The following is a 71656-nucleotide window of genomic DNA, read 5'->3' as shown; positions in this document are numbered from 1 at the left end:
TAATGGCTAAGAGTTCGCGGTTGCCAATATCATAGTTACTTTCAGTTGGCGAAAACTTCCTGGAGAAGTAGGCACAGGGGCGGAGATGGGTGAGGGACCTGGTACCCTGGGACAAGACAGCCCCCACTCCCACCTCAGATGCGTCAACTTCCACGATAAATGGCTCCATTTGGTTGGGCTGAACCAGCACCGGGGCCGAGACAAAGCACTTCTTAAGGACCTCAAAAGCCTGGACAGCCTCAGGAGGCCAGTGGAGGAGATCAGCACCTTTGCGAGTGAGGTCCGTAAGGGGCTTAGCGATGACCGAGAAGTTAGCAATAAATCTCCTGTAATAATTAGCAAATCCCAAAAAACACTGTAACGCCTTCAGGGAGGCAGGTTGGACCCATTCCGCCACAGCCTGAACCTTGGCGGGGTCCATGCGGAATTCATGAGGAGTGAGGATTTGACCCAAAAATGGAATCTCCTGTACCCCAAACACACATTTTTCGGTTTTGGCAAACAGTTTATTTTCCCGAAGGACCTGGAGCACCTTCCTGACATGCTCCACGTGGGAGGACCAGTCCTTGGAAAACACCAGTATGTCATCAAGGTACACTACCAGAAAAATCCCCAGGTAATTTCTCAAAATCTAATTTATGAAATTCTGGAAGACCGCAGGGGCATTACACAACCCAAAGGGCATGACGAGGTATTCGAAATGGCCTTCGGGCGTGTTAAACGCAGTCTTCCACTCATCCCCCTCTTTGATGCGAATAAGGTTATACGCCCCCCGTAGATCCAATTTAGAAAACCATTGGGCCCCCTGAACCTGATTAAAGAGATCAGGAATCAAAGGAAGGGGATACTGGTTCCTTACCGTGACCTTATTCAGGCTACGGTAGTCAATGCATGGCCTAAGACCACCATCCTTCTTCCCCACGAAGAAGAAGCCAGCACCTACCGGAGAAGAAGAGGGACGAATGTAACCCTTGGCCAGGGATTCCTGGATATACACTCTCATAGCTTCACGTTCGGGACAAGAAAGATTAAATATCCTACCCTTAGGAAGCTTAGCTCCTGGTACCAATTCGATAGCGCAATCGTATTCTCTATGAGGAGGTAACACTTCGGAGGCCTCCCTAGAGAAAACATCAGCGAAGTCCTGAACAAACTCGGGTAGCGTATTCGCCTCCTTAGGGGGAGAAATAGAATTAACAGAAAAACATGACGTACAACATTCATTACCCCATTTGGTTAGCTCCCCAGTATTCCAGTCAAACGTAGGATTATGCAACTGCAACCAGGGAAGACCTAGCACCAAATCGTACGATAATCCCTGCATCAACAGTACAGAGCATTGCTCCAAATGCATGGAGCCAACAAGGAGTTCAAAAACAGGGGTATGCTGTGTAAAATAACCATTAGCAAGAGGAGTGGCGTCGATACCCAATACCGGGACAGGTTTAGGCAAATCAATAAGAGGCATAGCAAGGGACATAGCAAATTCCACAGACATGATATTAGTAGAGGACCCTGAATCCACGAAAGCACTGCCGGTAGCAGACCTACCACCAAAAGAGACCTGAAAGGGAAGCAAGATCTTAGTACGTTTCATATTTACGGGAAATACCTGTGCGCCCAAGTGACCTCCCCGATGATCACTTAGACGCGGAAGTTCTCTGGCTGCAACCTTACGCTTAGGACAGTTGTTCACTTGATGCTTGTCGTCCCCACAGTAGAAGCAGAGACCATTCTTCCTGCGGAATTCTCTACGTTGTTGGGGGGACACGGAGGCCCCGAGTTGCATAGGTATCTCTGAATCTTTCGGGGAGGAACGAAGCAACGGAGCTTCGGGAGGCATCATGGGGGAGTCGGAGGAGAAAACACATAAACGTTCACGTTGTCGTTCCCTGAGACGTCGGTCAAGTCGTATCGCTAAAGCCATAACCTGGTCTAGGGAGTCACAAGAGGGATAGCTAACTAGCAGGTCTTTCAGGGCATTCGACAGACCCAACCTAAACTGGCACCTTAAGGCAGGGTCATTCCACCGAGAAGCTACGCACCACTTCCGAAAGTCAGAGCAATACTCCTCAACAGGTCTCTTACCCTGACTTAAGGTCACCAGCTGACTCTCGGCAAAGGCAGTCCTGTCAGTCTCGTCATAAATAAGTCCGAGAGCAGAAAAGAAACAATCAACGGAGGAAAGTTCAGGGGCGTCAGGAGCCAAGGAGAAGGCCCACTCTTGGGGCCCTTCCTGGAGCCGGGACATAATTATACCCACCCGCTGGCTCTCAGAACCTGAGGAATGAGGCTTTAAACGAAAGTAAAGCCTACAACTCTCCCGAAAGGAGAGAAAAGTCCTCCGGTCCCCTGAGAACCGGTCGGGCAACTTGAGGTGGGGTTCAAGAGGTGCGGTGCGGGGAACTACCAGGGTAGCATCAGGCTGGTTGACCCTCTGAGCCAGGGCCTGGACCTGTAGGGAGAGACCCTGCATTTGCTGAGCCAGGGTCTCACGGGGATCCATAGTGGTGTCAGGGACCAGGGGTAGACTAGGTATGGGCTTGTTATTATGTAACGGCAGGGGGTAGGGAGACGGACAAGTGAGCCCTAATCTACCCGCCACTCTGTCCCTGCCTACTTGCAACGACCCGCCCTAGGCGACGGGGTACAACTGGGCGGCGGTCCCTGCGCTCAGTAAGTGTACGACAAACACGACAAACATACAAGGAACACAAGCAAGGAAAAGGGGCCGTTGCCCACGGCAACACCGTGAGCAACCAGAGTGGTGAACGAGCCGAGTCAAGCCAGGAGTGTGCGAGGTACAAAACGAAAAGCAGAAGAGTAGTCGGTAAGCCAGGGTCGGTATGGAGCAGGATCAAAAATAGCAGGAGCTGTAGCTGGGCCAGGAACCACAAGGAAGGAAACCAAAGCAATAACAAGCACCGAGGGACAGGAAGTGCAGGCTTAAATAGACCGAGGGCGGGAGCTAGCTGAGTCTGGCCAGGTTACGATAGGCTCTCCCACTCCTAAGCCTGCCAGCCTGAATGGTGGAAGCAGGAGTCAGTCTCAGGGATGTATTCTCAGGTGCTGACTGATTAGTTCTGGGAGTTAACCCCGCAGTGCCTGGCAGATCCTTTACAGTCAGATCCTAAAATTAGGAGAGAGCAAAGCTTTCTGCAGCGATGATCTGCTCCTCCTAAAGTATAAGGATAAAAGGGACGTCCTTATACTGACCAGCATACACGACAGCAGAGGCAGCCTAGTCCCTGTACGTAGATCCACTTCCCAAGTCCCAAAACCATATTGTGTACAGGAGTACAAGTATATGGGTGGCGTTGTCCTGTCCGACCAGGTTATAAAACCATACAGCACCATGCGCAAGACCACAGTATGGTATAAGAAGCTGTCTGTGCATCTTACACAGATGGCTTTATACAACGCCTTTGTCCTCTACAGATATGCCAGCAGTGGAGATACGTTCCTGCAATTTCAGGAAAAGGTCATAAAGTCCCTGATATTTGGTGACAAGGAAGGAGAGGGCAGTTCATCTGGCTCTTCCGTCAGTAGGATAATTCCCGGCCAGCATTTCCCCACAGAGATCCCCCCCACTGAAAAAAAAACCAGAAGCCCCAAAAAAAATGCTGTGTGTGTGCCAAGCGAGGCAATCGTAAGGACACCACATACCATTGTGAGACGTGTCCCACAAATCCCGGCCTGTGCATGAAACAATGTTTCAAAATTTATCATACCTCCTTGGATTTTTAATTTATTTATTCTTTATTCACCTTCTCTGTCTCCCATACTGGCCATGACCAATTATTCATTTTTTTACTGACCAGCCCCATTTAAAATTTGATCATTTAAAATTTGTAAAAAACCACCTAAAACAAAACTAAATATTCTCACTATACCAAGGACCCGAGGGAGTGTCTGTCTCATCCAGGTTGCAAATCTGGGTGAGAGGAATAAATCCAGATGAGATTGGTTGACTCAGCAAATTTTTTTTTGCTGAGGCCTTTGATTTCTTTTTTGGGCTGGATTTTATGGAATGGTGGGTAGGTTGGTAGTGGGGCCTGCCATTCCCTCTCCCTCCATTGCGGGTTTTCCAGGTTGTCCTCCTTACTTACTAAAATTAAAGTATTTCTTATTATACCCCTAGTTGAATAACTAGAGGGTTGTCACTTCACAATTTAAAAATTCTCACTATACCCCTAGATGAATACCTAGAGGGTTGTCACTTCACAAATTAAAAATTCTCACTATACCCCTAGATGAATACCTTGAAAGGTGTTACATTACAATCTAAATCTTCTCACTATACCGCTAGATGAATTCTTTGAGGGGTTTCGTTTCCTAAATGGGGTCACTTTTCTGGGTTTCTAATGTTTTGACACCCCAGATCCTCTGTTTTCATGACACAGGGCAGTAAATGCCATCGTACTAGGCCTCAGATGTTGCATGGTGCTGTTTACATTCTGAGCCCCGCCACGTGCTCAAACAGCAGTTTATCTCCACAAATGGGATATTGACGTATTCAGGAGAAATTGCGTAACAAACTGTGGGTGCTGTTTCTCCTTTAACCTCTTGTGAAAATTATGAATTTGGGGCTGAAGCAAAATTTTCTTTGAAAAAAATCTACATTTTATTATTTTACTGCCCAGTGTATGAGACACCTGTGGGGTCAAACTGCTCACTACACCACATGAAAAATTCCTTGAGGGGTGTATTTTCCCAAATGGAGTCACTTTTCGGGGGTTTCCACTGCACTGGTACCTTTACAAATGCGACATGGTGCAGAGAAATCAATCCAGCGCTCCAAAAGCTAAATGGCGTGCCTTCCCTTCTGAGTCCTGCCGCTTGCCCAAACAGCAGTTTATGACCACATGTTTGGTATTTCCGTACTCTGGAGAAGTTGCTTTACAAATGTTGGGGTGCTTTTCCTCATTTATTTGTTGAAAAAAATAACAATTTTGAGGTAAAGCTACATCTTATTGGAAAATAATGTAATTTTTCATTTTCACTTCACAATTCTAATGAAATCTATGAAACACCTGTGGGGTCAAAATGCTCACTACACCCCTAGATGAATTCCTCAAGGGGTGTAGTTTCCTAAATGGAGTCACTTTTGGGGGGTTTCCACTGTACTGGTACCTTAGGAGCTTTGCAAATGCGACATGGTGCAGAGAAATTAATCCAGCAAAATCAGCGCTCCAAAAGCTAAATGGCGTGCCTTCCCTTCCGAGTCCTGCCGCTTGCCGAAACAGCAGTTTATGACCACATGTTGGGTATTTCCGTACTCTGGAGAAGTTGCTTTACAAATGTTGGGGTGCTTTTCCTCATTTATTTGTTGAAAAAAATAAAAATTTTGAGGTAAAGCTACATCTTATTGGAAAATAATGTAATTTTTCAATTTCACTTCCCAATTCTAATGAAATCTATGAAACACCTGTGGGGTCAAAATGCTCACTAAACCCCTAGATGAATTCCTCAAGGGGTGTAGTTTCCTAAATGGAGTCACTTTTGGGGGGTTTCCTTTGTTTCGGCACCACAAGACCTCTTATAACCTGACATGGTGCCTGAAATATAATTAAAGAAAAGGAAGGCCCAAAAATCCACTAGGTACTCCTTTGATTCTGGGGCTTTTGTTTCAGTCCATTACCGCACGAGGGCCACATGTGGGATATTTCTAAAAACTTCAGAATCAGGGCAATAAATATTCAGTTGTGTTTCTCTTGTAAAAACCTTCGGTATTACAGGAAAAATGAATTAAAATGGAATTTCTGCAAAAAAAAGGAAATTTGCAAATTTCCCTTCCACTTTGCTTTAATTCCTGTGAAACGCATAAAGGGTTAAGAAACTTTCTAAATTATGTTTTGAATACTTTAAGGGGTGAAGTTTTTAAAATGGGGTGATTTGTGGGGGTTCCTAATATATAAGGCCCTCAAAGTCACTTCAAAACTGAACTGGTCCCTAAAAAAATAGGCTTTTGAAATTTTCTTGAAAATTTGAGAAATTGCTGCTAAACTTATAAGCCTTGTAACGTCCCAAAAAAATAAAAGGACATTCAAAAAACGATGCCAATCTAAAGTAGACATATGGGAAATGTTAGCTAGTAACTATTTTGTGTGGTATAACTATGTGTCTTACAAGCAGATACATTTGAATTTAGAAAATGCTAATTTTTTGCAAATTTTCTCTAAATTTTGGTGTTTTTCACACAAAAATATTGAATATATCGACCAAATTTTTTCACTAACTTAAAGTAAAATATGTCACGAGAAAACAATCTCAGAATCGCTTGGATAGGTAAAAGCATTCCGGAGTTATTACCACATATAGTAACACATGTCAGATTTAAAAAATGAGGCTGTGTCATTTGGTCCAAAAGTGGCTGGGTCCTGAAGGGGTTAAAGAAATATTTAAAGTCCACTGAAATGACAACTGAGTAAAAAGATATCTTTAATAGTAACTAGTTTAAAAACAGGGGTAACACACCGCTGTGACATAAGCCCCACCGTGAAAATTAAAAAATGTATTAAACAAAAAAACACTGAGTTATTATGATACCTATATCTCTGTGTTTAAACGATATTTGTAGGAATCAGCATATACCCAGGGCACAACAGTAGTACAAGCCCTAATTGAAGCATAGGTATCCGACAAAATCGGATCTCCTAACGCTGGGTGTAACACAATATAATTGTCCCCAATGCGTGGTGATTTTTTTTAACAAATAGTTTTTACTGTAAAAGTAGTAAAATATTTTTTTTTTAAAAAAACAATATAAATTTGGTATCACCGTAATCGTATTGAGTCGCACAAAAAATTGAGGAATCGTGTTTTTTTCCAATTTTAGCCTGCAAAGAATTTTATTTTCAGTTTCCCAGTACATTATATGGTACTTTAAATGGTGTCAATAGAAACTACAACTCCCCCCACAAGAAATAAGCCCTCACACCGCTCTATTGACGGAAAAATAAAAAAAAGTTATGGCTCTTGGAAAGCGGGAAGGGAAAAACAAAAAAGCAAAAAATTGATTAGTCCGGAAAGGGTTAATAAATTTTTAATAAAAACACATTTATGACCATGTGTTGGGTATAACCGTACTCAGGAGAAATTGCTTTACAGATGTTGGGCGGCTTTTTCCTCCTTTATCCTTTGTGAAAATGAAAAAATATAACATTTTTGTTAGGGATCTGCCAGGTACTTCATCTAGGTATACTCCTGGGATTAATCAATCCACACCTGAGGCCAGACCTGTTCGACTGACACCATCTCCCACCAACCAGGGTGGCAGGCTCAGGAGTGGGAGAGCCTATCGCGGCCTGGTCTGTCGGAGTTAGCTCCGCCCCCTGTCCTTTATTACCTGCCCTGTTCTCTCCCTCAGTGCTTGTAATTCTTTTGGATTCCTGGCCCCACTGCTGCTTGCTCCAGCCTGCTTCTGCCGTGCTTCTGCCTTGCTGCAGTTCTGCTTGACCTGCTTTGCTTTGCCCCTGGCTTGCTTCTGTCTCCTTGCCCGCTTGGGTGTACTCACTTCGTCCTGGTCCTGACTGTCCGTTCGCCGCTCCGTTTCCTCGTGGCGTTCCGTGGCTACTGCCCCTTCCCTTGCATGTTCCCTGTTTGTTTTCCTGTGCACTTAGACAGCGTAGGGACCGCCGCCCAGTTGTACCTCGTCGCCTAGGGCGGGTCGTTGCAAGTAGGCAGGGACAGGGCGGTGGGTAGATTAGGGCTCACTTTCCCTTCACCTCCTTCCGGCCATTACATAATTACAAGCCTTTACCTAGTCTACCATTTCTCCTACGCTGACGCTATCATGGACCCCCTTGAGACCCTGGCCCAGCAGATGCAGGGCCTCTCCCTACAGGTCCAGGCCCTGGCCCAAAGGGTCAATCAGGGTGACGCTGCTTTAGTAGTACCCCTCACCTCACCTCTAGAACCCGACCTCAAGTTACCTGACCGGTTCTCAGGGGACCGTAAGACGTTTCTCTCCTTCCGGGAGAGTTGCAGACTGTATTTCCGCCTAAAGCCCCACTCCTCAGGTTCCGAGAACCAGCGGGTGGGTATCATCATATCCCGACTCCAGGAAGGGCCCCAAGAGTGGGCCTTCTCCTTGGCTCCTGACGCCCCTGAACTTTCATCTGTTGATCGTTTTTTCTCTGCCCTCGGACTCATTTACGACGAGACTGACAGGACTGCCTTAGCCGAGAGTCAGCTGGTGACCTTACGTCAGGGTAGGAGACCGGTTGAGGAATACTGTTCTGATTTTAGGAAGTGGTGCGTAGCTTCTCAGTGGAACGATCCGGCCCTAAGGTGCCAGTTTAGGTTAGGATTATCTGACGCCCTGAAGGATCTGCTGGTTAGCTACCCCTCGTCTGACTCCCTTGACCAGGTTATGGCCCTAGCAGTACGACTTGACCGACGTCTCAGGGAACGTCAGCTAGAACGCTTCAGTGTGCTCCCCTCTGACTTTTCTGCGATCCCCCCCGAGGTCCCGTCTCCTCGCCCCTCCACGGAGGACTCGGAGGTACCTATGCAACTCGGGGCCTCCATGTCCCCTCGACAACGTAGGGAGTTTCGCAGAATGAATGGTCTCTGCTTCTACTGTGGGGACGACAAGCATCTACTGAACACCTGTCCCAGGCGCAAGAATAAGAAGCCGGAAAACTTCCGCGCATAAGTGATCATCGGGGAGGTCACTTGGGCGCACAGGTATTTCCCGTTAATGTGAAACGCAATAAAATTTTGCTTCCCTTTCAGGTCTCGTTTGCTGGCCGGGCTGCCACGGGCAGTGCTTTCGTGGATTCAGGGTCATCTGCTAATATCATGTCTGCGGAATTTGCTATGTCTCTAAAGATGCCTTGTATTGATTTACCTTATCCTATCCCTGTAGTAGGAATCGACTCAACTCCCCTTGCTAATGGTTATTTTACTCAGCATACTCCTGTTTTTGAACTCCTTGTTGGCTCCATGCATTTGGAGCAGTGCTCTGTACTGGTGATGCAGGGATTATCGTCTGATCTGGTTTTAGGCCTTCCCTGGTTGCAGTTGCATAATCCCACGTTTGATTGGAATACTGGGGATCTCACCAAATGGGGTAATGAATGTCTTATGTCATGTCTTTCTGTTAACTCTATTTCTCCCCGGGAGGAGGTAAACACGCTTCCTGAGTTTGTTCAGGACTTCGCCGATGTGTTTTCTAAGGAGGCCTCCGAGGTGTTGCCCCTCCATAGAGATTACGATTGCGCTATCGATTTGGTGCCTGGTGCCAAGCTTCCTAAGGGTAGGATATTTAATCTTTCATGTCCTGAACGTGAAGCCATGAGGGTGTATATCCAAGAATGCCTGGCCAAGGGTTTCATTCGCCCCTCGACTTCTCCTGTAGGTGCTGGCTTCTTCTTCGTGGGGAAGAAGGATGGTGGTCTTAGGCCGTGCATTGATTATCGTAACCTGAATAAGGTCACCGTAAGGAACCAGTACCCACTTCCTTTGATTCCGGATCTTTTTAATCAGGTTCAGGGAGCCCAATGGTTTTCTAAGTTCGATCTACGGGGGGCATATAACCTTATCCGCATCAAAGAGGGGGATGAGTGGAAAACTGCGTTCAACACACCCGAGGGTCATTTCGAATACCTGGTCATGCCCTTTGGGTTGTGTAATGCCCCTGCTGTCTTCCAGAATTTTATTAATGAAATCCTGAGAGAGTACCTGGGTAATTTTCTTGTTGTGTACCTTGATGACATACTGGTGTTTTCCAAGGACTGGTCCTCCCACGTGGAGCTTGTCAGGAAGGTGCTCCAGGTCCTTCGGGAGAATAATCTGTTTGCTAAGACTGAAAAATGTGTCTTTGGGGTACAGGAGATACCATTTTTAGGGCAAATCCTCACTCCTCATGAATTCCGCATGGACCCTGCCAAGGTTCAGGCTGTGGCGGAATGGGTCCAACCTGCCTCCCTTAAGGCGTTACAGTGTTTTTTAGGGTTCGCCAACTATTACAGGAGATTTATTGCCAACTTCTCGGTCGTCGCTAAGCCTCTTACGGACCTTACCCGCAAGGGTGCTGATGTCCTCCATTGGCCCCCTGAGGCCGTCCTGGCCTTTGAGACCCTCAAGAAGTGCTTTATCTCGGCCCCCGTGCTGATTCAGCCCAACCAAGAGGAGCCATTTATTGTGGAGGTTGACGCTTCCGAGGTGGGAGTGGGGGCCGTCTTGTCCCAGGGTACCAGCTCCCTCACCCATCTCCGCCCCTGTGCTTACTTCTCTAGGAAGTTTTCGCCCACGGAGAGTAACTATGATATTGGCAACCGCGAACTTCTAGCCATTAAATGGGCTTTTGAGGAGTGGCGGCACTTCCTGGAGGGGGCCAGACACCAGGTAACGGTCCTTACGGATCACAAGAATCTGGTTTTCCTAGAATCGGCCCGGAGGCTTAATCCTAGACAAGCTCGGTGGGCACTATTCTTTACCAGATTTAATTTCTTGGTTACCTATAGGGCTGGGTCCAAGAATATTAAGGCTGATGCTCTGTCACGTAGTTTCATGGCCAATCCTCCTTCTGAGAAGGATCCTGCTTGTATTTTACCCCCTGGTATAATCGTCTCTGCCACGGATTCTGATTTAGCTTCTGATATCGCGGCTGATCAGGGTGCAGCTCCCGGGAACGTCCCTGGGGACAAACTGTTTGTTCCCCTGCAATACCGGCTGAGGGTACTCAGGGAAAACCATGACTCCGCTCTATCTGGTCATCCTGGCATCTTGGGCACCAAACACCTCATTATCAGAAACTATTGGTGGCCTGGGTTGCCTAAAGACGTTAGGGCTTACGTCGCCGCTTGTGAGGTTTGCGCTAGGTCCAAAACCCCTAGGTCCCGACCTGCGGGCCTACTACATTCCTTGCCCATTCCCCAGAGACCTTGGACCCATATCTCCATGGATTTTATCACCGATTTGCCTCCATCTCAGGGCAAGTCGGTGGTGTGGGTGGTAGTCGACCGCTTCAGCAAGATGTGCCACTTTGTGCCCCTTAAGAAGCTACCTAACGCCAAGACGTTAGCTTCTTTGTTTGTGAAACACATCCTGCGTCTCCATGGGGCCCCAGTCAATATCGTTTCTGACAGAGGGGTACAATTTGTTTCCTTATTTTGGAGAGCTTTTTGTAAAAAGTTGGAGATTGATCTGTCCTTCTCCTCCGCCTTCCATCCCGAAACTAATGGCCAAACCGAAAGGACCAACCAATCCCTGGAACAATATTTAAGGTGTTTCATCTCTGACTGTCAATTCGATTGGGTCTCATTCCTTCCCCTTGCTGAATTTTCCTTGAATAACCGGGTCAGTAACTCGTCAGGGGTCTCCCCGTTTTTCTGTAATTTCGGGTTTAACCCAAGATTCTCCTCCGTCTCCCCTGGTTGTTCCAATAATCCTGAGGTAGAGGATGTTCATCGGGAACTGTGCACTGTCTGGGCCCAGGTTCAGAAGAACCTAGAGGCGTCCCAGAGCGCACAAAAGATTCAGGCGGATAGTAGACGTTCTGCTAACCCCCGGTTTGTCGTCGGGGATTTGGTCTGGTTGTCGTCCAGGAACTTGCGCCTTAAGGTCCCGTCCAGGAAGTTTGCTCCCCGATTTATTGGACCTTATAAGATCATTGAAGTCCTCAACCCTGTATCCTTCCATCTGGAGCTACCCCCATCATTTCGCATACATGACGTCTTCCATGCCTCCCTCCTTAAACGCTGCTCCCCGTCCTGGTCCCCCTCGAGGATACCTCCTGTTCCCGTTCTCACCCCTGAGGGGGTGGAATTCGAGGTGGCCAAGATTATGGACAGTAGGATGGTCCAGGGCTCCCTCCAGTACCTGGTCCATTGGAGAGGATACGGGCCGGAGGAGAGGACTTGGGTACCTGCCCGTGATGTTCACGCTGGGGTATTGATCAGGAGGTTCCACCTTCTCTTCCCCACTAAACCGGGTCCCCTTAGTAAGGGTCCGGTGGCCCCTCATAAAAGGGGGAGTACTGTTAGGGATCTGCCAGGTACTTCATCTAGGTATACTCCTGGGATTAATCAATCCACACCTGAGGCCAGACCTGTTCGACTGACACCATCTCCCACCAACCAGGGTGGCAGGCTCAGGAGTGGGAGAGCCTATCGCGGCCTGGTCTGTCGGAGTTAGCTCCGCCCCCTGTCCTTTATTACCTGCCCTGTTCTCTCCCTCAGTGCTTGTAATTCTTTTGGATTCCTGGCCCCACTGCTGCTTGCTCCAGCCTGCTTCTGCCGTGCTTCTGCCTTGCTGCAGTTCTGCTTGACCTGCTTTGCTTTGCCCCTGGCTTGCTTCTGTCTCCTTGCCCGCTTGGGTGTACTCACTTCGTCCTGGTCCTGACTGTCCGTTCGCCGCTCCGTTTCCTCGTGGCGTTCCGTGGCTACTGCCCCTTCCCTTGCATGTTCCCTGTTTGTTTTCCTGTGCACTTAGACAGCGTAGGGACCGCCACCCAGTTGTACCTCGTCGCCTAGGGCGGGTCGTTGCAAGTAGGCAGGGACAGGGCGGTGGGTAGATTAGGGCTCACTTTCCCTTCACCTCCTTCCGGCCATTACAATTTTAGGGGAAATAATATTTATATTAATTTTCACAGCCTAATTCTAATAAATTCTGCAAAAGACTTATGGGGTCTAAATGCTCACTATACCCCTAGATAGATTCCTTAAGTGGTGTAGTTTCCCAAATGGGGTCACTTTTGGGGTGTTTCCCAAATGGGGTCAATGGGGTCACTTTTGGGGTGTTTCCACTGTTTTGGCCTCTCAGGGGCTTTGCAAATGCGACATGACACCCGAAAACCATTTCAGCTAAATTTGAGCTCCAAAAGTCAAATAGCGCTCCTTCCCTTCTAAGCCCTGCTTATGGCATATTGCCGTAATCGGGAGAAATTGCTTTACAAATATTGGGGTGCTTTTTCTCCTTTAATTCCTGTAAAAAATTAAAAATTTCTACTTTTTTCAGAAAAAAAGTAGATTTTCATCTTCACATGCTAATGCCAATGAATCCTGCAAAAAAACCAGTTTGCTCAAAATGCTAACTATACCCCTAGAAAAATTCCTTGAGGGGTGTAGTCTCCAAAATGGGGTCACTTTTGGGGGGTTTCTACTGTTTTGGTCCCTCCAGTGCATTGCAAACGCGACATGGCACTGAAAGCTATTCCAGGAAAATTAGCGCTCCAAAAGACGCCCCTTCACTTCTGAGCCCTGCTGTGGGTCGAAATAGCAGTTTATTACCTCATATGGGGTATTGACGTAATCAGGAGAAATTGCTTTACAAATGTTGGGGTGCTTTTTCTCCTTTATTCCTTGCAAAAATTAAAAATATCTACGTTTTTCAGAAAAAAAGTAGATTTTCTTCTTCACAGACTAACTCAAATAAATTTAGCAAAAAAACTGTGCTGTCAAAATGTGAACTATTTCCCTAGATAAATTCCTTGAGTGGTGAAGTTTCCAAAACTGCAGAATCTGGGCAATAAATATTGAATTGCATTTCTCTGGTAAAACCCTAGAAAAAAATGTATTACAAATTAATTTTGGCAAACAAAATGAAATTTGTAAATTTCACCTCTACATTGATTTAATTCCTGTGAAAAGCCTAAAGGGTAAAAACACCTTCTGAATGCTTTTTTGAAGACTTTGAGGGCTGCAGTTTTCAAAATGGGGAGATTAATGGGGACTTTCTAATATACAAGGCCCTCAAGACCACTTCAAAACAAAACTGGTCCCTGAAAATATAGCCTTTTGAAAATATGAGAAATTGCTGCCAAAGTTCTAAGCCTTGTAACGTTGTAGAAAAATAAAAGGATGTTTAAAAAATGATGCAAACATAAAGTAGACATATGGGAAATGTGAAATAGTAACTATTCTGAGTAGTATTATTATCTGTCTTACAAGCAGATACTTAAAAATATAGAAAAATGCACATTTTTGCAAATTTTCTCAAAATTTCGGTGTTTTTCACAAATAAATATTGAATATATCGACCAGATTTTTTCACTAACATAAAGTACAATATTTCATGAGAAAACAATCTCAGAATCGCTTGGATAAGTAAAAGCATTCCGGAGTTATTACCACATAAAGTGACACATGTCAGATTTGAAAAAAATCGGCTTCATCCTTAACTGGTCGCCGACACAGGACGAGAATGCTCGCCCTGAGCGGCGAGTACTTGGCGCATTAGGACGAGCATTCTCGTCCTGTGTGACAGCCGTCTGTGCGTGCGATCGAGATCGGGGCAAAGGCTGTAATACACAGCCACAGCCCCGCTCTGACAGAGGAGAGGAGAAAAACATCTTCTCTCCGCCGTTAACCCCTTTGAATGCCGCAATGAAAGCTGATAGCGGCGTTCAAGGAGAGGGGACTGCACTTTGATCGCGTCACAGAAGATAACTGTGACGCGATCAAAGCCCACAACTCGTATGGCCTGATAGCCCAGGGTCCATTGAAGGACTCCAGGGCTGTCTGACCATATTCCCTGTTAGGCCATACGGAGGTATGCCCTAACAACTGCCTGTGTACGATCAGTACACAGGCTAATGTACTGGCATATAGATCTATCATTACAGTTACAAAATAAAAATCAAAATGATAAATCCCTTAATGGGATTTAAAAAAAAAAGTTAAATGAATGTAAAAAAAAATTATGATAAATAAATAAATAAAAAGTTAAAAAAATACACAGACACACGTTTTTTTTTAATAATAAATAGATTTTTAAAATATAAGTGCCAAAACATAAAAAATAATATAGACATATTTGGTATTTCCCCGACGGTAACAACCTAAACAACAAATGTATAACATTATTTATGATGATCGGTGTATGGTGTAAAAAAAAATATTAAAACTGCTGCGGAACTGCTTTTTTTCTGCATTTTCGCCAAAATAAAAATTTATAAAAATTAAACTATAATTTATTTGTACCAAAAAATGGTACCTACATAAAGTACAACTCGTCCTGTAACTATGTCGTACAAAAAATAAGAGTTATGAGCGTCGGGGTGCAAAGAGGGGAAATGTAAAAAAATTGCTCTGTCCTCAAGGCCAAAATTGGCCGTGTCCTTAAGGGGTTAAGGTCCCATTCACACCACATATGGGGTGTTCAGTTGAGATTATTGATTGGCATGTTTGTTTCTTTTTCTACCTCATAAAACATACTGTATATTCAACTACTGCGTCTGCCATTTGTTTTCATTTTTTTTTAAAACCAGTACCGAATGCAATTTTTGTGGTATTAAACGGCAGGGTACGTTTCTCAACAAGGTCATAAAACAGCATTCAGACGTTTACCCATCAAACGTATACCAAAAGGAAAAGCTTGGCATGACTTTGGTCGTAAGAAACTATGGGCACATCACAGTCAGTGGCGTAACTACCGCCGTAGCAGCAGTAGCGGCTGCTACGGGGCCCGTGGCATGAGGGGGCCCGTGTCGCACGCCGGCACGGGCCCCCACCATGGCCGCAGGCTCCGTTAGCAGCCGCTATGGCTACTACAACGGGACGCCACTGAACAGTACGGCAGAGCAGGGAGGTATCTCCCCGCTCTGCCATTAAACAAAAGACATGTATCCCCTCTCCACAGGATAGGGGATACATGTGTGATCGCTGGCAGCGATAAGGAGAACGGGGGACTGAAAGTCCCCAAGTTCTCCATCACAAACCTCAGACTTCCGGGGTCTGTGTCGGCAGCTCCGGAGAAATGAATGGAGCGCCGGTCACGCTTGTGCGCATGCGTGACCAGCGCTCCTTTCATTTTTAGTGAGCTGCCGACACAGACGCCGGAAGTCAGAGGTTAGTCATGGAGAACTTGGGGGACTTTCAGTCCCCCGTTCTCCCTATCAATGCCAGCCATCACACATGTATCCCCTATCCTGTGGATAGGGGATACATGTCTTTTATTAGGTCTGTAAAGTCTTTATCACACTGTAGGTCGCATTTTTTTGGGAGGGGGGACGCTGTATGGCGTTCCCTACAGGGGGGAACGCTGTATGGCGTTCCCTACAGGGGGGAGGCTGTATGGCGTTCCCTACAGGGGGGGGTGCTGTAGGGAACGCCATACATACTCCCTGTAGGTAACGCCATACAGTCCCCCCTGTAGATGGCGCCAGACAGCCCCCTCTGTAGATAACGCCATACAGCCCCCCCGTAGATAGCGCCATACAGCCCCCTCTGTAGATAGCGCCATACAGCCCCCTCTGTAGATAGCACCATACAGCCCCCTCTGTAGATAGCGCCATACAGCCCCCTCTGTAGATATCTACAAAGGGGGCTGTATGGCGTTATCTACAGGGGGGCTGTATGGCGTTATCAAAAGGGGGGTTTGTAAAAAAGGCACTATCTACAAGGGGGGGGTTGTGTGACACCCGGGGGAGAGGGGGCCCCAGTCAAAAGTTTGCTATGGGGCCCAGTCTTTCCTAGTTACGCCCCTGATCACAGTAATGTTAAGATAGGCTTTAATCACACATACAGGAGAGGATCACGTCAGGGAAATGCACAAAATGTTTCCTAAAGATTTTTTGGGGAAAGGTTTTCTGACTTTCCAGTGACAGGATCTTATGCCATTTTTGGCACTAAATATATAGCTTCCTCATGAAGCTGGAATAGGACCATCTGAATAAAGTCTTAAATTGCAAATGTTTGGTTTGATTTTACGTTTATGTGCTAACTATTTTTATCCATTTGTCTGGACATATCCATTCCGTTGTTCCTCAGTCACATGTTTTCTGCTCTCATAGAAATAGTCAAGATGTGCTAAATCTTGCATATAACCAATAAAATTATTCATACTTCTAATACTCTTATATGTGAACTTTTTTTCTTACTAACAACCTAAAACTATGATGTCATCAACCACTAATAGTCTTCATATAATAGTATAGAGGCTGTCACACGGGTTATGCTGAGAGATACATGAAGAGTGTGGCGCAAGTATCATAGCAATGTCCCATGTCTGCTATCTATCTGCACGGTAACATCCCCTTGTGTCCTTATTCAATGTCACCGTCTTGTCTGTCTTGTCACTGATCAATATGTGGTCGATATTATGTTAACAAAGGAGGCGCATTGTGTCTTGGAAAATGAACAAAAGCCTTCCTTCAAATAGCGAAAATACTTCTCATATTTTTTAGGCATATTATTGTAATGACGGGGGTGGGGAGACAGACAAGTGAGCCCTAATCTACCCACCACTCAGTCCCTGCCTACTTGCAACGACCCGCCCTAGGCGACAGGGTACAACTGGGCGACGGTCCCTACGCTCAATAAGTGCACGACAGACAAACAGACAAGGGTACACAGAGCTAGGGGGAGAAAGGGCAGTTGCCCACGGCAACACCGTGAGCAACAAGAGAAGTGAACAAGCCGAGTCAAACCAGGAGAGTACGAGGTGCCAAACGCAGAGCAGAAGAGTAGTAAACAAGCCGAGTCAAACCAGGAGTGTACGAGGTACCAAACAGGAGAGTAGTCAGCAAGCCGGGGTCAATAAGAAGCAAGGACAATGGTACAAGAAGCTGCAGCAGGGCCAGGAAACCAAACGAGAAGAATCACAAGCAAGGAGGAACAGGAAAGGCAGGTATAAATAGACAGAGGGCGGGAGCTAGCTCCGTCTGGCCAGGCTGTGATAGGCTCTCCCACTCCTAAGCCTGCCATCCTGAGTGGTGGAAGATGGAGTCAGTCTCACAGACATAGAAGCAGGTGCAGACTGATTATCTATGGGCGTTAACACAGAAGCTGTGCCTGGCAGATCCTTTACAATTATATAGGAATATGTGCAACCATACTTAGACCACATAACATTGAAAGAAAATGTATTTCTCTAGAATCTTTATGAAAGCTTGGGCCCTTCATTGGTTCCTCACTATTTTCTTTCTGTAACATCAGTTTAGATTTCAGTGCAGGATTCAGATTGTCCATTTTTTTGGAGAAGTTTCTCAGCGGACATCAGAGAAACTTTTGATCTGCCGTTAACTCCTTGAATGCCGCAATCAATGCTCATTGCAGCATTCAAAGGGAAAAAGTCAGGGGGACCCCCTTGATCGCATCACAGGGAATGCCTGTGACGCGACTGAGGTCGGGACCTTGTATGGGCAGAAAGCCCAGGGTCCATCGAAGAACTCCACAGCTGTGTGACCATACTTCCTTTTGTTAGGGCAACAGTATAATACCAAATAGCTGCCCCACACAGTAAATGCCGCTATAGCTGCCACCATACAGTATACTGCCCCATAGCTGCCACCATACAGTATACTGCCCCATAGATGCACCATATAGTATAAAGCCATCACAGATTCCCCCATACAGTATAATGCCCACACAGATGCCCCCATACAGTATATTGCCCACATAGATTCTCCCATGCAGTATAATGCCCATACAGATGCACCAATGCTGTATAATGCCCAAACATATTTCCCCATACAGCATAATGCCCCATAGCTGCCCCCATGCAGCATAATGCCCCCATAGCTGCCCTAAACAGTATAATGCCCCCATACAGTACAATGCCCACACACAGATGCCCCCATAGAATATAATGCCCCCATAGCTGCCCCATACAGCTTAATGCCCCAAAGCTGCCCCATACAGCATAATGCCCCCCAGCTGTCTTTATACAGTATAATGCCCCCTTAGCTGCCCCTAGTGCCCATGTAGATAGCACCACAGTGTACCTTGTAGATAGTGCTCCTATATAGTGCCACATCATCCATGTAGATAGCGCCACCCCCCTGTAGATAGCATGGGACTCCCTCTAGGAGCGTAATCCCCAGCCACAGCATAGGCCGGGGATCCTGCTTCTAGAGGGAAGCCCTGATGTCACTGCCCATATATGGACAGTAGCTACTCCATGAGCAGAATCCCCGTTGCCAACTCTGGTCGAGATTCCGCTCCAGGGAGCCCCTGACGTCAATGTCCATCTATTGACAGTGGCATCAGGGGTTTCCTCTAGGAGCGGAATCCCCGGCCAGGAGCTCCCTCTGCTCTGAACTAATTCTGAAGCAGGGAGCTGATAGTTCCCTGCTTCAGAATTGGGTTCAACTGTATCTGCGTCCTGAGTACGCAGATACAGTTGACAGCGGGACATACCGCCAGCCGCCCAGGACAGCAGGACACCACCCGGTATCCGGGACGGTTGGGAGCTATGTATATAAACCCTATAGGTTTATGAATAAGGCGCAGCATGTTTGTTATGTACGTTGTGCTCTTTTGACTATTCCCCCAAAATTTTTTAGCTGGAGCTGGAAAATTACCAAAATATGTCCAAAATTCAGAAACTGAGCCCTTAGCACTGCAAGTGTGTAGATGAGGACAAAACGCGGTGCTATTTCCCGCCTGAAATTATGTGGTTCTGCTGCCATCTGCTGGATGGATGTAGCGTTAACCAAGAATGCCGAAGAATTGTCATACGTAACTCATTCATTCTGGACTCGAGGCTTGGAATGCAAAGCTTGCTGCTTTACGGGTCACAATATGGACTAGCATTCCATGCTTTACGACATTGGCATGTAGTACCACGTTGTTTACGGCAACATGGTGGAAACAGTGCTATGTTCTGGGATTGTGAGCAGGTAAAACTTTCTACGTTTAAATTCTATTACTTTAGAATTTATAAGCCACAAGTGCAGTGCTGCGTTTTTACTTGCCAAACACACACAGCATCAGTTACCCACTTTCCAACTACTAGAGATTACGGCATATTAGTCACCAGTCTCACTCTGAGAGGTGCAGCTATCACAAAAAGGGATCGATCGCTCAGAGTTGGTGGTCAAATTGGTTCGAAGCTCTGTCCCTCTTATGCTTCAGGGAAATAAAACACAGGGTGAACTCTGATCTCTGTCACGTAATGGTCACACGAAATGCACCATCACAGCAATCGCAGTAAAACTGCACGTGACACTGCCTTGTGTGAATGTACCCTCTATATTTAGTGGTTATAGATACGGTTTTTATTGTATGCAAACTTCGGACTCCGTTTGCAGAAAACCCACAAGCAGTGAGATGCACCACAAAAAAACCAGAGTAAAACTCACTTGTGGTTTATGATGCAGTTATACACCAATTGCTGTTTTTACATCTGTTGAGTTTCTGAATTTGCTGCAGTCCTCTGCTGCATACCGACCAGCTGCGGGTCCTCAAATCTATTGGGAATCAGAGGAGTACTATTGTTAGTGTGCGTTGTCAGCCCTAAAAAAGGCTCCTGCCAATACACCTTAAAGGGGTTCTCCACTTTGGATAACCCCCACTTGTCAGAACGGTCCCTTGACAATAAGATGATCACAAAGTGTTCTTCTGCAGGGTCCCCAGTGGTCAGCTGTAATTTTTGTGGGGAACATGGCAGTAAGTGTTAGGGTATGTTCACACAGAGTGTTTTCGGCCGTTTTTCGGGCTGTAAGCGACCGAAAACATCTGCCCATTGAAATCAGTGGGAAAAACGGCCTTCTGTTCCGATGGGTCGTTTTTTTTTAACGCGACTGTTTTTCAAAAAGGCAGCGTAAAAAACGGCCACAAAAAAAAAGTGCAGGACACTTCTTGGGACGTTTTTGGAGCTGTTTTTCATAGGTTCACACTGAGTTTTTTGACGCGGAAACTGCGCCGCAAAATGCGCCAAAAAACAGCCGAAAATGCCTCCCATTGATTTCAATGGGAGGCAGAGGCGTTTTTTTCCCGCGAGCGGAAAAACCGGCTCGTGGGAAAAAGGGACATGCCCTATCTTCGGGCGTTTATGCCTCTAACCTTCCATTGACATCAATGGGAGGCAGAGAAAGCGTATGTCGCTGTGTTTTATGCCCGCAGCGCTCAATGGCCGCGGGCGAAAAACGCTGCGAAAATCGGCGTGCAGGGAGAGGAAAATCTGCCTCAAACTTCCAAACGGAATTTTGAGGCAGATTTTCCTCCTGCAAAAAACTCTGTGTGAACTCACCCAATAGACTCTATTGAAAAAAGCTCCAAAAACGGCCATAACAAACGCTGCGAAAATCGCAAGTGGCCTTAAAAAACTTCTGAAAATCAGGAGCTGTTTTCCCTTGAAAACAGCTTCGTATTTTGAGAAGTTTTTTGTTAAGCGTGTGCACATATCTTTAGGGTATGTTCACACACGCAAACTCAAAAACGTCTGCTTGCATTTTGGACCTTAATGACCAAGCTATTTTTTACGTTTTTCCATTGTCACATTCCAAGAGCTATAACTTTTTTATTTTTGCGTCGACATAGCTGTATAAGGTCTTGTTTTTTGCGGGACAAGTTGTACTTTTTAATAGCACCATTTTGGGGTACATATAATTTATTCATTAACTTTTATTAACTGTTTTTTTGGGGGGGGATAGAAGAAAACCTGAAATTTCACTACTTTTTTTTGCGCCCCAAATCTACTTCGTTTACCGTGTGGTATAAATAACACAATAACTTTATTCAGCGGGTTGTTACGATTGCAACGATACCAAATTTGTATAGATTTTGTATGTTTTACTACTTTTACACAGTAAAAACGCTTTTTTTTTTCAAAATTATTTGTTCTTGCGTCTCCATATTTGAAGTCATAACTATTTTATTGTTCCGCCGATGTAGTTGTATGAGGGTTTTTTTGTTGCGGGACGACTAGTTTTTATTGGTACGAGTAGATGCGACTTTTTGATCACGTTTAATCACAGTCAGTATTATCAGAAAACAGCAATTTTTCCATTGTTTTTTATTTTATTTTTTATAGCGTTCACCGTGTGTGATCCATGTGTGATACAGCCATTGCCACGCTCCTGAGAAGTGCGTGCGTGGTCAGCATGATGTGATGCGACCAATGCTGTACTAATGAGCGGCGCTACAGAAGACAGAACATGGCGAGTGCACTACTAAACACCTCCATGTTCTGTCTTCAGTGCCTGAACCGCCGCTCATTAGTGCAGCGCCGGCCGCATCACCACATTCTGACCGTGCGCGCGCCCTAACTGTCAGGAGCAGGGCAATGGCTATATTACGCAGCCTCAGCCCTGATCTAACGGCGGAGATCAGAGAAACCTCTCATCTCTGCCGCTATTCCCCTGAATGCTGCGATCAAAGTCGACCACATAATTCAAGGGGAAAATGAGAGGGTCCCCAAGGAATCCCTGTGACATAATCGAAGGACATACCATATATGGGCAGACCGCCCAGGGTCTATTGAAGGACCCCAGGTCTATCTTACCATATTTCCTGTTAGGGCATACTTAGGTATGTCCTAACAACTGCCTGTGTACTATCAGTACACAGGCTAATGTACTGGCATATAGATATATACCAGTACATTACAGTTTAAAAATAAAAACGTAAAAAAAAATACACTGATTTTTTTACAATAAACATTAAAATAAGTCTCAATACATAAAATATACACATTCGGTATCGTCACTTTTAAGAACAAATCTATAGTATCATTTATAATGTTTATTTATTTATTTCAGTTAATTATATAGCGCCAACATATTACGCAGCGCTGTACAGAGGTCGTCTTTTCCTGTCCCCATTGGGGTTCCCTATCTAAATTCCCTATTGGTATGTTTTCGGGGTGTGGGAGGAAACCGGAGTACCCGGAGGAAACCCACGCAAACACAGGGAGAACATACAAACTCCATGCAGATGTTGTCCTTGGTTGGATTTGAACCCAGGATCTCAGCGCTGCAAGGCAATAGTGCTAACCACTGAGATGTTTCCGCTGTTATAAAATAAAAACTGGTTTATTTAACTTATTAACCCCTTAATGACCGGGCCTGAAAACACCTTAATGACCATCTAAATATTTCCGTTTTTGTCTCTGCTTTCAGCAGCCATAACTTTTTTTATTTTTTCATTGACGTGGCCGTATGAGGGCTTGTTTTATGCGAGAGAAACACGGTCATGTAGATACCTAATATGTGTAGGGGCAACAAAATGTATTTTATTAAAAATACTGACTTTTTTTGGGACTTTTTTTTATTTATTTATTTTTTTGGTTACTTTTTTTTTAATCCCATTGGATAACTTTATTTATAACTTTAATTTTTACTAATGTATTTGCATCCTCCTGTATGGTAATACATTACACGGGTGTCACTATGAAACAGGCTGCTGTTAGGGCAGCACATAGTGTGCCTGAACTGCAGGCAAACGGAACAGACAGCCCTGGGGTCCTTTGTAGGTCCCCAGGGCTGACTGCAGAGGGATTCCCCGGTGTTTGATCGCATCACCGGAACGCTGGTGATGCGATCAAAGGGGAATTCCCTTTGATCATGCCAATCAAAGGGTTAAACAGCTGAGGTCCGAATGTTTTCCGACCCCAGCTGTGTTGAGGAGGTTGCTCTGAGATCAGGAGCTGTTAGTTACAGCTCCTGCTTAGAGGATGAGCGCTCACAGGAGCGCTCTTCAGCCTCCTCTACAGCGACACCAAAAGACGTCGTTGTAGGCTCGGGACCTGCACCGCCTGCCGTCAAAAGACAGTGGGCGGTCATTAAGGAGTTAATGTGAGGCACGAGGTGTTATGAATTTTGAACTCCATGTGCTTCACATTAATAGTAATTAACCCAATCATGTACCTCACACATTAACCCAATGTTGTCCATTATGACTGAGAAACATTATGGGGTTAGTTACTATTAATGTGAGGCACATTCAAAATTCATAACACCACGCGCCTCACACCAGAAAATGGAAGAACTTATTTTTTGTTTTGTTATTGTTGGCAAAGTATCGTTTTGGTATCGCAATACTGCACAAAGTATCGGTATCGAAGTCCAAATTCTGGTATCGTTACAACCCTATTACACAGTTTCCATTGATATCAAAGGGCTGTCTGTGTAATACAGGACCGGTCCTCCAGAATGAGACGCTCTTTGTAACCACTCTCCCCTCTGGCCAAGAAATGAAAATCCTGAACAGAGGAACCCCCCTCTATTAACTCGGAATTCCCTAATACGGTATATGAACATGTTTTTTTTATATACTAGACAACCCCATAGAAAGCCTGGAGAGTGCCAACCATGGGTCTAATGAAAAATAATTGGATCCGTTAGCGATACTCTCTGGGCGTCGTATAGCTGCCACAGCAATAGTACCACCCAGCGTAAGGGAGCATCGCTCCACGCCCGTTCTAAGTTCGGGTGGGACAGTATAACTGGATTGACTTTACCATTTACCAGTATAGGAACCCACACTTAGACCAATGTATGGGTATACACATGGTTTAGACCAGTGATTATTTTCTCAGCCTCCATGTACTTGGACCACACTATATTGGTAGCCAATAGTTGGGCTTTCTATTTAATTGAAATATGCAGGCAAAAAATACACTTGTGTACTGCCCTATTGAATAGTATTGATTCCATTTCTAGGAGTTTCTCAAAATACTTAAAGGGAAGGTGTCACGAAATTATTTTTTTTATATGTTATTGCTTTTATTATGTCATTAACCCCTTCCTGACATTTGCTCTAAATGTACGTCATGGAAAGCATTGACTTCCCGCAAAATGCCGTATATTTACGGCAAATGTTTGGCACCGGTTCAGAAGCTGAGCCGGTGCCATCATCGTCGGATCTCAGCTGTATCTTACAGCTGACATCCGACTGTAATGGCGGGGACCGAAATTAGCTTAGATCCCCGCCATTAACCCCTTAAGTGCAGCACTCAAACGCGATCGCTGCACTTAAGGTGTTTGCAGCTCATCGGAACCCCAGCAATGAAATTGCCGGGGTTCCGGTGGCTGCAATGGCAACCGGAGGCCTAATACTGGCCTCCCGGTCTGCCTAGCACCGAAGCCGGTCAAGCTCCGCCCGGCGGCGGAGCCTGATCGGCTTCCGTAGCTGCCGGCAAGATGGCGCCGGGTCAGGAGCTGATCCGGCGTCATCAGAGGTGGAAGTCAGCTGTACTGTACAGCTGACATCCACCTGTAACGGCAGGAACCGGAGCTAGCTCCGATCCCTGCCATTAACCCCTTCGATGCAGCAATCGAAAGCGATTGCTGCATCGTAGCGGTTACTAGCAGATCGCCAGCCCTGACAGCCTTGGTAAATGCATTGAGGGGTGTAGTTTCCAAAATGGGGTCACTTCTGGGGGGTTTCCACTGTTTTGGGCCCACAGGCGCCCAGAAACCAATCCAGCAACATCTGCACTCCAAATGGCGGTCCTTCCCTTCTGAGCCCTGCCGTTTGCCCAAACAGCAGTTTATGACAACATATGGGGTATTGCCGTACTCGGGAGAAATTGCTTTACAAATGTTGGTTTCTTTTTTTCCTTTATTTGTTGAGAAAATGAAAAAATTTGCGCTAAAACTACGTCTTATTGAAGAAAAAGGATTGTTTTTATTTTCACTGCCCAATTCTAATAAGTTCTATGAAACATCTGTGGGGTCAAAACGCTCACTACACCCCTAGATGAATTCCTCAAGAGGTGTAGCTTCCTAAATGGAGTAACTTTTTGGGCGTTTTCATTGTTTTGTCCCCTCAGGGGCTTTGCAAATGTGACATGGCCTCCGCAAATCATTTCTGCTAAATGTGATCTCCAAAAGCCAAATAGCGCTCTTTCCCTTCTAAGCCTCGCCATGTGTTCAAACAGCCACATGTGGGGGTATTGTTTTACTCGGCAGAAATTGCTTTACAAATTTTACATAGCTTTTTCTCCTTCAGTCCTTGTGGAAATGATAAAAAATTAGCTAAACCTACATTTTCTTTGAAAAAATTTACATTTTAATTTTCACGTCCTACTTCCAATAATTTCTGTAAAAAACCTGTGCCGTCAAAATGCTCACTACACCCCTAGATAATTTCCTTGAGGTGTGTAGTTTCCCAGATGGGGTCACTTTTGGGGGATTTTCACTGTTTTGGCACCGCAAGAGCCCTTCAAACCTGACATGGTTCCTAAAATATATTCTAACAATAATAAGGCCCCAAAATCCACTAGGTGCTCCTTTGCTTCTGAGGCCGGTGCTTCAGTCCAGTAGCACGCTAGAGCCACATGTGGGATATTTCCTAAAACTGCAGAACCTGGGCAACAAATATTGAGTTGCATTTCTCTGGTAAAACCTTCTGTGTTATAAAAAAAATTGTATTAAAAATTTATTTCTGCAAAAAAATATGAAATTTGTAAATTTCACCTCTACTTTGCTTTAATTCCTGTGAAATGTGTAAAGGGTTGACATTTTCTAAATGCTGTTTTGAATACTTTGAGGGGTGACGTTTTTAAAATGGGGTGACTTTTTGGGGGTTTCTAATATATAAGGCCCTCAAAGCAACTTCACAACTGAACTGGCCCCTGTAAAAATAGCCTTTTGAAATTTTCTTGAAAATGTGAGAAATTGCTGCTAAAGTTCTAAGCCTTGTGAGGTCATAGAAAAATAAAAGGATGTTCAAAAAACGATGCCAATCTAAAGTAGACATATGGGGGATGTTAATTAGCAAGAATTTTGTGTATTATAACTGCCTGTCTTACAAGCAGATACATTTAAATTGAGAAAAATGCAAATTTTTGCAATTTTTCGCTACATTTTGGTGTTTTTCAGAATTAAATACTGAACATATTGAGCTAATTTTGCCAGTAACTTAAAGTGCAATGTGTCACGAGAAAACAATCTCAGAATCGCTTGGATAGATGAAAGCATTCCGTAGTTATTACCACATAAAGTGAAACATGTCAGATTTGAAAAATGAGGCTCTGTCAGGAAGGTCAAAAGTGGCCAAAGAGGGAAGGGGTTAAAATAAATTTTATTTGTGTTTTTGTGTTATACTTTTTTCTTTTTTCTTTCTTTTACTTCTCTATGGGGGCTGCCATTTTTTTTTCATCTCTGTATGTGTCGATTAACGACACATACAGAGATGGAATACGGCACATACATCCCCATAGAAAATGCGAACGGGAGCCGTTCCATTCACTATAGTGTACGCCGTCTGTATGGGAACGGCACATGCGCCGCTCCCACACAGTCCAAAAGGAAGGTCTTTGGCAGAGCCACATCCGGCGCCATTTTCATGCGGACCGGAAGCCGCGGCTGGAGAGTAAGATGACTACTTCCGGTCGCGGCTTCCGTCCATATGTTCAGAAGCAAGGACTAGGAGCGGAGGGAGCCGCGGCAGGAGCAGGTAAGTTATGTTTGTGTATGTGATGTGTGTGTATGTTCGTGTTATACTGTGTGATTACCACTGTATCTAATCCTCCTACACTGTGCATTCGCTCAAAAAATGGCGGCACACAGTGTAGGAGGTTTGAACATTCAACCCCCTCCTTTCTCCTGGCACTAGCCAGGAGAAAGGAGGGGGGATTGTTTGAGCACACTAGAGCGAGTGTGTCTTCTCCAATTTTGCAGCATAAAGCAATGAGGTTGCTTTACCACATGCCAATGCTGCAATTTTGGGAATTGCTCCCTCTAGTGACCAGCACATGGAAATGTTGTAAATTAGAATCTATTATATTTCCTGACTTGTGAAAAAGTTTAAAAAAATTAGAACAATGTGTAATCATTTATATACTAACTGTTTAACTAAACAGCGACACATTCCCTTTAAAAATATATAATAATAATGTTTGTGTAAATCAGACGTTGTGCCATGTTCACCCCTCTCCTATACTAGCTTGTCAAATTATTAAATTGATAATCATATTAAAGCTTTTATTGCTGTGCGTGCAAAATGTGTTTTCTGCATTGTTTGTGATATATTGCTCTTACTAAGCTGACTTTATTATACATCCTTGCCTTTTATATTCATTGTATACTCAGTCAGGTAAAGGTCCTTTTACACGGCTGTCTCGTTGATCGGCGCTTGTTTGCTCCTTTTACAAGAAGTAATGATTAATTATGTATGGGGACCAGCGATTGTTACTAAGTTTCCATAATATCAGCAGCACGTCTCCCTGTTTACACAGGGAGACGTGCTGCAGACCAGCGACCGTTTTGTTGGCCGCATAAACGAGCAGATTGTTTGCCCAATCATTGGCCCATGTAGAAGGGTCTTTAGAAAACAAAGGAAGCAGCAATAATAGTGGGGATATTTGGTAATAATGTTCTTATTGCATTGCTTCCTACAGAGTCAGTTCAGTTCTTCAGCGGGATGTTAAACAGTTTGGCAAACAGTTCCTCTTTGACCATAAGGAAGAAACGTGCTGGAATTCTGATCAGGTACAGTCACGTCAGATGGTGTTTGGTTTAGTAGCAAGTAGACCCAGGCTACATGGCGCATGCAGTGTCCTATGGCATCCAGTCATGTGGTAAATGCAACTTCACTAGTAATTTTTGTGCCGTATGCCATTTGAAACCCATAGACATCAATAGGAGTTGCCAATGTTGCATGATAGTAGTGTAGGAAAATGTCTATTAACGACATCTCTGCACAGCATGTTGTCTGTAAGGCTAAGTTCACACTACCATCAGTATAAGTTTATCTCTCTTCCGTCAGAGGACGAAAGAATGGCAAGATTTAACAGAAAGCAACGGTTCCGTTAGAACTACCATTGATTTCAACAGTAATTCTTACTTTTCAGTTGCTTTCCGTTTGTCACCGTTCGCTAGGTTTCCGTTTTTCTTTTAACGAAAGCAAAAGTGCAGTCTGCAGAACTTTTGTTTCTGTGAACAAAAACGGAAACCTAGCGAACAGAGGCAAACGGAAAGCAACTGAAACAAAAGAATTACCATTGAAATCAATGGTAATTCTAACGGAACCGTTGCGTTTAATCTTTCGATCCTCTTTTCCTCTGACGGAAGAGAGGTAAATGTATACTTACGGTAGTGTGAAAGAAGCCTAAGCCATTTTGTCACGCTAAAGGGAGGCTAAGGCTTTATTCACACGACCAGGTGTCAAATCGGCCGTGAAAAATTGGCAGTTTTTCAAGGCCGATTTGCACCTGTGCAGGACCAGTTTTCAAGGATCCCTCATAGACTTGATTCTTACGAGGAATCCGGGGACATGTCCTATTTTTTTCCTGGGCCGTTCACATGGTCCGTTATACAAAAAACAGCCGTGTGAATAGCCCCATAGATATGCATTGATTTTAATGCAGCCGCGTGACGGCTGATTATCCCTATCGTCTGAATAGGGCCTTACTGTAGTGTAATAGAAGTGGACAATAAATGGTGTATCCAGCACTCTGTATATAAAAAAAATATGATGGCTTTATTCGGTCATTTTAAAACAGAAAACGTAAAACTAGACTCCCGGGACCACGCTTACGCATTTCAGACCGCTAGGGTCCTTAGTCATAGCTAACTAAGGACCCTAGCGGTCTGAAATGCGTAAGCGTGGTCCCGGGAGTCTTATTTTAAGTTTTCTGGTTTAAAATGACCGATTAAAGCCATAATTTTTTATATACAGAGTGCTGGATACACCATTTATTGTCCACTTTTATTGCCTTGTATACATGCAGTCGACTCAGGATTCCTTTGGGAGTATTTTCAAGCACCTGCAACATTTGGACGTGGAATCAATCCATTATATGAACTAACGCAGTGGAAACGCGGTGAGCGAACTGTTTGTAATAAAAAAAAAAAATTATATTCCTTACTGTAGTGTCCTTAAATAGGATTACTGATATTAGTAGTAGGGCATTCGGAGATTCCCCTGATTTTAGGGAACCCTTCTAATGAAACGGGATTGCTAAAAGCGAACACCCCTTTTAATGAAGTTAGTGATCACGGAGACCTGAATAGCAGTGTCAGTGGTGTACATATCTCGAGCAGTAATGAAATGTGCATTTTGCCCTAGGGATCATCTCAATGGATTACGCTGGAATTCCCACACAAAGTCTTCGTATCAGAAATCCACATCCAGTTCCAAGGTGGCTTTTCCAGCAGGAGCTGCATACTAGAAGGTAATTTACATTATGGTTTCTGTGACATACAGTAAGCGATTTTCCTAAATGTAAAGCAAGTTGTGATACATATAGCAGGATTGATCCGGGACAAAAGGAGGAATTATTTTTTCATTGGCTATTTTCATTTGCAGGATGCCTTAAAGAAGGTGAATTGGTGAAAATTGCAGAATTTTACCCAGAAGATAACAATGCCCTTCAGATATCCTTTGTAGCAGGGTAATCATTTTACACCCAGCCTTTCAATTAAAGAGGCTCTGTTACCACATTATAAGTGGCCTATCTTGTACATAATATGATCGGCGCTGTAATGTAGATTACAGAAGTGTTTTTTATTTAGAAAAACGATCATTTTTGACGGAGTTATGACCTATTTTAGCTTTATGCTAATTACTTTCTTAATGGACAACTGGGCGTGTTTTACTTTTTGACCAAGTGGGCGTTGTGGAGAGAAGTGTATGACGCTGACCAATCGGCGTTCTACGCTTCTCTCCATTCATTTTCACAGCACATAGTGATATAGCTAGATCACTGTGTGCAGCCACATGCACACACATTAATGTTACTCAAGTGTCCTACCAGCCAGGACGTGATGTCTATTCAGAATCCTGACACTTCGGTAACGTTCGTGTGAGATTTACAACATGGCAAGCGTAATCTCGCGAGATTACCCTGTAAATTGTCATTTAAAACGAGATTACGCTTGCCTTGCTGTAAATCTCACACAAACGTTACCGAAGTGTCTATTCAGAATCCTGACAATGTCCTGGCTGGTAGTGATGTCTATTCACTGTCAGGACACTTCAGTAACGTTAATATGTGAGTAAGTGACTGCACATAGTGCTCTAGCTAGATCACTATGTGCTGTGAAAATGAATGGAGAGAAGTGTATGACGCTGATTGGTCACTGATTGGTCAGCGTCATACACTCCTCTGTACAACGCCCACTTGGCCATATAGTAAAACACGCCCAGTTGGTCATTAAGAAAGTCATTAGCATAAAGCTAATATAGGTCAAAAATGATTGTTTGTCTAAATAAAAAACACTGTTGTAATCTACATTACAGCGCCGATCACATCATGCACAAGATATGGCACTTATAATGTGGTGACAGAGCCTCTTTAACAAATACTGCCTTGACATTTATCTTTATTCAGATTATTACCGTATGTCGTTTGTCTCCTTCAGAATGGTTTTGACTTTATTTGCACTTTGAGGCATGAGAATCTTGAGTATCGTCTGCTGAAGACCCAACGTATTCTGCAGGTAGAACTGAATGGCAGATCTTGGTCCTTGTGTTCCTTTTGCAATGGCACTGTCCTTCTTTAGCCTCTGCTGATATCTAGTATTAGGCACCCAGCAAGATCTAGGGGAAAGGCCTGTGACTGCCACTTCTCCTGTGTGAAAAGGGGTAAGCAGCAGTCTTGACGTAATGTCAGTTAGACCTAGTTCACACTGAATTTTTTGATTGGCAGAATAAATCAGCCTCAAAATCCTTTAGGACTTTTAATTGCCAGCGTTTTTATACGCTTTTGTTTTTCGTGTTTTTTCGCAGCATTTTTAGCCCGCAGCTGTTGAATTTAATGCAGAAGCCGCGAGAATTTTTCTTCTGCTTCCCATTGACATCAATGTGAGGGCAGAGGCTGAAACCGCTCGAAGAAAGAGCATGCCCCATTTTTTTTTCCCCTGCAATCGACCAAAAGCCGCCCGGGAAAAGAAAACTTACGTTTCTGCGCCAAAAAACTCCATGTGTACTGACCCTTATAGTTTACTATAGTAAGAGATGTAACTAAGCATATCGATACTGCTCAACTAAAATCTCAGGACTGACTTATCTATTCTGGAATTTGATAAATTTTTACCTTTTGGTAACCCATCTCTATTTTGTGTAGGCTACCGGTTATAGGCCTCCATTAAAATGAATATCCCTAGTCTTCTGGTGGCCCGGATGTCATTAAACGTAGCTGCTACGAACAGCCAAGAGTTCAGCAAGTGTGCTAGGAGCACGATGTCCACATAACTGATATGGGAGGGGAAAGGGGAAATTGGCTTGTTCGGCTGACCTTTATCTAATGTACATGGCTAGCTTCATAGATGTCACTTCTTATCATGTTTACATCAGTAACTGAGAACAGTAAATGAGTTTCCCTTCTGTCTTTTGGTTTTCACCAAGAATGGATCCCAGCAGAGAACACCTTCCTTTTTGGAATGGAAAACAAAGGTCTCTGAAATTAGCCCTTAGATGTTAGATAACTTTCCCTTATAAGTAGCACCTCCAGTATTCTATTTACTTTGTGTTCTTGGGTCATGTATTCTTCCCTAACTTCTATTCTGCACAAATTTGATTTTCCAGAGCAGGATGCTGAAAAGCTACGTCTATGCTTCCCAAACAGTACGGATTTTTTTGGGAGGATTGTAGTTTACCACCTTGATTTGCTAGGCCACACGAACTGACACTGCAGTACAGTGAATCGATTGGAGCAAAAACAAGTTTCATTCCGTGTTGATGAACCTAAGTGTCCAACCAACCGAGCCATACATCAACGCCATGTAAATTGGGATTATCAAGAGTACAATGAACAGTTATAATGAAATGTGCTACATCTAACCATAAAGACCGTATGAAGTGTCTACTGAACTTTTCCAGAAGCAAGTGAGAACCACGTACGTTCAAGGCTCTAACTCCCAAATATAAACATTGTCTGTTGCTGAAGAATTACCTTGATATTCCCAGTGACAACAGGCTACGTTTTACTGCCAAGTCTTTCACTTGCTGTTCTAACATTTCTTCATCTTCAAAATATGGCTTAAGTTACAAGTTGACAACAACGTCATTTTATTATTAAAATGAACCAAAACAATGTTTACATTAAAATTACCGAAAAGATTTATGGGAGTTTCCATGTTTTTTTATTACAGGGTTTGAGAGGTTATGTGATAAAATACTGACTGTTGGGAGACCAACCGGGAATGTTTCTCTTCTCCCTCGTGCTGTGATTTGATCCTGCTCTCAATAAAAAAAGGAGTACATGAGAGCAGATCTACTGAACATAATGGACCCTAAGGCCATTTACATTGGGAAATTGTTACAATTGGTTTGTGCAGCGGCATCGTAGCCTAGTGACGGCTCTCCTGAGCGTATATGGCCCTGTTCATGAGGTATATGTTAACCACCTAACCGTTCACCCCGAGCTGTAGGAAAAGTACCTAATAGTTTAGCCGATCACAGCTTGTGGCAGTGGGGCTGGAGAGGGAGGGAGAGCGCAATCTAGCCTAAACTAGAGCAGGTTGAAGTGGGAGCTGCATACACTGTACTTGCAGCTCTCAGTTCAGCCTGTGTGGAGGAGGAGAGGGATCTGTATATGGTTTCAGATGACCCCCAGAGGAAGAGAGAACATCAGGGGTGGTTGGGTAGGGGGGCATGTGGATCTGAGACTTAGGGCATCGTGCAAAATTCAGGCTGTTTGCCTCACTGCTCACCACCCAGGCATAGTGACTGATGGGCAGTGGAACCTGTCTCTAGATGTCTATCCTCCCACCTGTGGCAACTATATTTCATTGAGACATAAACTTAAAATCTACCGGAAGGGTTTCTCCAATTTTAAAGTGACTGTGAGGAGGTTAAACGCATATGGTCTATGGGTGATGGATGCCACTGCTGGGCATCTGTTTAACGTATTCGTCACAATCAGACTAATAATATCAGTTTAACGTATTGGTCATGAAAAGGACATGACTTATACAGCGGCATACGTCACTCATAGTCTTCTATATTTAAAAATGGACGCGTTTAGTGTGTACGCCATGAGCTTTACTTACGTATACGCTAAACATAGGGCATACCTGTGACGTGAAGGAGGCCTAAACCTGTAGTTATGGCTATAATTGAATAATTACACCACACAAAAATTGTGCAAAAACATTATTTTATTTTTAAAAACATAAAATAATTCTGTATTTATCAGGGAGGAAACATTGAATTTGAATCCCATTTAGTATATTCATTTCTTACAAACTATACATAAAACCTGACTAAGGTAACTGGAATACCTGATTTTCATGTATTACAATATTCTGCAGTAAACCTAGCACTAGGGTGGTTTTTATCATGTAAACCATGTGAAAATAAAAGTGGCATACAACATAACATGATAACCCATCTGATTTGTGCAATATGGTTGAATATAGGCATACAAATGTCTAATTGGGTTTTCAAGTTTTATGTAAATGTAAGTTATTCACTGTATAATAAAACTAAAACCTACTACAAATTTTTTTGTTTCAATTCCTTGCCATTTAAGATCTTTGCTTGTTTTCAGGGAATGGAAGCAATGATTGATTATATCTGTAGGCTGAAAAGCTGTCCTGACAATGTGCTGCCCACACAGTGACAGTTATAAAACAGAGCTCTGATACACTTATGCTCTGTTCACACTATCGTTTTCGGATTTCTGTTCGTCTGATTTGCTAGTATATTAGAAAGTTGCATAACTTAATTTATATAAAAACTGAAATATATGAAAACCTCTCTAAAATGCACACCTATTCATAAGCTAGGTCATTTTTTATTTCCTTAGAGTTGTGGTAGTGAAATTGAAAGTTATACTGCAGTCTGTATATACTAAAGAGGACCTGTCATGGGTGCACAACTTCGCTTTTTGCCTCTGTGACTTGGGAGCTCCTTCGCCTACTGCCAATGCAGCTCGGGTGCGAGGACACATTATCAAGACCTTTTTACAGCATTCTACAAATTCCAACTCAAGTACAGTGATGCTAAACACTGGCTCCTTTACAAGGGATCTGTAGCTTGAATACTTCCCATGAAAAGGTCTAAAGCAGCGGTCAGCAACCTTTGGCACTCCAGCTCTTGTGCAACTATGATTCCCAGCATGCTCTGACAGCCTTTGTCATTGCATACTGGGAGTTGTAGTTTCACAAGAGCTGGAGTGCCGAAGGTTGCTGACCCTTGGGGAGGGAGAGCTATGCCACATGCCTTATGTGCATGTTTCCCCATGACAGACCCCCTTTTGAATGTGCTTAATTCACAGTCCTAGAATCCGTTCTTGTGGCTTTTGACTACCATTTGTAATCAAATTTTACCTAATGCGATGATCTGTATAACAGATCAGTTCATGTTGTTTTGCTACCTAGAAAGTACATTCAAATATCCACAGTAAAAGATAAGATTATTAAACCAGCAGCCATTTGTATTTAAAGGGAAACCCTAGTACAGGAATATGGTATCAACTGATTTGTTACACAACTGGTATTTACCAAGTGCCAAGACTCTGATCACTGTAATGAGGTTAGGGTACACTAGGGCACGTCTTTAGATGTTGGCTTAACCTTTACATCTTTGGAGGTGGTAAAATGTTACATGATATACATGTTATGATTAGATGTCATGAAATGTCACTTTTAATACTGTAACCTACAGACTCACTTATGCTGGAGATTGATATCCCACTCACACAGGCCCTAAACCTTCCTGGTTGGGCAAGGCACATTTAGAAAAGAAAAACGGCAAGGATTGACAACTGCTTCTACAAGCAGAACATACAGATTTTTTTTTTTTCCTATTTATCGAAAACATTTTTGCTCAGCTTGAACTATGCGTTCTAGAAACGGAACATGTTCTCCTGTCTCCAGCAAATAAAGATGAACTGACAAACTTGCTTGAAGTCCACTTTTCTACACATCACGGTTGATTCTGAAACAGTTTCAGGATATGATTTTCAATTACCTGTTGAACTTAATAAAGAAAAAATATATACACTTAATGAAACTATGTAAAAACAGATTGTATACCTGTGCTTGCTATACCCATGACAAGCCACACCATACAGAAAACATTTCTCCTGCTGAACGGTGCCACCATCTATTTTCTAAAGTAGGGAAAACCCCCTTAATAAATTGTATCTATTCTTTTATTAAACTATTCTTTGCTTTAGTAATTTGTCATTAGAATAAGAGAAAATCTCAATGTGTCACTGAATATTTGCAAAGTTTTGCCTATGCGCATTTATAGTAAGATTGGCTCAGTAAAACTACAGGGTTGCATCCATAATACAGACCCTAAAATGTGCCATATAAGTCTACTCTAATAAAATAAAATGTACACTCTATATCAGGGATCGGCAACCTGTCGATCTATGTCGCTTTCCGAGTAGATTCCGGGCCAAGCGTCGCATAACTTTATCTCAGTCTTCAGGACGCGGATGAAGTTGAAGACTCAGGAGGAGCTCGGAAGTCATCGGCTCTGTGCCACACCCTTTACCCCCGTAGTCCGTAAATACCTTTATGCCTCATGCATGCGACAGTGTGCACTGGCCAGGTCCCGTCCGTGAAAATATAGGACATGTCGGGTCCGTTTTCATGGACTCGATCCACCCGCTAAAGTGAATGGGTCCGTGAAAACTATCGGGTGCCACACGGATTCTGTGAAAAATGGCCCGAGTGCCACTCGGTGGTGTGCAACTGCACTTAGTCCTGCGACCTACTAGTCAGCAGGCCTCCAGCATAGGAAGGCATATGATGTCAACGCATCTGCCTACATCATTCTGCACACAGCTCAGGCTACAGGAGGTCTGTAGACTGCACCGCGGGGTGCAAAGTGGGACTGGGTTGAGTGAGTACTTTTACTTTTTATTTCTTTGTACATCGTGTTGGGAACACTAATGTTGCTTTGGACACTTAATGTTGGGGGCACTATGGCAGCACTGCTTGACAATGTAGTACTATTCTTGGGGGACACTTATCACTTCCTGTTGGGGACATGCTTCTAGGAGATATGTGGACACTGGTGCAATTATGTTGTGGACATTATTACTGCTGACTACAATTATTTTTGGATTGCATGGTGTATCACCATTATTTTCGGGGAACTATCAGCTTGGCACCATTATTGCTGGGGGCACTGTGCGTGACAATTACTATCAGGGGCACTATCTGTATTCAATTATTTTCTGGAGAGCTATTTATGGCAGTAATTTGGGGGTACTGTCTATTCACAATTATTTTGGGGGGGCACTATTTTTGGGACATTATCTGTTTGGCAGTATTACTTTTGGGTTGGCTATTGTCATTCCGTTATTATCCCTTCAGTACTGGATTTGTGAACACTACACAAAGATGTCTGGGAAGCAAATTCTGCAGAGATGCGTTATTACTAGAAGTACCATCATGGTGTTCTGGGCTGAATGGCGAAGATGATGAAAGAGAACGTCATCAGATAAGATGTCACCTGTGAATCATTGCATGTAATAGTTGTGTGTTTTGACTGAGTCTGATTCTCCTGTATGTTCTGCAGCGCTAAATGAAATAAAAAAAGTAATGTCCATCTAGAGGCCATGGTGTCTTGAGGACAGCCCACTGTATATATGTGGTGTAGGTTTAAGCTTGCTGCCCGAGCGAATAGGCAGCTAAACGTCGGGTGCACAGCAGTCAGACTGCCAGGAACCCTGGAGAGAAGACAGAAGCGGTTTTCAGCGCTTTTGTCTTCCCTGTAGTCATGTACACAGCACTCAATGAGCGCTGTGTATAGAATACAGGCAATGGCAGATATTGATCCTAGTAATAATGTGACTGATCACACGATCGTCGGGATGCCAGTAGGAGGCTGCTACTGGGTCTAACTAGACCAAGCACAGCCCTAACAGTGACAATAGTCACTAAACCAGGGCTGATTTCCCATGTAACTAGAAGCTAGTTATATCAAAAGTATAGTGTAAATAAATAAGAGAAAATAATAGTCCCTCAAGTCTTTTCTAATTTTCGAAAGACAAGACATAAAAATAAAAAAAATTACACAAAATACCACCCAAAAACTGTTCCTCCTCACCAATCATTGTAACGGTAGCCCTGACCCAATTAACCTAAAATAGACATGTAATAAATCAAAATTTATGGTAGACAATGACGATAACACATAAAAAGTTTATTTGAGGGCAACACTATATTATTACCAGAAAGAAATATCTAAAATGTAAAAAGGCATATTTCTTTACTATTTTTTCCAACCTTAAAGCGTACCTCCAATGGTATTGCCTAAAAATCTTATTTTGCACAGCTGAATAGAGCCTTTCACTATAAATCCAATGATACCTATATCATGTAGATAGCTACTTCCTAGCCTGAGATCCATCCGTTATACATGTCAGAGAGTGAATGTAAAATCTTCTCTTACTGCATATTGAAATGGGCGGGCACTTCCTGATTGTGACATCAACTGAGGGAATTGAAGCCAGAGCTTGTGCCCTTATATCCCAGTATGCTTTGCTTTTAACTCATGCACGAGCAAATCAGCTCAGCCGATCGGGTCACAGAATCTCCTGCTGCAATCTCTCCCCAGCATATAGTATCTATACAGACATCTTCTGCAAGGCAAGAGTGAAGACAGACAAGTGCTGCAATCACTAGATCCCTGCATCATGCTAATATATAGAATGATGCTATATATTAGGGAGGTGGGTGAGTGTGTACACGCACACTTTCCCACTGCAGCCATTTTTTGGATTTTCACTTTAGTTTTTTCATCCCCATATTCCATAAGTCATAACTTTTTTATTTTTCCATTAATATTGCCGTATAGGGGCTTTTTTTTGCGGGACAACTTGTCTATTTTCACGGCACCATTTACTGTACCATATAATGTAGTGGGAAACTAGAATAGAAATATCTGTGTGGTAAAAGAAAAAAAAAAAAAGCAATTCCTCAATCTTTTGGGTGGTTTTGTTTTTACGGCGTTCACTGCGCGGTAAAAACGGTGCATTATCGTCATTCTGCAAGTTAAGACTATTACAGCAATTTTTTTTGACGTTCACAGTGTGGATTAAATAATGATATATTGTAATAGTTCAGAATTTTACGGACGCATCGATACCAGTTATGTTCATTTTTTATCTTTTTTTTTTACTTTGTGCTTAAGGGGAAAATGAGAAATCAGTGTTTTTTTTTTGAACTTTTAATTGTTTTTTATTTATTAAAATTAGTTTAAATGTTTTAACTTGTCCCCTTAGTCGACGAACCAGCGATTGTTCACTAGCACGATATACTGCAATACTAATGTATTGCAGTATATCGTGATACTGACAGTCTGCTATGAGGCCCTGCCTCCGGCAGTACAAAGATGGCGGACTTGGGGGCCTTCATCAGGCTAGAACACCCAGCCGACACGCTTGTTCTATGGAGAGGGCTCAGCCTGTGAGCCCACTCCATCCCACGCCATATATATATATATGAGAGAGAGAGAGAGAGAGAGGTGTGTGGTTGCTAGGGTGTTAAGTTTTTTATGTGTTACTAATGTTTTGTTTTTTTTGTTTGTCTTTACTGGTTCAGTTGTTGGGCTACTTCAGGTAAGAAGAGTACTTTGATGAAAGCGATTTTTTTAATAAACTAGTTATCGAGGGTTGTGTGGGGGGCTTTTATTTCAATAAAATATTTTTTCTGTGTCTGTCTTTTTTAAAACTTTATTATTACTGCCTTCGTAATGGCCGCTGTCTGATTGACAGTGTCCATTACTAAGGGGGCTTAGAGTTAGCCGGTGGAAAGGCTAACACAAACTGCTCCATTATTACCCCGGTACCCACCGCCACCAGGGGTATCGGGAAGAGCCTGTATCTGTATTGATGGACGTGCACTGGGGCGGCGGCCGCAGGCTGGTATTACTAGGCTGGGAAAGCCCAAAAACTGTGGGCCTTCCCACTCTGGTAATGCTAGCCTGCTGCTGCTATGTTGTATCTGGCTGGTTATGAAAAATGGAAGAGACCTCACGTTTAAAAAAAAATAAATATGAAAATAGACAAATTACTGAAAAAAAACCAACGTGGGGTCCTCCCCACTTTTCATAACCAGTCAGGTACAACATAGCAGCAGCCTAGCATTACCAGGATGAGAAGGACCACGGTGTTTGGACCTTCCCAGCCTAATAATAACAGCCTGTGGCCGTCCCCAGTGCAAGACCGTCACTTCAGACGGTCTGGTACTGGATCGTACTCCACTCTTCCCAGTACCCCTGGTGGCGGTGGGTACCAGGGGCATAATGGCGGGTTAGTGTTAGCATTTTCCCTTGCTAACACTAAGCCCCGCCTTAATAATGGATGCTGTAAATCAGACCGTGGCCATTGCTAAGGCAGTGGTAATAAGGTTAAAAAAAACCAAAACACAGACACGAAGAAAAAATATTTTATTGAGAAATAAAACACGCCCACTCAACACTCATTAACCATTTTATTAAAAAAAGCAGTCATCGAAGGAGTCTTTGAATCCGAAGTAGTCCAACAACCGAACCTGTAAAAAAGCACAACAAAAAAATTTGGAATAAAAAAAGGCTGGAATAGCGTAGTAGACTACGCTAATCCATCCTGAGGGATCCCATAAAAAAAAACGTATACCACACGGTATACGTTTTATTAACACGAGAGGCTATGGGTGACAGGTATACGTTAAACGGATACCTCTGGGAGCTCCCGACATCATTGTCCATATAAGGACAGTGATGTCAGTGGCTTCCTCAGAGTCGAAATCCCCAGGCAGTGCGCTAATAGAGACTCTGGCCCTGGGAAAGCTCCCGGCGTCACTGTCCATATATGGACAGTGATGTTAAGAGCAGAGCAGGAGTCCCAGGCATAGCCCGGGACTCCCGCTCTGGGGTTGCCCCTGACATCATTGTCTATATATGGACAGTGATGTTAAAGGCTTCCACATTGCCGGAGTCCCGAAACAGAGCCGCTTCAAGCGCTCTGCCTGGGACTCCTACTGACATCACTGTCCATATATGGACAGTGATGTCAGGAGCATAGCAGGAGTCCCAGGCAAAGCGCTAATAGCGCTCTGCCCAGGACACCAGCTCTGGGGTTGCCCCTGACATCACAGTCTATATATGGACAGTGATGTTACAGGCTTCCACAAAGCCAGTGTACCGAAGCAGAGCCTCCATTAGCGCTCTGCCCGGGACATCACTATCCATATATGAACAGTGATGCCAGGAGCAGTGCTGTGAATGGAGCATAGAGTGAGGAGGCTTCGGAGCACGCACGTCAACGTGGTGCCTCCCCCTCAGCCTCTGTTCTGCATAAAATCCGTAGCCAGTGTCTGATGTTGCTGGCTATGGAATCCAACTAACAACGAGCGGTGACTGCAGAAGTAGAAGAGATGGAGGAGCAGAAAGACAGGGAAGAAGACTACAGAATAGCAGGCTAACGCTTGCTGTAAGGTAAATATAATATATTAAAAAGTTTTTTATTATGTTAAAAGGAACACATATAAAAAAGTTTATCTTTACAGGTACACTTTAAAGGGTACCTGTCACGTGAGCAGAGTTTTGCATGCAATCCTACACGTACGCAAATCCGGGGGCTCTATGGTTTTGCTTGGTACTGATGCCGAAAAGGCTTTCAACAGGGTCTGTTGGGAGTACATGAGGAGAGCTCTATTGAAATGTAACTTCCCATCCACATTCATAGATGCTATATTCTCATTGTTTAGAGGACCTTCTGCTAGGATTCAGGTAAATGGCTCCTTGTTTACCCCCTTTTCCATCTTGAATGGAACTAGGCAGGGATGTCCCTTGTCCCCTTCCCTTTTTGTTATTATGATGGAACCACTACTTTTAAAATTTCGCCAGACCAATGGCATCCAGGGTCTCCGGGTTGGGAGACGCGTTCACAAGACAGCGGCCTTTGCAGATGATTTGTTGCTACTGGTTGCGAACCCACTAACTGCACTTCCGCTGATCTTGGATGTCTTCGCGCAGTTCGGAGACATCTCTAATTTTAAAATTAATTATGGGAAATCTGAGGCCCTGGATATCTCTTTGCCGCAGGATCAAGTTAGTACACTTGACGTCCATTTCTTCGTTTAAATGGCAATCTTCGGCTATCCAATATTTAGGCATTAAAATTCCAGCGGACCCCAAACATATCTTTTTCCTGAACTTTGCCCCTCTTGTCCCGAAAATACAAAAATTCTTGTCTAAAATTAATATACCCTTCCTTTCTTGGATTGGTAGGAAAAATGTATTGGCCACTTATGTGCTCCCTCAGATCCTGTACCCATTGCAGAATATTCACATAGACCTCCCGGCTAGCTACTTCAATAGATTCCGGAGGCTATTTATTAATTTTTTATGGAGGGGAAGGTGCCCCATATTGGCTCATAGGTTACTCATTTTAAAAAAGAAGCAGGGGGGCTTATCCTTACCAGATATAGGGTTGTATTATACAGCAATTCAACTGCTTCGTTGGTCACAACTTGCTAATGTAGCTATCTGGACCTGGAGAGACTGGTCCTCTCGGAGGAATACCTACACTTACTTTGGGTTAAATCACCGCTGCCGCCGAAAACAATTCTAGTTAGTGATATGACGAGAGGTATGCTTAAAGTCTGTCAGAGGTCTATGGTATTTAACATGGCTGGAGGTTACCTCTCTCTTATAGCTCCATTGGGGGCCCTCCCCTATTTTACGGATAGGGATACCTCTCTTGTGTCGATATTATGGCCTCTACTGGGCTCTCTTCGGGTTAGGGAGGCTACTACCGGTAGGGTTGCCCCGGACCTGCATACGCTGTTAGGTCACTCAAGGGAAACGGGTGGGACTACCTGTGCTACTAATGTGACATTTCTTCATCAGGGGGGCTTTGAATCGGCGTGCTGCAAGTTCTTAGCTGCGGCTCCTTCTCCATACCCAGATCCTACCCGGATGGAGAATTACACTCTTATGCCACAATCCCCCGCCAGAGCTCTGTCCAAAATTTATAACAACCTTCTTTTAGGTCTTGAGGGGTGTAGTTTGCAAAATGGGGTCACTTTTGGGGGGTTTCCACTGTTTTGGCACCACAAGACCTCTTCAAAACGGACATGGTGCCTAAAAATATATTCTAAAAAAAAAGGAGGCCCTAAAATCCACTAGGTGCTCCTTTGCTTCTGAGGCCTGTGTTTCAGTCCAATAGCATACTAGGGCCACATGTGGGATATTTCTAAAAACTACAGAATCTGGGAAACAAATATTGAGTTGCATTTCTCGGGTAAAACCTTCTGTGGTACAGAAAAAAAATGTATTACAAATGAATTTTGGCAAAAAAATAAATAATGAAATTTGTACATTTCGCCTCTAATTTGCTTTAATTCCTGTGAAACGCCTAAAGGGTTAAAACACTTTCTGAATGCTGTTTTGAATACTTTGAGGGATGCAGTTTTCAAAATGGGGGGGGGGGGGATCTATGGGTAATTTCTAATATATAAGGCCCTCAAAGCCATTTCAGAACTGAACTGGTCCCTGAAAAAATAGCCTTTTGATATTTTCTTGAAAATATGAGAAATTGCTGCTAAAGTTCGAAAGTCACTCATACCAAATGACAGATCTGCTTCCCATCAGTAGAAGCCCAGACCAGACCAGGCCACAGATCAAAAGTAGATATTTCTTAGTTTAACGTTTGACATGGTCATCCAGAATGACAACCTTCATAGATCAACCATGAATGACTAAGTCGTCCACAAAAATGCCACCTAAAATCCCTATTGTATGGCCAGCTTTAGACAGAGATTTAGACTTTATAAAAAATAAATAATAATAATAATAATAATTAACAAACATAATGGTTATGCACACGGCCATATTATCGTGCTCATAGACTGCTATGGCCAATACTAAACCTCCATTTTTACGCAAGAGCTAGTTTTTATGCAAATTGCGACTTTTGTATGCCAGAAAACTGGCATAGATAGTTTAATAGATTCCCCCAAGAGAAATGGCATGGACTATAAAAATGATTCAGTTTTACCAACTGTTTTAATCTTTGTAAAGAAAATTGTCAATCGTAAGAGGTACCTAAGGACACAAGAGGAATACAATCAACTAAACAAGAAAAAGTGTGCTGCCAGATAAAGAAGATCTGGATGATGTGTACAATGAAGGAAATAAGTATTTGATCCCTTGCTGATTTTGTAAGTTTGCCCACTGTCAAAGTCATGAACAGTCTAGAATATTTAGGCTAGGTTAATTTTACCAGTGAGAGATAATTATATTTTTTTAAAAAAAAACAGAAAATCACATTGTCAAAATTATATATATTTATTTGCATTGTGCACAGAGAAATAAGTATTTGATCCCCTACCAACCATTAAGAGTTCAGCCTCCTCCAGACCAGTTACATGCTCCAAATCAACTTGGTGCCTGCATTAAAGACAGCTGTCTTAAATGGTCACCTGTATAAAAGACTCCTGTCCACAGACTCAATTAATCAGTCTGACTCGAACCTCTACAACATGGGCAAGACCAAAGAGCTTTCTAAGGATGTCAGGGACAAGATCATAGACCTGCACAAGGCTGGAATGGGCTACAAAACCATAAGTAAGACGCTGGGTGAGAAGGAGACAACTGTTGGTGCAATAGTAAGAAAATGGAAGACATACAAAATGACTGTCAATCGACATCGATCTGGGGCTCCATGCAAAATCTCACCTCGTGGGGTATCCTTGATCCTGAGGAAGGTGAGAGCTCAGCCGAAAACTACACGGGGGGAACTTGTTAATGATCTCAAGGCAGCTGGGACCACAGTCACCAAGAAAACCATTGGTAACACATTACGCCGTAATGGATTAAAATCCTGCAGTGCCCGCAAGGTCCCCCTGCTCAAGAAGGCACATGTGCAGGCCCGTCTGAAGTTTTCAAATGAACATCTGGATGATTCTGAGAGTGATTGGGAGAAGGTGCTGTGGTCAGATGAGACTAAAATTGAGCTCTTTGGCATTAACTCAACTCGCCGTATTTGGAGGAAGAGAATTGCTGCCTATGACCCAATGAACACCGTCCCCACTGTCAAGCATGGAGGTGGAAACATTATGTTTTGGGGGTGTTTCTCTGCTAAGGGCACAGGACTACTTCACCGCATCAACGGGAGAATGGATGGAGCCATGTACCGTCAAATCCTGAGTGACAACCTCCTTCCCGCCACCAGGACATTAAAAATGGCTCGTGGCTGGGTCTTCCAGCACGACAATGACCCGAAACATACAGCCAAGGCAACAAAGGAGTGGCTCAAAAAGAAGCACATTAAGGTCAAGGAGTGGCCTAGCCAGTCTCCAGACCTTAATCCCATCGAAAACTTATGGAGGGAGCTGAAGATCCGAGTTGCCAAGCGACAGCCTCGAAATCTTAATGATTTACAGATGATCTGCAAAGAGGAGTGGGCCAAAATTCCATCTAACATGTGTGCAAACCTCATCATCAACTACAAAAAACATCTGACTGCTGTGCTTGCCAACAAGGGTTTTGCCACCAAGTATTAAGTCTTGTTTGCCAAAGGGATCAAATACTTATTTCTCTGTGCACAATGCAAATAAATATATATAATTTTGACTATGTGATTTTCTGTTTTTTTTTAAATATAATCTATCTCTCACTGGTAAAATTAACCTAGCCTAAAAATTCTAGACTGTTCATGTCTTTGACAGTGGGCAAACTTACAAAATCAGCAAGGGATCAAATACTTATTTCCTTCACTGTATAACTCCCTAATATAAAGTCTGAGCTGGGCGACAAGAGAAGTCTGCATGCTTTAAAACTCCAAAAGGAAATACAAAAATGTTCCACCCTAGTAGTTGGACCTATACCCAAGGTTGCTGTGTTCCCCAATGACACAAGCTTTTTTTATCAATTTACAGAGACGGTTACAAAAAAAAAAGGACAGCCTTGTTCCTAACTCCCATGTAGGTAAGCGTCAATACTATTTTTGGCAACATACGTTTGTGACCCCATTGGAGTGAACTGTAATAACTGTTTAATATACCTTTTTTATGTCCCAGTGCGACAGCAAGATCCATTGGGGTGTATCCAGAATCTGCTTCCATTGTTAAATCAGCTCCTCGCTCTGTGCATATACAAGGGACAATTAATACAAGCCAATTTAAATAATGGTTCATTTATCAATAGGTACATATTTACATAAAGCCAATGACATTTTGTAAGGCCAATGATATTTTAGTTTGTATGAAGAGCCTATTTTGGCTTCCTGCCATTTCATTTAAGCGGTCTTGAATTTTGATACTGAAATGGACATTCATTGCATTTATCCTTATATCAGCTTATTGCAGACATTATGTGTAGACCAAACACATCTCTTTTCGTAGTTTTAAGAGGAGTGGTCACTTTAAGGAGTGTTTAATTATTGAACTAAATGGCCTATTTTATGCTATATTTTAATAGTAAATGTAAAGGTTTGCCTAAAAGAGCAAGATATTTTTGCACTCTTATAGGGATTTTCTAGAGAGAGAAAATTGATGACCTATCCTCAGGATAGATCACCAATATCTCATCAGTGGGGGTCCGACTCTCGGTACTCCTGCTGATAAGCTGCTTTGAAGGGGTTGCGGTGCGAACGAGTACTGCTTCCCCTTCATTGCTCACTGTCAACCGGCGACACACTTGTAGCGGCCCTTCACAGTATTACAGCCTTTTCCCATTATGGTTGAAGGCTGTATTACTGTGAACCGCCGGTACGAGTGCGTCGCCGTTTGACTGTAAAGGGAATGAAGGGGAAGCAGCACTCGCACGTGCGCCGCAACCCCTTCAAAACAGCTGATCGGCGGGGGTAATGAGTGTTGGACTCCCACCGATCAGATATTGATCCTGAGATAAATTTTCTATCTCCGGAAAACCTCTTTAACCCCTTCACGACCAGCCCACATAGATTAACGGGCTGCAGTGCTGGTCCTTTGTCCTGCAGCCTGTTAATCTACTATTATTTATTAGGGTTGTCATAATTTAGTTGTGATTTAATTAATTACATATATACCTATAATGTGGTATAGATATACGCACACGTAATACACATATATATATATATATATATATATATGCACAAACATTCATATAAATTATTAATTTTATTAATTCTACATATCAAATAATTGATTGTTAGGGTCGTTCATAAAGTTATTAGTCGTTCAAAAATTGATTCGTTGTAAAGATTCAATTGATTATATATGTATACGTAATATATACATATACACACACATTTAGATAAAATAATTTATTCCTATATTTTACAGTTCTATTAATTCTAGATACTAATTGATTAATTGTTAGGGTCGTTTATAAATTAATTAATTTATTTTATTAAAACTTACAAAAAATAACTAAAAAAAAAATACGTAAAAAAATGTCACGCAAGTTATATACCACTGAAGAGGCATTTGGTCTCTTGGATTCTGATAGTGAATGGGGTCACTTTTGGGGGGTTTCCGCTGTTGTGGTCCCTCCAGGGCGTTGCAAATGCGACATGGCACAGAAAACCATTATAGCAAAATTTGAGCTCCAAAAGCCAAATGGCGCTCCTTCCCTTCTGAGGGCTGTAATGTGTTCAAATATAAGTTTATGACCACCAGGATAAATTTCTTTACAAATGTTGGGGTGCTTTTTTTCCTTTATTCCTTGCAAAAATTAAAATGTCTATGTTTCTTCAGAAGAAATGTAGATTTTCATTTTCACAGACTAATTCCAATAAATTCAGCAAAAAACCTGTGCGGTTAAAATGCTCACTATACAACTAGATAAATTCCTTGAGGGGTGTAGTTTCCAAAATGGGGTCACTTTTTGGGGGTTTCCATTGTTTAGGCACCACAAGACCTCTTCAAACCAGACATGGAGCCTAAAATATATTGTAATAAAGAGGAGGCTTCAAAATCCACTAGGTGCTCCTTTGCTTCGGAGGCCAGTATTTCAGTCCTGTAGCCCACTAGGGCCACATGTGGGATATTTCTAAATACTGCAGAATCTGGGAAATAAATATTGAGTTGCGTTTCTGATGTAAAACCTTCTGTGTTACAGACATTTTTCTATTACAAATGAATTTCTGCAAGAAAAATTACACCTCTACTTTGCTTTAATTCCTGTGAAACGCCTAAAGGGTTAAGAAACTTTCTGAATGCCGTTTTGAATACAAAGAGGGGTGAAGTTTTTAAAATGGGGTGATTTACGGGGAGTTTCTAATATATAAGGCCCTCAAAGCCACTTCAGAAATGAACTGGTCCATGAAAAAATAGGTTTTGGAAATTTCTTGAAAATGTGAGAAATCGTTGCTAAAGTTCTAAGCCTTGTAACATCCTAGAAAAATAAAAGGACGTTCAAAAAAACTATGCAAACATAAAGTAGACATATGGGGGATGTTAACTAGTAACTATTGTGTGTGGTATTAATATCTGTTTTGCAAGCAGATACATTCAAATTTCGAAAAATGCAATTTTTTGCAAATTTTCTCTAAGTTTTTGTGTTTTTCACAAATAAATACTGAATTTATCGACCAAATTTCTTCACAGACGTAAAGTACAATATGTGACGAGAAAACAATCTCAGAATCGCTTGGATAGGTAAAATCATTCCAAAGCTATTAAACTAACACGTCAGATTTGAAAAAAATCGCCTGCGTCCACAAGGCCAAAACAGGCTGTGTCCTGAAGGGGTTAATACTACTGACATCTTCAAGCTAAGAGATATTACCAATAGCCCCTCAAAATATTCCCACAAATATTTGTCTATACGTATATATACACAGTCGTGTCACATTATGACCATCTCCTACTTTCGACGTCGGCAACGCGTAGCCCATGAAGGAAGTGATGTGTCGCTGGCTGGCTTGGTGGGTATATAAGGTGTGCGATAGGCTGTCTGAACACATATCACTCGTTGTTGCCATGGGCAAAAGGGGCGATCAGAGTTGCAAAAAGGGATGATTATTGGCTTTCGGGCCAAGGGTGGCAGTGTTTCTCAAGCAGCAGTTTGTGAACGGTGCGCGTGCTGCTGTGGTGAAAGTGTATCGTGAGTGGACAAATAGCACCATTGCGAATAACCGACGTGGAAACTGCAGAGCACCATGTGCCATGATGTAAGAGGTGAATGTCGGCTACGAAGGTGCGCCAGGGCCAAATGACACGCTACAGTGGAGCAGCTCACCGTGAAAATCAACTAGGGGGCTACCAGACATGTGTCCAAAACAACAGTTCAGCGAACCCTACTGCGTATGGGGCTCCGAAGCAGACGGTTGTTCACTGCTCCTGTGATAACAAAGGTGCATTGAAAAAAAAAGGCTTCAATTTGCACGGCAGTATCGGAATTGAACCACTGATGATTGGCAAAGGGTTGCGTTATGGTCTGGGGAATTTTTTTCTTGCCATTCTCTGGGCCAACTCACCCGTGTGAAAGGCACTCTGAACCGATTTGGGTATGAAGCCATCGTTGCAGATCACGTCCACCCATACATGCTGTTTGTCTTCCCTGGGGCAGATGGAATCTTCCAGCAAGACAACGCGACATGTCACACGTCCAAAAAATGTCCGACAGTGGTTGGAAGAGCACGACCGAGACTTCCAAGTACTTCCCCGGCCCCCTAAGTCGCCGGACTAGAACCCAATTGAACATCTGTTTGACCAACTCGATCGTCTTATTCGCTCTATGGATCCTCCTCCACGCACCCTCCAGTAAATGTGGGATGCTCTGCAGTCAGCATGGCTCCAGATACATGAGACAACCTACCAGCATCTTATTGAGTCACTCCCAGCCCGTCTAGCTGCTGTCCGTGCTGCACACGGCGGTTACTCTAGATATTAGCTGGTGGTCATAATAATGTGACTCCACTGTGTAAAATACAACAGTGTCCCTAAGGATGAATTCAGAAGTGCTGTGGATTTTCAGTGTGGATTATGCAGGGACAAGTCGCAGCAATTTAAACTTCATCCACATGTAGCAGAAAATAAATCAGCAAGGAATTGAAGGCATGTTGTGGATTTTAAAGCATTTCAATGCTCTCATGGATTTTAACCTCAAATGAAAGTCGTAATGCATAGGGTGAAATCCACACCAAAATCCACAGGTAACACTTGCGGATTTAGTTGCAGATTCTTTGCGGCTTTTGCAGTGTATAATGCATACAGACTCAATAATAAAAATAAAAATATGTATAGGTACCTAGCAACACCTCCACGCATTTTACATGATTCCCTCTCACTGCATACAGTAATGGCGTCCCCCCATTCTGCAAGAGAAAAACAATCCACAGGTAATTTATATGTATAACGATACATTTCTGCTTTTTCACAAGGCAGATGATTAACCCATCACAGTATAAAATGTCTCACTTATAATGAAGGGAAGACTAACAACCCAGCTGCCAACTGACTGCCCAATGCTTTGTTCTTTCACAGGAATGATAAAGAGCTTTATTTCACACTGGAATTACAGCTATATAGAAGAAGCTGAGCTGTCAGTGTTCTCATCTCTAAATGATCGTTGTGCAAAAAGTACAGGATGCAATAGTTTTCATGTCTCATAGTTACATAATTAATAAGGTTGAAAAAACACCGGTCCATCAAGTTCAACCTCTAATCCTACCGTGTGGTGATCATACAAATTATCGAGATCTATTACGGTGTTCATCTCTGGTTATGAAACACTTATCTTAATACATAAAATACACAATTTATATAACAATAAAAGTAAGGCGGTGAAGAAGACACATCAGGACTCCATTGTAGAGGAAATGACTCAAAACGATATAAATTTAAAGCGTGGCTACCATCCACACAGACCAGGTCCTACATCAAGGTGAGCTATCTTTAAATACGACTTTTCCTTCCAAACACTACTAAGTGATACTTCATTATTTGCATTATATATTTACTGCAGGCGAGGAAACCGGTTTCTTTCTGTCCATACATATATACTTCTTTTTGCATTATTTTCCTTACATTTTTTCCTTGTATGCTAGGCTTGCAGTAATTATATATAGGTTCTTCTAGTAGCCATCTATTGCATTCGATTCCTAGATACCAACTGCATCATGTTAAGTGCCTAATTCAACATTTAGTGGAAGGTGTGTTTTGGTTCACAAGTTGCTCCATACTTTTTAAATATTTTTACCGTCGTGTATTTTATTTATATTCAATAAAGCGTATTTTTTATATTGATATCTTGTGTATTTTGGTTTGTATGACTCCAATTGGGTCGAGTGACAGTTTAGCATATACATATGGAGTTGGAACCACGTTTCAATTTTTTGGACTGTATTTAAGTGTATTCATAAATTTAAAGCGTAACTTTTTAGGTGACTTTTCAGAATAAGGTTTCATATGTGTGTACATGAGGAATAACACGGTTTTTGGCCATTACAGGATTTGTATTTTTTCAGCAGTTATCCCCTCTGTAGGCTCTAATTCTGTTTTCTCTGAACTACACACTGCACGCATAGATCGAGATAGAAGAACAGGAATCTCCTGTTCTATCACATATATAAAAGTTGCAGCAGCATGGAGGAGATTATACAGAGGTAATGAGAAGTGTAGCTGAGAATCCAGCATGTGGGTGAGATATAACACTTACCAGGAAGCTGCTGCATGTCTGTGTGCCTCTTTCTCCCTCTGCTCCTCCCTCCACTCTCTATAGACTTGTTTAAGCAGTATGTCTCTGTTTCTCTCTCCCTGCTCCCCCTCCCCTCTACATAGACTTCTATGGGCAGGCTGTGAAGAGCCAGAATCCCACTTCTTGCAGTTCATCTCCTCTGCTCTGTAACTAGGCACGGATTTAGCTTGACAACAGGAGGTGGACAGCAGACTACAGTAAATCAGACACCTAGCGGTAGTAACTTCACACAAAATTTGCATGAATAAAACAACTACATTTGAACAGTAAGTAAATTACAAAGTTGTTATATATTAGGTATATTATTAGATTAGCAATTTCAAAGTTGTTTGAAAAGTAAGTGTCCATTTAAAGATGAAAAAGTGTGATATTTTCACACACACATTATATATATATATATATATATATATATATATATATATATATATATATATATATATTCATACATACACACATACTAGTCCTTCTCAATGAATCAGAGTATATTCAAAAAGTTAATTTATTTCAGTAATTCAATTCAAAAAGTGAAACTCATATTATATAGATTCATTACACACAGAGGGATCTATTTCCAGCATTTTTTTTCTTTTAATGTTGATGATTATGGCTAACAGTTAATGAAAACCCAAAATTTAGTGTCTAAGAAAATTAGAATATTAAATAAGCCCAATTTAAAAAATTATCTTTAATACGGAAATGTTGGCCTACTGAAAAGTATGTACAGTATATGCATGCAATACTTGGTCGGGGCTCCTTTTGCATGAATTACTGCATCAATGCGGCGTGGCATGGAGGCGATCAGCCTGTGGCACTGCTGAGGTGTTATGGAAGCCCAGGTTGATTTGATAGCAGCCTTCAGCTCGTCTGCATTGTTGGGTCTGGTGTCTCATCTTCCTCTTGACAATACCCCATAGATTGTCTATGAGGTTTAGGTCAGGTGAGTTTACTGGCCAATCAAGAGCAATGATACTGTGGTTATTAAACCAGGTATTGGTACTTTTGGCAGTGTGGGCAGGTGCCAAGTCTTGCTGGAAAATGAAATCCGCATCTCCATAAAGCTGGTCAGCAGGTAGACGGCTGCGTTGACTCCGGACTTGATATCACAGTGGACCAACACAAGCAGATGACATGGCTCCCAAACCATCACTGACTGTGGAAACCTCACACTGGACCGCAAGCAACTTGGATTGATGCCTCTCCACTCTTCCTCCAGACTCTGGGACCTTGATTTCCAAATTAAATGCAAAATTGACTTTCATCTGAAAACAGGACTTTGGACCACTGAGTAGCAGACCAGTCCTTTTAAAGGCTTAGGAAACCTTTGCAGGTGTTTTGTGTTGATTAGCTAATTAGAGTGTGACACCGTGAGTCTACAATCTTCAACTTTTACCCAATATTCTAATTTTCTGAGATACAAAATTTTGGGTTTTCATTAACTGTTAGCCATAATCATCAACATTAAAAGTAAAAAAAAAATGCTGGAAATAGATCACTCTGTGTGTAATGAATCTATATAATATATGAGTTTCACTTTTTGAAATGAATTACTGAAATATATAAACTTTTTGATGATATTCTAATTCATTGAGAAGGACTAGTATATAGAAGGCCCCTTAACGTTTGTTGAAGTGTAAAAAGCAAATATTACTCCTAAAAGGGGTTGTCTAGTTTAAAAAAAATGAATTTCAAATATGCCATTAGGGCATTCTGAGTTAAAAGCTATGTAGAACTTTACCAAAAAAAAAAAGTGTATTAGTGTGTTTTGTGTAACTTTGCAAATACTTTTTATTAAAATTATTTTTACTTTTTTAGATAGAGCTGCTCTGCATTCTGTATACAGAGCAGCTGTATCTAGCGCTATTTACTCAATCCGTCAGTCCCGTGGACCCGACGGGTTCAGAGTCGGCGGGCCCTGCATGTCTCTAACACGCAGACTCCATCCGTTAGCTATCACATCTAAGTTCATAACTTAGATGTGATAGTTTACAGGTGGATCTTGTGTGTCAGAGACACGATGTACCTGCTGTCAATGAAGGCGTCAGGTCTGCAGAACTGACGGATTCAGGTCATAGCGAAAGATACAGCTGCTCTGTATACAGAATGCAGAGCAGCTCTATCTAAAAAAGTAAAAATAATTTTTTATAAAAGCTATTTACAAAGTTACACAAAACACACGGATACACCATCGTAATAAATAAAAAAATCTTGCTTTTCAAAGGTTTACATAGTCTTTAATAGAGGAGTCCCTCGCTCGTTTGGGCCCTCAGTCAACCAGTCACAGCAGAGAGCAGCTACAAAGTTCGCCTCTATCTCTGGAGGACCCAGCACGTCTGTGCATTACACAGACTATTGATTTTAGTGGGAACCATGTAATGCTTTATAACCCCTTAGATTACAGCTCATTGCTGGGAATACCCTAAGCGGAAATCCTGCTTTTTTTGTGGGACCCTTCCTATAAAAGAATTTGTAAAATGCAGATAACCCCATTAAGCCCGAAGCCCTCCTTTTGGCTTTGAGGGCCGGAAAAATCTTTTTGTTTTTGCCTCCACACATTAAAGCAGATTTACTAAGCTGTGAGTTTCAGACAGTGTAAACTTAGACCAGGCAGTCACAGTGGTGCACACTGTATGATAAATTTGGTGCATCTAGCTAGACTCGCTAAACACTTCTACTCTTTGATTTGGCTTATTTTATGGCAGAATTTTCTGCCAGATCTTTGGTGCATTTTAAACGACGCCCCTTTCCCAACTAAGCCCCTCCCAATTCTGAGTGTGTGTGTGTGTTTTATTTATATGTGTCGAGAGGTGCAAAACATCAATTCTAAAATTTAATGAATCAAAGCGCAAACAACACTCTAAATTGTGGCACATTTTTTACACATTCTAGGCGGAGGCACATTAGTAAATCTGCCCCATTCTATCTAGCTATTTAAGGTCTTGTTTTTTGTAGTGTGTCTTTAGGCATCATTTTGTGGTACAAGTCAGTGTTTAATTTACATGTTTTTTTTATAATGGCAGAATGCATAAAAAAGCAACGCCATTCGCTGAGGACATTAACCCTTTCCCGCTGCAGCCATTTTTTGTATATTCACTTTTGTTTTTTCCTCCCCACCTTCCAAAAGCCATAACCTATTTATTTTTCCATCAATATTTCCGTACGAGGGCTTGTTTTTGCGGGACAAGTTGTAGATTATCACGCCACTATTTATTGTACCATATAATTTACTAGAAAACTGGAAAAATTTGATGATAAAAAAAGAATCATTTTGTGTCACCATATTCTAAGACCCATAACTTTTTTATTTTTACGTAGATTGAGTGGCTTGTTTTTTGGGGGGCGAGCTGTAGTGGGAAACTGGGGGAAAAAAATATTTGTGGGGTGGAATAGGAAAAAAATAGCGATTCCTAAATATTTTGGGGGGGTTTTGTTTTTATGGCGTTCACCGTGCAGCAAAAACGGCATGTTAAATTTATTCCGCGGGTCAATACGATTACAGCGATACCAAATTTCTATGTTTTTTTTTTATGTTTTACTATTTTTACAATGACAAGACTAATTGTTAAAAATAAAATTTTAGCTTAGTCGCCATATTCTGAGACATAAGTTTTTTATTTCTCCGTTGATTGAGCGATATGAGAGCCTAATTTTTGCGGGGCGAGCTGTAGTTTCTATTGGTACAATTTTTGGATACATGAGACTTTTTGGTCACTTTTTATGGGAGATGAAGTGACCAAAAAGCTGGGATTCTGTCGGTTTTAATTTTGAATGGCGTTCAACATGCGGACTAAATAATGATACATTATAATAGTTCTGACTTTTACGGACGCGTAGATAACAGTTATGTTAATTTTTTATTTTTTTTACATTGTGCTTGAGGGAAAATAGAAAAGGTTTTTTTAAAAAAAAAGACAAAATGTTTTTTTTAATTTATTGAAAAAAAAAACTTCATGTTACTGTTTTTTTACTTTTTTTTCCCCCTTGTCCCCATAGGGGACTTGAACCATCGATCGTTGGCTCATTTGATCCATATACTGCCATACTAAATATATTGCAGTATATTGTGATACTGACACTCTCCTCATGTTCACAGGAGTACGGGATCCCGCTCGTTATCCTGAAGTTTCAGTTGTAACACGCAGCTGACACGCTCGTTCTATGGAGCTCCATATTCCATAGACCGCTCCATATTCCCCCACCCGACGTGCGCCGTGTATATATGGCGGATGTCAGGAGGGGGTTAAATGCCACAACAGTTATTGTCGAACAATACATTGCCTTACCCAGTCATAAATATTAATATCCACTTTCTTACTCAGGAGCAAAGTCACAATATCGGAATATCCTCCAGTGCTTGCCAGAGACAAGGCACTTTCCCGCTCTTTGGCCAGGATGTGAGGGTCTGCTCCCTGTAGACAGATATTAATGTTACACCAATATTCTTATTGTACAGTAATTATATTGAAATTTCAGAGCTGGCATTACAGTGTAGGTTTTCCTCATAGAATTTGCTTTTCAATTTTTTGTGTGAACATATAGTACATCTGTGACTTGGCAGCACCCGGTCACCTAATTCTTTTCTATGATCAAAAATTCTGGGAAAAAAAACAGTTTTAAAGAGGCTCTGTCACCAGATTCTCAAATCCCTATCTCCTATTGCATGTGATCGGCGCTGCAATGTAGAGAACAGTAACGTTTTTTTTTTTTTTTAAAACGTTCATTTTTGGCCAAGTTATGAGCTATTTTATATATATGCAAATGAAATTTGAAATGGACAACTGGGCGTTTTTTTTTTCGTTATGTCCAACTGGGCGTGTATTGTGTTTTTAACTGGGCGTGTTTATGTGTATGACGCTGACCAATCCGTGACCAGTCAGCGTCATACACTCCTCTACATTCATTTACACAGCACATAGTGTTCTTACTAGAACGATGTGCAGCCAGATACACAAGTGTCCTGATAATGAATACACATGACCTCCAGCCTGGACGTCATGTGTATTCAGAATCCTGACACCTCTGAATCTTTTCTGTGAGATTTCCAGCAAGCCACGCATAATCTCGCGAGATTACGGAGGTAAACGAGATTTCGTTTCCCTTGCTGGAAATCTCACAGAAAAGATTAAGAAGTGTCAGGATTCTGAGTACACATGACGTCCAGGCTGGATGGTCATGTGTATTCATTATCAGGACACTGCAGTAACGTTAATCTCTGTTTATGTGGCTGCACATCGCTGCTGTGTAAATCAATGGAGATGAGTGTATGATGCTGACTGGTCATTGATTGGTCAGCATCATACATGCGAACAGGCCCTTAGAACCTATGTATTAAAACTGTCTCAGAGAAAATGTGATCTTGTTGCTCATATTAACTACAGTCCACTTCTTTTATTTTTGCGGTTTAGCAGAGAAAAGTAAAGCTCACTTCTGATTGGTTTGTGTAGTCAACGAGACCAGTGTATTTTATTGACGGTTTTGATACATGAGGCCCATAGTCCTCGTCTTTGTCATAGTGACATGTCAGAAGTTATGATTGGTGGAGGTCTGGGTTCGGAGACCCCCACCGATCGTTAAAACGAAGGGGCAGATAGAAGAGCTGAAGTGATCCCATCAATGCTGAATTGGCACTCGGCGCTATTGACACTTCATTTTTAGCGATCAGTGGGTGGCTCAGCACCCGGACCCCCACCGATCAAGTCTTCTGACGTGTCAATATGACATCTCAAAAGTTTTATGAGACGACTGTTATTCTTTAAAACCAGAATATGTCCGTGTGACAGCCGTTAAAACAACGGCCGTCACACAGAAGCATGTATTTCAATTGGGCCGTTCACACGGCCATTGTTTTAACGGACCGTGTGAAGGGTCCATTGAAGAGTATAACATTTCCTATTTGCTTCCGTTTTTACGGATCCCTTGATAGACTCAAGTTTATGGGGATCCGTGAAAACGGGACCCGCACAGGTGCAACTCGGACATGTGAATCTGGCCTAAGTCTGTATCTGCAAAGTGTCTTCCTAGAAAATGAGCAATATAAATGTCTTGTATTTACCAGTTCCAGAAGGTAACGGACAGTCTCGATCTCACCAAAAGCAGCTGCCCACATTAAAGGAGTAAAGCCTCGCTCGTCTGGTCGGTTTAAAAATGTATCATCTGGATGGAATGAAATAAATCAGGATTGGAGTTTGTCCATACGGACTGCACAAACAGTCACCAATGAGTTTACAGGACATACCTTTTTGCAGATATTCTTTTAGCTGAGTCAGCTCTCCCTGAGCTGCAAGCTGCTGTACAGAAAGGGCTAGGGTGAGGCAAGAGACACGCAATGATCTTTCTGTTCACTAGAAATATGCACTGTAAATATTACATGAAATTTAAAGGAGACAAAGACTGTCCAAACAAAGGGAAACCGCTTAGGCTGCATGCACACGTTGCGTATTTTGCTGCGGAAAATATGCACCAAAACCGCAGCAATATGCAGGCAATTTGCAGGTGAAAGCCAAACCTAATCTTGCGTTTTTCGGTGCGGTTTTTACGTTTTGATTAGTTTTTCGGCGTGTTTTCATGCTGCGGATTTTGGTGCGATTTTCCACAGCACTAGGCAGCGAGCGGAAACACGAGATAAATTGACATGCTGCAGATTTTAAAATACGCACCGCAGGTCAATTTCCGTCCCAAAAAATATTGCAGCGTGTACATGAGATTTCTCACCGACTATGCTGGTACTGTATCACGCTGCGGATTTTCCGCACGCAAATCTGCGCTGCAAAACCACACGTAATATGCATCGTGTGCATTGAGCCTCAAAGGGGTTTTCCAGGACTATAATATTGATGGCCTACCCATTCTGATCAGTGGGAGTCTGACTCCTGGCACAACAGCTTACTGAAGGGGCCGCCACTCTCACTGTGCCTGGTACTGTAACTCCGTCCCATTCAAGTGAATGGGACTGAGCTGCACTACCAGTTACAGATACTACAAAATGTATGGTGTTGTGACTGGTAAACAATGAAGAGGATGTGGAAGGCACTGAAGCGCCACAGCTCCTTCAGTCAACTGATGGTGCCTGAAGTCAGGCCCCCACTGATGTGACAAAGAATAGGTCATCATTATTAAGGTCTCGGAGAAACCCTACAAGGTAATAAAACTTACCAATGACACTGCATGAGGACTGCAGTTGTAAGTCACTCATGTTTGTTAGCCTTGGTTATATCAATTTCCCAATCCTGCAGTTATCAATTGCAGCAAGAAAAGAAAAAATGTAGAAATAAAAAAGCTAAATTCTGCATAAATTCAACCTAAAATTTATCAGATCTTGATCTCAAAGTCATACAAATAGAACCAATACAAGGGTTCACATCTACCACTGTAGATTTTCAAGAAAAATTCTATATTTTAAAGGGTAACTAAACTTTCAAAAAACTTCTGACGTCATAGTGACATCAGAAGTTTTGATCAGTGGGAATCTGAGCACTGAGACCCCACCGATCTCTAAGACTAAGCAGCAGAAGCACCGGGGTGAGCGCTGAGCCGCTTACTTTCTTATCGGCTTTTCTCAAAAAGCTGAGCAAGTGGTGTACGGGCTTTAAAGAGGCTCTGTCACCAGATTTTGCAACCCCTATCTGCTATTGCAGCAGATCGGCGCTGCAATGTAGATTACAGTAACGTTTTTATTTTTAAAAAACGAGCATTTTTGGCCAAGTTATGACCATTTTTGTAGTTATGCAAATGAGGCTTGCAAAAGTCCAAGTGGGTGTGTTTAAAAGTAAAAGTCCAAGTGGGCGTGTATTATGTGCGTACATCGGGGCGTTTTTAATACTTTTACTAGCTGGGCGCTCTGAAGAGAAGTAACATCCTCTTCTCTTCAGAACGCCCAGCTTCTGACAGTGCAGACCTGTGACGTCACTCACAGGTCCTGCATCGTGACGGCCACATCGGCACCAGAGGCTACAGTTGATTCTGCAGCAGCATCAGCGTTTGAAGGTAAGTCGATCTTACCTGCAAACGCTGATGCTGCTGCAGAATCAACTGTAGCCTCTGCTGCCGATGTGGCCATCACGATGCAGGACCTGTGAGTGACGTCACAGATCTGCACTGTCAGAAGCTGGGCGTTCTGAAGAGAAGAGGATGTTACTTCTCTTCACAGCGCCCAGCTAGTAAAAGTATTAAAAACGCCCCGATGTACGCACCTAATACACGCCCACTTGGACTTTTACTTTTAAACACACCCACTTGGACTTTTGCAAGCCTCATTTGCATAACTACAAAAATGGTCATAACTTGGCCAAAAATGCTCGTTTTTTAAAAATAAAAACGTTACTGTAATCTACATTGCAGCGCCTATCTGCTGCAATAGCAGATAGGGGTTGCAAAATCTGGTGACAGAGCCTCTTTAAGTTACCCTTTAATAATTGTGACTTGCTTAGGAATGTTTTCTACCTTATATTATTTTAAATATCAATCCTAAAAGTTTATAACCAGCAATGTCCAAGCCAAGAAGCAGCAGTTGTTTCTATGTCTATATTCTTCTGCCGTTTCGCTGACATATGAAATCTGACTACAAAATGATAACAAGCTACAGAACTGTATAAGAAGTATAAACTGTAGGACAAATGAGCATTGGATTTGCAACTTACAGTCCAGAGTTGCCGGTAATACAGATACCATGTTTCCTCGTTGTCTGTTGGTTAGGGTTGTGGAATATTTCAGTGGGCCAACTGTGTAAGGAGAAAACAGTACTCAGATCATCTAAAAAAAAAAAGCTACATGAGTAGTATGAGCGTGGATCTCAAAACAAGATGTGGTCTTGAGAGATTTATAGTGTGGCAATGTTACATTTGGGATCACAGGTTCTTTTCTCTCTTTTCATACATCCTAAAATTTGCCTTTGCAGCTGCTGCTTGACATTGAGTACTGCTGCTCAACTTACTTGTAACCAGTATGTCCAGGTCCTTTTCTTGTTCTGCTATACCTAGTTTTATTCTATTACTTTACATTTATCTACAATAAATTTCACAATCAACCTGAGTATCCTACAAAGTTTTGTGCCATCAGCAAAAACAGACGTCTCTATTCTATTAAGTGCTCTTGCACACGACCAAGATCAGGCCGTGAAAAACGGTCCGAGTGTCAACTGGATTTCCCAGCCCGACCACGGTACAGGACTCCTGGCATCATAGACATTTATGATGTTAGGAGTCCCTGCCTTCCCGCGGAACTGCTGTTCCGTGCTGAACAAAATTATACAGTACGGAGCAGCAGTTCCGTGGGGAGTCAGAGACTCCTAACATCATAAATATCTATGATGCCAGGAGTCCCGATCACCTGTACCGCGGTCGGGCCAGGAAATCCGTCCGACACACGGACCGTTTTTCACAGCCCGAACTCAGCCATGTGCAAGAGGTGTAACAAGGTCATTCATGAAAAAATAAATAAAAAATGTAACCCAATATAGAACCTTGTGATACTCCACTGCTGACTTTAGCCCCCGTTGAGTATGTACTATTTGAGTTGTTTTAAGTATCTTTTATTAGAAATAGGCTGTAAATAGTAGTAATAGGCCAGGATCATACACACAGTTTTGACGCAGTTTTTTGAGCCATTGCCAGAAGTGGAGACAAAAACTGCACCAAAAACTGCATGAAAAGTTTGTGTGTGATCCTGGTCTTAGAAAAAGGGTCTGTTGGACAAGCATCATACTATTTTGTTTTATAAATAAAGCTGACCCTTTTTTTTTTCTTATCCTGGGCAACCCCTTTAACAATAATTTGCTTTTGGACATAGCTTTGTTACACTTCAGTACTTTAAATAGCTCAATGCCACTTATTATATTTGTATATGGCTATCGGGTGAAAAAAGGTTTATGACTACTGTTCCAAGATTGCAAACAAACTAATTGTAACTAGTAATACAATTTTATGTTCACGTTACCATTCAACTGGGTGACGTCTTCCTCCGTATCTGAGCCAGTCTGGGTTTCAGGGTAAATATTTAAGATGACTATGCTCCCATCATCAATAAGACAGGCTGAGGTATCTTCCATATGGTCTGCCATTGCTGGGAGAAAAAAAAAGAGATTTCCCATTTTTAATATACATTACACTTTATATGCTTTGGAAGAGATTTATCAGACCTGCTGCAAAGGAAGTGTTAAGCAGTTGCTAGTAGCAACTGTGATGGATGGTCAAATTGCTTATGTTCTCTGTATTAAACTACACTATGTATTATCAAGCAGGATGCCGGATTATGAAGATATGTATTCTCCATCTTGTAATGATCTCTTTCTGGTTCTGTTTGAATCACAAGGGAATAAGTTATTACTTTGCGTTCTTTTTCGTGGCCTTCAATACTGGTAGATAGGAGTCTGGCAGAATGCCTAGACCTGAAATAATCATCATATTTGTAATTAATTCTCTTCATCTCAGTATTTCACACACATATGAAATCACCACATAGACTTATGAAAACCTCCTACATTTCTATTGTTTGTAGGCCAGGATTTGCAGGTGTTAGAAAGATCACGTGACCTCAGTGGGAAGGTACTCTATGACGTATTTTCAGTCTACGTGTAAAATGTTATGATTGGTTGTTCCATGAGAGGTAACACCCTGGTTAGAGGGTACGCCCTGAGGGTATATTAACCTATGTATCTTAATAATAAATGAGAATATTGATTGAGACAACAGATTTGTAATGGCAGGAAGGAGGTGAAGGGAAAGTGAGCCCTAATCTACCCACCGCCCTGTCCCTGCCTACTTGCAACGACCCGCCCTAGGCGACGGGGTACAACTGGGCGGCGGTCCCTACGCTGTCTAAGTGCACGGGAGAACAAACAGGGAACACGCAAGGGAAGGGGCAGTAGCCCACGGAACGCCGCGAGGAAACGGAGCGGTGAATGAATAGTCAGGACCAGGATGAAGTGGAGTATACCAACGTGAGCACGGAGAAGGAAGCAAGCCAGGGGCAAAGCGAAGCAGGTTAAGCGGAACTGCAGCAAGGCAGAAGCACGGCAGAAGCAGGCTGGAGCAGGCTGGAGCAAGCAGCAGTGGGGCCAGGAATCCAGAAGAATTACAAGCACTGAGGAAGAGAACACGGCAGGTAATAAAGGACAGGGGGCGGAGCTAACTCCGACTGACCAGGCCGCGATAGGCTCTCCCACTCCTGAGCCTGCCACCCTGGTTGGTGGGAGACGGTGTCAGTCTAACAGGTCTGGCCTCAGGTGTGGATTGATTAATCCCAGGAGTATACCTAGACGTAGTACCTGCCAGATCCCTAACAAGATTGCTATTGTCTTTATTGATCTCCCGATGCACTGCTGATACTTCAATTACCATATTTGAATACCACCTGACAAAGCAGAGGGAGCCCATTAGAGCACCCATCCCAAAAGGTGCTACCTGGAAGGGGTTTCTTCGACACAACCAATCAGATTTCTTCTTTCATTTTCAACAGGCCTTCTAAAAAATGAGATCTTAACTCTGACTGGTCGATGTGAGCAAATGCTTCACTTTTCCTTATCTTTACACAAAAATCTATTAAAAATTATTTTTTATATTATCTGATTTCATTTATCTCTTTTAATATCAATGTTACTCTGTCAGGATTTATTTTAGGCCTCGTGGGTTTTTACGGTTTCATAAAATACAACTAAATAAAGATGAAACACGACCAGGCTGCAGTGACATGAATATACCCACAATGTCACGTTGGCCGGGAAGCCAGTATGGTATTTTGATGGTAAGTACATTACAAACTTTTTTTTCCTACTTTTTGCAGTTTGGCATGGAAAAACCAAGCATGGAAAAAAGTCGTTTATTAAAGTTTTCAATAAGGGACCAATGATAAGGCATTACAGGGATCAGGTGCAAGGATTGGAATATATATATATATATATATATATATATATATATATATATATATATATATACATATACATGCGGAGACCAGAAATCTAGAGCCCAGTGCCATCAAACCCCGAGGTTAACAAAACAATTCTCATGTGGCTGATAACAGGGAACAATGGATTGCAGAAAAGCTATTTAATGTCCCATTGATAATAAGCTTGCAGTTGAAGTTCAGTGAGAATTGCATTATCAGTAAAACCCCAACAATAATTGCACAAGTTCTTCCACCCACCCGTATAATGGAATGGTCAGCATCCGTCTTATCCAGGTTCTTAAAGGCGCAGCTCCCTCCTGCTGTGCGGCATTGCAAGCGTTAAACAGGCCAGGTACCTCGCAGACAAGCCGCACACACTTCCTGGTGTTTAGATGTGAGGCGCTTTCTCATTGGATAGCTCCACGCAGCTACTGATTGGTCGACATTTCAGTCTGTCCTGTGATTCGCCAGAGGGTAGTCAGATGTCCGCTGCTGTATTGTGGTTTATGGAGTAGTCGTCCTGATGAACTGCTGGGATTAGTAGTGCTACGTAACTAGTGGATTACAGTGTGTGCGTGATATATATCCGCGAGGGTTTTATGTGTTGCTGTTGTTTACAGGCGGAACCTTTGTTTTTTGTTGCACCCGGACGGCTACTGGTCACGGACCGGTCCTGTGAAGTAGGAGTAGCCGTCATAAGGTCTGCCTGTGTGTAAGCAGTGCGGTGACTATGGAGGAGCAGGAGATGCAGATAAAGGTGAAGAAAGGTAATGAGCCTGAGACTTCTAGGAGGAAGTCCATGTCCCCACAACGTAGACGTTCCCCGTGATCTCACTGCCCCGTTAAAACGCACATCAAACTATGACTGTTCAGACACCAATCTTCTGTCTGTGGTTTGAAAAGTTCTTCGTGACACTCCTTTGTGAGGGGTGCACTGATCAAAAATGCCTACTGTAGAAGTCACAACATCATGCCGCGGTATAAAACTGTGAACATAAATGATACTTTTATAACGTTTATCGTCGAGGATCTCCGTTCGTACTGGGCAAGTATCGATAAAATGGCATATAAATGAGCGATTGGCCGTGAGTGCGTTGCATTACTTCTTACGCTGACTTTGTGCTACATTTCTTCTTCTCCTCCATTCACATCCACAGTGAATAATAAATTCCGCTGCCTCCTCCTTAGAATCTGTATTCAGTTTATCTGAACTCTAGAGATTCATGTGGCCTAACAGCTGAGCTCTGAATGTGTAACTTACCTGAGCGCCTCCAGTGCTTACAGCACGCCGATCACGGGCGATTACAGCACACCGATCACGGGCGATTACAGCACGGCGATTACAGCACGCCGATCACGGGCGATTACAGCACGCCGATCGGCGCTCGTTTGCGCCATTTTCATTGAGCAATGATCGCAATGCATGGGGACAAATGATTGTTAATACAATCGTTCGTCCCCATACATTTGCGTTTTGTCGGCCGCACAACCCCTGACTAGTGACTATTTTTTAATGCGGTCAGCCAATGTACGAGTGTTTTCTTGTTCATTAGTCGTTCAATGCCCTGTTTACATAGGGCAATGTTCGAAACCCGGTGTCGTGATCGAAGACTGGGGAAACCATCAGCAGTCAGCCCTGTGGACCTAGAAAGGACCCCAGGGCTGTCTGTTCAGTTTATTGCTGTTAGGGTACAATATGTGCTGCCCGAACAGAAGCCTGTGTCATAGTGACACAGCGTAATGTATTCGCATACAGGAGTATCCCTTCATGGGATTAAAAAAAAACAATGTAACAATAAAAATATTTAAAAAAAACTCATTATTTAGCATAAAATATATTTTATTGCCCGTACATTAAATAAAAAAACCCAGACATATTCGGTATCTACGTGATCTTAATAACCCAAAGAATTAATATAACCAGGTTTTTTTTTTGGCGTGAAATGGATAAAAAACAAACGAAAAAATGCAGAAAATCGCTCTTTTCTATATTCACGCCGCTAAATAACTTACACAGTACATTTTTTGTACCCCCAAACTGCGCGGGATAGCCACATCAATGAAAAAATAAATGGCTGCTGAAAGGCAAAGAGGCAAAAACAAAAAATTAGCAGGTCATTAAGGCCTGGTCATTAAAAGGTTAAACTAGATCTGTCCTATCCATAATAGATCCTTTTAAACAGAAGGCATGATGCTAGTGTGAACAGAGTACTTGCAAAGATATGTAACAATTGATATTTGATGTAACCTATTCCACAGTTTTTTTTTATCTTCGGACATTGTGTGATGTTTTTGAATTGGTTCTGTATAATCTAGTTCTGCAGATTTGCAGACCCAGGTTTAGGGTAAGGGTATGTTCCCACACACAGGATACACTGCAGATTTTCTGCAGCAGAATCTCTAGAAAAATGCTGGTAAATCTGTCACAGAAATCCGCACCAAATAATGTGTTTTTCCTGCTAATATTGCTGCTAAAATGCTGCGGTTTTACCTGCGGATTTAGGCTGGGTTCACACGACCTATTCTCAGACGTAAACGAGGCGTATTATGCCTCGTTTTACGCCTGAAAATAGGGCTACAATACGTCGGCAAACATCTGCCCATTCATTTGAATGGGTTTGCCGACGTCCTGTGCCGACGACCTGTAATTTACGCGTCGTCGTTTGACAGCTGTCAAACGACGACGCATAAAAATACAGCCTCGTCAAAGAAGTGCAGGACACGTCTTTGCTACGTAATTTGAGCCGTTCTTCATTGAACTCAATGAAGAGCAGCTCAAGATATACGAGCGTCACAGACGCCTCGTATATTACGAGGAGCAGCTTTTACGGCTGAAACGACGCAGCTGTTTTCTTATGAAAACAGGCTGTCATTTCAGCCGTAAATGACAGCTAGCGTGTGAACATACCCTCAGTGTTAAACATTGGTAAGGATTTGTCCCCACGTAATGGAATTGCTGCGTTTTTTCAGTCCGGAATTGTGGACGGAAAATACACAACAGAATACAGTAGCAGCAAAGTGGGTAAGATTTAACAAATCTCATCCACACGCTGTGTAAAATTTTTGACCAGAAATTGACCTGCAGTGCGTATTTTTCGTGCCGCAGCATGTAAATTCCTGCTGCGGAAACTAGACTGAATTGCTGCGTTTTTCAGAGGAGATGTCACCATCTCTCAGAATTGAAAAAAATGCATGAAGTGGTGCGTTTTTCCACAGCGGACTTGCTGCAGAAATTTTCTGCAGCAATTTCCATTATGTGTGGACAAGCCTTACGCTCCGTAAACGCTGTAAAAACCACAACAACATAAATCTGTTGCAGAATTTCTGCTCCCCATTGAAGTCTATGGGCCAAACACACAACATCTACGCACAGAACACGCAGCATAAATTGACATTCTGCGAACATGAAAAACGCACCAGAGAACACTTTCCGCAAACTTTGGCCTGGTTTTTTTTTTTTTTTCCGCATCATTGCCATAAGATTTTCTAAATCTCATTCACTTTGCTGATACTTTTAAAGAGACTCTGTCACCAGATTATAAGTGCCCTATCTCCTACATAATCTGATTGGCGCTGTAATGTAGATAACAGCAGTGGTTTCTATTTTGAAAAACGATAATTTTTTAGCAAGTTATGAGCAATTTTAGATTTAGGCTAATGAGTTTCTTAATAGACAACTGGGCGTGTTTTACTAGTGACCAACTGGGCGTTGTACAGAGAAGTGTCTGACGCTGACCAATCAGTGACCAATCCGTGTCATACACTTCTCATTGTTCCAGCCCATTGTTACAGTGTGATTGTGCAGTGAAAGAAGCTGGGCTGGACCAATAAGAAGTGTATGACACTGATTGGTCACTGATTGGTCAGCGTAGGCACTCCTCTGTACAACGCCCACTTGGTCAAAAGTAAAAACACGCCCAGTTGTCTATTAAGAAACGAATTAGCATAAATCTAAAATTGCTCATAACTTGCTCAAAAATGATCGTTTTTCAAAATAAAAAACACTGCTGTTATCTACATTACAGCGCCGATCAGACTATGTAGGAGACAGGGCACTTATAATGTGGTGAAAGAGTCTCTTTGAATGCTGTGGAAATTCCGCAGCGTTTACGCTACGTGGGAACCCGGCCTAAAAATCATCCTTGATGGAATTATTTTTACATGAGACCCGAAGCGTCTTTGTTTTCTTCTAGTAACGGACAAGTTTACCGAGAGCATGTATGTCCTCGCCAATGAGCCTTCTGTGGCTCTATATAGACTTCAAGAACATGTCCGCAGGTCTCTTCCAGAACTGGCTCAACACAAGGTGGGTAAGCATAACACAAGCGCCTACTCTACTATGTAACCGTGTCTGTGTGTCTGCCTGTGCATTAGTTAGAAAATAAAAGCTCAATTCCAGTTCAGGTCTAAAAACTAATATTCAAGCAACTATCCCAAATCCATGCAGATCTTTTTTTGTGGAGCATGTGCATTCGTTTTTGTTAAACTCAATTCACATGCTTTATACTTCACTTAAAGGGAAGGTGTCATGAATTTTTTTATTATATTGCTTTTAATAGGATATTAACATAAATTTTATTTATTTGTGTTCTCATGTTCTACTTTTTACATTGTTCTTACTTTTACTTCTCTATGGGGGCTGCCATTTTATTTTTCATCTCTGTATGTGTCGATTAACGACACATACAGAGATGGAATATGGCACATACAACCCCATAGAGAATGCGAACGGGAGCCGTTCCATTCACTAGAGCGTACACCGTCTGTGTGGGAACGGCACATGCGCCGCTCCCACACAGTCCAAAACAAAGCTCGTTCGCAGAGCGAAATCCGGCGCCATTTTCATGTGGACCGGAAGCCGCTGCCGGACAGTCAGATGACGACTTCCAGCCGCGGCTTCCGGCCATATGTTCAGGCGCAAGGAATAGGAGCGTAGACCAGCGGAGGCGGCGGCAGCAGGTAATTTATGTTCGTGTATGTGATGTGTGTGTATGTTAGTGTTATACTGTCTGCTGAGCCCTGTATCTAATCCTCCTACACTGTGCAGTCGCTCAGAAAATAGCAGCACACAGTGTAGGAGGTTTGAAGATTCAACCCCCTCCGTATCCTGGCACTAGCCAGAAGAAGGGAGGGGGGATTGTATGAGGACACTAGAGAGAGTGTGTCTACCCCAAATTGCAGCATAAATCAATGAGGTTGCTTTACCACATTGACCATGCTGCAATTTTGGGAACTGCTCCATCTAGTGCCCAGTACATGGAAATGTTATAAATTAGAATCTAATTTATAACATTTCCTGACTTGTGAAAAAATTAAAACAATGTGTAATCACTCAAATACTAATTGTTTAACTAAAAAAAAAAATTCTAGCGACATTCCCTTTAAGTTGTGGACTTTCGGTGCAGATTCCACACAGAAAATCTGCAACTCATCGCAGGTAATGTGCTGTGTGGGCACGCAGCTTAATAAGTATGGAGGGAGGTCACATGCCGTATACTGCGCCTGTATTTTTCTTTTATTTTTTTCTGGTAAGCTATAAATAAAACCACTTTATTCTTAATGTTGTAGGCAGATATGCAGAATTGGGAAGAACAAAGTCAAGGATCTGTATATACTGTGGAGTATGCATGCAGGTATGTTTTTCAGACTTTACATTCTGTGAAGCAGCCCCAAGAGGGTAGATATTCTCTAGATTGCCACACATTGGGGGGAGATTTATCAAAATAAGGGTTCTTTATCACCAACCATAACAACGAGTGCCAGTCAACGAGACAGCTCATTGATCGCTAGCTATGATCAGTAATGAATGGGGACGCGCGATCGTTACTACATACATTTCTATCATGTCGGCAGCGCGTCTCCCTGTTTACACAGTGCTACTGACAACGATAATATTTATTTCTGCATAAACTATACAATCAGCCGATGACCACGCGTTTGCACTTTCATTGGCTGATCGTTGCCCTGTTTACAGAGGGCAATAATCGTGAACGAGCGATCATATGAGCGCATGCTTGCCCGATCATTGGCTTGTGTAAACGGGTTTTAAGTTTAAGTGGAGAACTTGCTCATTTCATCTTGATGATTGTTGTCTATTAGCCCTTTCGCTGTTGCAACCGTTTCCACACTTTAGACAAAGGCAAAACCTGAATTCTATTTAGCATTTGATAGCTAAACATTTTTTTGCTTTAATACGATACCAAGATCTAATCTGTAGCCCTCAAATTATCAATGCAGCGAGCGTTTAATGTAATGCATATTCATACATACTTTGCAGTGAAAGGGTTACATTTTTTTTACTGGAAATCATGGCCACTAGGTGCACCCAGGCTCTCTGCAAAACATCTTGGCAAATCGGCTTATGTTAATTCCCCTAGAGCTTCTAGAAAGGCCCACTTGTCTGTATGTTATTCCTTCTGGTGACAGATGGACTTTAATCTATATATTTTGTGAATGTGTTTCATGTTTACCTCCTCCCGCAGCGCCGTTAAAAGTATGACGTTCAGCAGTGTGCACTTCAAGAGCATTGACGGCCTCCTGAAACAAGCTATCAATCTAAAGCATCAGCTGAATACGGTCCAGAGCCGCCGGTAGCGGCATGTAGGTACTGCCCGAGTGTCTCTGCTACTGCCTTACTTCACCCAATCAAAGGATTCCTGTGCTTTTCTCTACACGCGTGTTCCGGACTTGTCCATTATGGTTCCAAAGCAGGATGACGCGTTGCATGCTTGTGCGAAGACTTGTAAAGCGCCTGTGTATGGCTCCCGTTGCTTCAATTTATGTTGTATATATAGGATGTTTTTTTGTTTTTTTATCAGTACATTTTATTACTGGACGTGGCGAAAAAGTTCAATAACATGACAAACTGTTAAGTTACAGATACTATAGGCATCTTAAGAATTCTCATCAGGCCTTTCATATTTGATGGTAGTGGTAGAAGCAGAAAGCTTTACCATTACCGCATCTACAAAAAAAATAAGTTTTAACACTCTGTTTTCAAGTAATGCTCCTTCTTTGGGAAACCTCTGCCACATATTCCCCATTGATGTTTATGCCGGGTTCACACGGGGCAGTAGCTGGTGATTTTATTTTTATTATACAGCCAAAGCTAGGAGTGGATCTTTACAGGAGGAAAAGGAAAGACTGTGTTTTTTTTATTTTTATATCTACACTTTATTTTGGCTAAAGAAGACGCCTCAAAAGCTCATTATGGGAACCTGGTCTGACTGGTTCCAAAAATTCACATGGCTGTGTGCTACATTATATGCGCAGGTTTTTGTCCTGATCACTGCTGTAGAACTTTTGCAAGACCCCTCTATGATCCAGAACGGAGAGCTACTATGTAACAATGGCTAGTTGTCCAGCCTGTCCAGGCATTCAATTGTCAGCAATTTATTTGAATGGTCGGTATCTAATTCTACGTTTCTCTTCTTATTGCCAGGGTTTAAGTAAGCTGGACTAGCCGACTTTTATTTAAAATGGTGTTGTCTTCATGGGATAACCCCTTTAACATTTAGGCTGGGTTCACACGAGCACATTAACGTCCGTAATGGACAGACGTATTTCTGCCGGAAGTCCCGGACCGAACACAGTGCAGGGAGCCGGGCTCCTAGCATCATAGTTATGTACGATGCTAGGAGTCCCTGCCTCTCCGTGGAACTACTGTCCCGTAGTGAAAACATGATTACAGTACGGGACAGTTGTCCTGCAGCGAGGCAGGGACTCCTAGCATCGTACATAACTATGATGCTAGGAGCCCGGCTCCCTGCACTGTGTTCGGTCCGGGACTTCCGGCAGAAATACGTCTGTCCATTACGGACGTTAATGTGCTCGTGTGAACCCAGCCTCAGGGACATATCTCTGGTATTTGTCTGGTTTACCTTTAGGAAATGAAACTGGTAATTCCTAGTTTCATAACCTAGTAATAGGATTTTATCATTTTTAATTTACAGTCAATTAAACACACAATTTGTAGGACCATGGCTAATGTATTCTGCTCGTTCAAATAAAATGTTTTATTTAAAAAATGTGGCTACTTTTTTTTTTTTTTTTTTTTTTTTTAACAAGACCGTTAATGTATTCGATTTGTCTTATTTTCTTTTGTGAAACCTTTTCCTTGATTAACTTTAAAAAAAAATAAAAGGTGATGGTACACTAGACAATAATGCACAAAAACTATATAATGGGGAAAAAAAAAGGAAAAATGTGCATTTTTCTTTATATTCCTCGTTTTGTTTCAAATAATTTCTGTACGGAATATTTGTCCTCCTGGCAGTGTACTGTTGTGTTTCCAGTATGGCTGTTCAGTTTCCTTTCTGTGACTATATTATTATAAAAGTACTGTACAGTAGTATAGTATCCTTACAGATCCTTTACATTTTTTCACATTTTGTTATGTTGAGGGCTTGTGCTACAAAACGTTTTCCCCATCATTCTGCACTCAATACACCATAAAGACAAAGTGAAAACAAAATGTTAGTAATCTTTGCTAATTTATTGAAAAGGAAACACTAACATTATTGCATTGACATAAGTATTCAGACCCTTTACTCAGTACTTAGTTGAAGCTCCTTTGGCGGTGA

The 71656-nt window shown here is 42.5% G+C and overlaps 3 protein-coding genes across 9 annotated transcripts; 2 read left to right on the top strand and 1 right to left on the bottom strand.

Annotated features, from left to right (window-relative positions):
- Window positions 1-19480: 19480 nt before the first annotated feature.
- On the top strand, window positions 19481-32683 carry NR2C2AP (nuclear receptor 2C2 associated protein). The gene is made up of 5 exons (XM_075825484.1): window positions 19481-19570; window positions 28018-28108; window positions 29688-29793; window positions 29928-29996; window positions 32133-32683. Exons 1-5 carry the CDS (start codon window positions 19533-19535, stop codon window positions 32246-32248), a joined length of 420 nt encoding a protein of 139 aa, XP_075681599.1. The 5' UTR covers window positions 19481-19532; the 3' UTR covers window positions 32249-32683.
- A 1020-nt stretch (window positions 32684-33703) lies between these two features.
- On the bottom strand, window positions 33704-63471 carry RFXANK (regulatory factor X associated ankyrin containing protein). 5 transcript variants are annotated; one of them, XM_075825479.1, is made up of 9 exons: window positions 63333-63471; window positions 61128-61253; window positions 59834-59914; window positions 57433-57498; window positions 57250-57350; window positions 55481-55606; window positions 49752-49818; window positions 45580-45660; window positions 33704-35545 (listed from the first exon to the last, which is right to left on the bottom strand). In XM_075825479.1, exons 2-9 carry the CDS (start codon window positions 61249-61251, stop codon window positions 35493-35495), a joined length of 699 nt encoding a protein of 232 aa, XP_075681594.1. In that variant the 5' UTR covers window positions 61252-61253; window positions 63333-63471; the 3' UTR covers window positions 33704-35492. The 5 variants fall into 5 exon arrangements, with proteins under 5 accessions (XP_075681594.1, XP_075681598.1, XP_075681596.1 ...); XM_075825480.1 differs by lacking the exon at window positions 33704-35545 and adding an exon at window positions 39996-40081; XM_075825483.1 differs by lacking the exon at window positions 55481-55606.
- Window positions 63472-63537: 66 nt separating this feature from the next.
- On the top strand, window positions 63538-69871 carry BORCS8 (BLOC-1 related complex subunit 8). Of its 3 annotated transcripts, none has more exons than XM_075825488.1 (4): window positions 63538-63645; window positions 67268-67384; window positions 68643-68707; window positions 69557-69871. In XM_075825488.1, the coding sequence occupies exons 2-4, from the start codon at window positions 67295-67297 to the stop codon at window positions 69666-69668; spliced, it is 267 nt and encodes an 88-aa protein (XP_075681603.1). In that variant the 5' UTR covers window positions 63538-63645; window positions 67268-67294; the 3' UTR covers window positions 69669-69871. The 3 variants fall into 3 exon arrangements, with proteins under 3 accessions (XP_075681603.1, XP_075681601.1, XP_075681602.1); XM_075825486.1 differs by having other exon boundaries at window positions 63538-63841; window positions 67268-67380; XM_075825487.1 differs by having other exon boundaries at window positions 63546-63645; window positions 67268-67380.
- Window positions 69872-71656: the final 1785 nt, after the last annotated feature.

Source organism: Rhinoderma darwinii, chromosome 1, assembly GCF_050947455.1.
Source record: "Rhinoderma darwinii isolate aRhiDar2 chromosome 1, aRhiDar2.hap1, whole genome shotgun sequence".
NCBI classification, from domain to species: domain Eukaryota; kingdom Metazoa; phylum Chordata; class Amphibia; order Anura; family Rhinodermatidae; genus Rhinoderma; species Rhinoderma darwinii.
The sequence above is the reverse complement of the archived record's forward strand: the minus strand, read 5'-3'. Positions and strand labels throughout refer to the sequence as shown.

What these genes read in the sequence shown, in the direction of transcription:
- BORCS8 (XM_075825486.1), top strand. Translation starts at nt 63,805, where the DNA reads ATGGAGGAGCAGGAGATGCAGATAAAGGTGAAGAAAG. An exon ending in CAGAACTGGCTCAACACAAG is followed by an intron (nt 67,381 to 68,642) that starts GTGGGTAAGCAT and finishes TTAATGTTGTAG; the next exon opens with GCAGATATGCAGAATTGGGA. An exon ending in ACTGTGGAGTATGCATGCAG is followed by an intron (nt 68,708 to 69,556) that starts GTATGTTTTTCA and finishes CTCCTCCCGCAG; the next exon opens with CGCCGTTAAAAGTATGACGT.
- RFXANK (XM_075825479.1), bottom strand. Translation starts at nt 61,251, where the DNA reads ATGGCAGACCATATGGAAGATACCTCAGCCTGTCTTATTGATGATGGG. An exon ending in ATATTAATATTTATGACTGG is followed by an intron (nt 49,819 to 55,480) that starts GTAAGGCAATGT and finishes TTTCTCTTGCAG; the next exon opens with AATGGGGGGACGCCATTACT. An exon ending in ATGCGTGGAGGTGTTGCTAG is followed by an intron (nt 45,661 to 49,751) that starts GTACCTATACAT and finishes GTATATGCACAG; the next exon opens with AGCGAGGAGCTGATTTAACA.
- NR2C2AP (XM_075825484.1), top strand. Translation starts at nt 19,533, where the DNA reads ATGGTGGAAACAGTGCTATGTTCTGGGATTGTGAGCAG. An exon ending in TGTTCTGGGATTGTGAGCAG is followed by an intron (nt 19,571 to 28,017) that starts GTAAAACTTTCT and finishes TGCTTCCTACAG; the next exon opens with AGTCAGTTCAGTTCTTCAGC. An exon ending in AGATAACAATGCCCTTCAGA is followed by an intron (nt 29,997 to 32,132) that starts TATCCTTTGTAG and finishes CTATTCTGCACA; the next exon opens with AATTTGATTTTCCAGAGCAG.